Genomic DNA, 71,691 nt, shown 5'->3' on the forward strand with positions numbered 1-71,691 from the left:
AGGAAGTTCTCCCTTCCAGGCGAGATGAGACCTCTTTCCGATGAGGAGTCTGGAGACTAATGACACCTAACCTCTGGAACGTCGAAAGGGTCTTTCACAGCCTTGCTGCAACTCAAGAAGTTCACCGCCATACCCGTCTCGACTCGAGAGGAAGCACGATGGTCCCGCCCACATCCAGAGGAGCCCCGTTTACCCCTCGTAGCTCGAGATGAGGGATCCTTTCCCTGCTTTCAACAGGAAAGAATTCCCGGCGTTCCCGTCGCATCTCAAGAGGAGGCACTCTCAACAGGAACGGCTAGAGGAAGTCCATGGTCGTACCACCTTTCCAAGAGTCCCCCAGATGTCTCAGTCCATTCCAGAGGAACCTTTTTGCCCTGCACTGGCTCATCTTTCACGCCGAGGATCGACTCACACCACGGTGGCACGTGGGACAGCCCTGTGGGAAAGCCTCCAGGGAAACCCACAGATCCTTTGATCCACGCGACGGGAAGCGTGACATTGCTGCTACAGCCTGGAAGGAAAGCGCACGTGCATGCCCCCACTCGAGACGAGGCCTGACTCCCCTGGGGAGACTCCAGAAGTACCCAAAGATCCATTTCAGCCCCTGAGAGGAATCCTCGGTTCCGGCCCTGACTCCAAAAAATTCTTTTGGCCCCGGTATCGACGGGAGAGGAATCCCGAAAGGCCCCCTAGCAACTCGCATGGGGACTGGCCTCTCCTGAGGCCACCAGGGCGGGTCCCTGAGGTCCCCGTCGTAACTCGAGAACACCTGCCGCAACTCGAGAAAATCCAGGAAGTTCTCCCTTCCAGGCGAGATGAGGCCTATTTCCGATGAGGCGTCTGGAGACTAATGACACCTAACATCTGGAACTTCGAAAGGGTATTTCACACCCTTGCTGCAAGTCAAGAAGTTCACCGCCATACCCGTCTCCACTCGAGAGGAAGCACTATGATCCCGCCCACATCCAGAGGAGCCCCGTTTCCCGCTCGGAGCTCGAGATGAGGGATCCTTTCCCTGCTTTCAACGGGAAAGAATTCCCGGCGTTCCCGTCGCATCTCAAGAGGAGGCACTCTCAACAGGAAAGGCGAGAGGAACTCCATGGTCGTACCACCAGTCCAAGAGTCCCCCAGATGTCTCAGTCCATTCCAGAGGAACCTCTTTGCCCTGCACTGGCTCATCTTTCACGCCGAGGATCGACTCACACCACGGTGGCACGTGGGACAGCCCTGTGGGAAAGCCTCGAGGGAAAGCCTCGAGGGAAAACCACAGACCCTTTGATCCACGCGACGGGAAGCGTGACATTGCTGCTAAAGCCTGGAAGGAAAGCGCACGTGCATGCCCCCACTCTAGACGAGGCCTGTCTCCCCTGGCGAGACTCCAGAAGTACCCAAAGATCCATATCAGCCCCTGAGAGGAATCCTCGGTTCCGGCCCTGACTCCACACAAGGTTTTTGGCCCCGGTATCGACGGGAGAGGAATCCCGAGAGGCCCCCTAGCAACTCGCATGGGGACTGGCCTCTCCTGAGGCCACCAGGGCGGGTCCCTGAGGTCCCCGTCGTAACTCTGGATAACCTGCCGCAACTCGAGAAAATCCAGGAAGTTCTCCCTTCCAGGCGAGATGAGGCCTATTTCCGATGAGGCGTCTGGAGACTAATGAAACCTAACCTCTGGAACTTCTAAAGGGTCTTTCACACCCTTGCTGCAACTCAAGAAGTTCACCGCCATACCCGTCTCCACTCGAGAGGAAGCACGATTCTCCCGCCCACATCCAGAAGAGCCCCGTTTCCCCCTCGGAGCTCGAGATGAGGGATCCTTTCCCTGCTTTCAACGGGAAAGAATTCCCGGCGATCCCGTCGCATCTCAAGAGGAGGCACTCTCAACTGGAAAGGCGAGAGGAACTCCATGGTCGTACCACCATTCCAAGAGTCCCCCAGATGTCTCAGTCCATTCCAGAGGAACCTCTTTGCCCTGCACTGGCTCATCTTTCACGCCGAGGATCGACTCACACCACGGTGGCACGTGGGACAGCCCTGTGGGAAAGCCTCGAGGGAAAGCCTCGAGGGAAAACCACAGATCCTTTGATCCACGCGACGGGAAGCGTGACATTGCTGCTACAGCCTGGAAGGAAAGCGCACGTGCATGCCCCCACTCGAGACGAGGCCTCACTCCGCTGGGGAGACTCCAGGAGTACCCAAAGATCCATGTCAGCCCCTGAGAGGAATCCTCGGTTCCGGCCCTGACTCCACACAAGGTTTTTGGCCCCGGTATCGACAGGAGAGGAATCCCGAGAGGCCCCCTAGCAACTCGCATGGGGACTGGCCTCTCCTGAGGCCACCAGGGCGGGTCCCTGAGGTCCCCGTCGTAACTCGACAACACCTGCCGCAACTCGAGAAAATCCAGGAAGTTCTACCTTCCAGGCGAGATGAGGCCTATTTCCGATGAGGCGTCTGGAGACGAATGACACCTAACCTCTGGAACTTCGAAAGGGTCTTTCACACCCTTGCTGCAACTCAAGAAGTTCACCGCCATACCCGTGTCCACTCGAGAGGAAGCATGATGGTCCCGCCCACATCCAGAGGAGCCCCGTTTCCCCCTCGTAGCTCGAGATGAGGGATCCTTTCCCTGCTTTCAACGGGAAATAATTCCCGGCGTTCCCATCGCATCTCAAGAGGAGGCACTCTCAACTGGAAAGGCGAGAGGAACTCCATGGTCGTACCACCATTCCAAGAGTCCCCCAGATGTCTCAGTCCATTCCAGAGGAACCTCTTTGCCCTGCACTGGCTCATCTTTCACGCCGAGGATCGACTCACACCACGGTGGCACGTGGGACAGCCCTGTGGGAAAGCCTCGAGGGAAAACCACAGATCCTTTGATCCACGCGACGGGAAGCGTGACATTGCTGCTACAGCCTGGAAGGAAAGCGCACGTGCATGCCCCCACTCGAGACGAGGCCTGACTCCGCTGGGGAGACTCCAGAAGTACCCAAAGATCCATGTCAGCCCCTGAGAGGAATCCTCGGTTCCGGCCCTGACTCCACACAAGGTTTTTGGCCCCGGTATCGACGGGAGAGGAATCCCGAGAGGCCCCCTAGCAACTCGCATGGGGACTGGCCTCTCCTGAGGCCACCAGGGCGGGTCCCTGAGGTCCCCGTCGTAACTCGACAACACCTGCCGCAACTCGAGAAAATCCAGGAAGTTCTACCTTCCAGGCGAGATGAGGCCTATTTCCGATGAGGCGTCTGGAGACGAATGACACCTAACCTCTGGAACTTCGAAAGGGTCTTTCACACCCTTGCTGCAACTCAAGAAGTTCACCGCCATACCCGTCTCCACTCGAGAGGAAGCACGATGGTCCCGCCCACATCCAGAGGAGCCCCGTTTCCCCCTCGGAGCTCGAGATGAGGGATCCTTTCCCTGCTTTCAACGGGAAAGAATTCCCGGCGTTCCCTTCGCATCTCAAGAGGAGGCACTCTCAACAGGAAAGGCGAGAGGAACTCCATGGTCGTACCACCATTCCAAGAGTCCCCCAGATGTCTCAGTCCATTCCAGAGGAACCTCTTTGCCCTGCACTGGCTCATCTTTCACGCCGAGGATCGACTCACACCACGGTGGCACGTGGGACAGCCCTGTGGGAAAGCCTCGAGGGAAAGCCTCGAGGGAAAACCACAGCCCCTTTGATCCACGCGACGGGAAGCGTGACATTGCTGCTACAGCCTGGAAGGAAAGCGCACGTGCATGCCCCCACTCGAGACGAGGCCTGTCTCCCCTGGCGAGACTTCAGAAGTACCCAAAGATCCATGTCAGCCCCTGAGAGGAATCCTCGGTTCCGGCCCTGATTCCACACAAGGTTTTTGGCCCCGGTATCGACGGGAGAGGAATCCCGAGTGGCCCCCTAGCAACTCGCATGGGGACTGGCCTCTCCTGAGGCCACCAGGGCGGGTCCCAGAGGTCCCCGTCGTAACTCGGGAACACCTGCCGTAACTCGAGAAAATCCAGGAAGTTCTCCCTTCCAGGCGAGATGAGGCCTATTTCCGATGAGGCGTCTGGAGACTAATGACTCCTAACCTCTGGAACTTCGAAAGGGTCTTTCACACCCTTGCTGCAACTCAAGAAGTTCACCGCCATACCCGTCTCCACTCGAGAGGAAGCACGATGGTCCCGCCCACATCCAGAGGAGCCCCGTTTGCCCCTCGTAGCTCGAGATGAGGGATCCTTTCCCTGCTTTCAACGGGAAAGAATTCCCGGCGTTCCCGTCGCATCTCAAGAGGAGGCACTCTCAACAGGAAAGGCGAGAGGAACTCCATGGTCATACCACCATTCCAAGAGTCCCCCAGATGTCTCAGTCCATTCCAGAGGAACCTCTTTGCCCTGCACTGGCTCATCTTTCACGCCGAGGATCGACTCACACCACGGTGGCACGTGGGACAGCCCTGTGGGAAAGCCTCGAGGGAAAGCCTCGAGGGAAAACCACAGATCCTTTGATCCACGCGACGGTAAGCGTGACATTGCTGCTACAGCCTGGAAGGAAAGCGCACGTGCATGCCCCCACTCGAGACGAGGCCTGACTCCGCTGGGGAGACTCCAGGAGTACCCAAAGATCCATGTCAGCCCCTGAGAGGAATCCTCGGTTCCGGCCCTGACTCCACACAAGGTTTTTGGCCCCGGTATCGACGGGAGAGGAATCCCAAGAGGCCCCCTAGCAACTCGCATGGGGACTGGCCTATCCTGAGGCCACCAGGGCGGGTCCCTGAGGTCCCCGTCGTAACTCGAGAACACCTGCCGCAACTCGAGAAAATCCAGGAAGTTCTCCCTTCCAGGCGAGATGAGGCCTATTTCCAATGAGGCGTCTGGAGACTAATGATACCTAACCTCTGGAACTTCGAAAGGGTCTTTCACACCCTTGCTGCAACTCAAGAAGTTCACCGCCATACCCGTCTCCACTTGAGAGGAAGCACGATGGTCCCGCCCACATCCAGAGGAGCCCCGTTTCCCCCTCGGAGCTCGAGATGAGGGATCGTTTCCCTGCTTTCAACGGGAAAGAATTCCCAGCGTCCCCGTCGCATCTCAAGAGGAGGCACTCTCAACAGGAAAGGCGAGAGGAACTCCATGGTCGTACCACCATTCCAAGAGTCCCCCAGATGTCTCAGTCCATTCCAGAGGAACCTCTTTGCCCTGCACTGGCTCATCTTTCACGCCGAGGATCGACTCACACCACGGTGGCACGTGGGACAGCCCTGTGGGAAAGCCTCGAGGGAAAGCCTCGAGGGAAAACCACAGATCCTTTGATCCACGCGATGGGAAGCGTGACATTGCTGCTACCGCCTGGAAGGAAAGCGCACGTGCATGCCCCCACTCGAGACGAGGCCTGACTCCGCTGGGGAGACTCCAGGAGTACCCAAAGATCCATGTCAGCCCCTGAGAGGAATCCTCGGTTCCGGCCCTGACTCCACACAAGGTTTTTGGCCCCGGTATCGATGGGAGAGGAATCCCGAGAGGCCCCCTAGCAACTCGCATGGGGACTGGCCTCTCCTGAGGCCACCAGGGCGGGTCCCTGAGGTCCCCGTCGTAACTCGACAACACCTGCCGCAACTCGAGAAAATCCAGGAAGTTCTCCCTTCCAGGCGAGATGAGGCCTATTTCCGATGAGGCGTCTGGAGACGAATGACACCTAACCTCTGGAACTTCGAAAGGGTCTTTCACACCCTTGCTGCAACTCAAGAAGTTGACCGCCATACCCGTGTCCACTCGAGAGGAAGCATGATGGTCCCGCCCACATCCAGAGGAGCCCCGTTTCCCCCTCGTAGCTCGAGATGAGGGATCCTTTCCCTGCTTTCAACGGGAAAGAATTCCCGGCGTTCCCATCGCATCTCAAGAGGAGGCACTCTCAACTGGAAAGGCGAGAGGAACTCCATGGTCGTACCACCATTCCAAGAGTCCCCCAGATGTCTCAGTCCATTCCAGAGGAACCTCTTTGCCCTGCACTGGCTCATCTTTCACGCCGAGGATCGACTCACACCACGGTGGCACGTGGGACAGCCCTGTGGGAAAGCCTCGAGGGAAAGCCTCGAGGGAAAACCACAGATCCTTTGATCCACGCGACGGGAAGCGTGACATTGCTGCTACAGCCTGGAAGGAAAGCGCACGTGCATGCCCCCACTCGAGACGAGGCCTGACTCCGCTGGGGAGACTCCAGAAGTACCCAAAGATCCATGTCAGCCCCTGAGAGGAATCCTCGGTTCCGGCCCTGACTCCACACAAGGTTTTTGGTCCCGGAATCGACGGGAGAGAAATCCCGAGAGGCCCCCTAGCAACTCGCATGGGGACTGGCCTCTCCTGAGGCCACCAGGGCGGGTCCCTGAGGTCCCCGTCGTAACTCGACAACACCTGCCGCAACTCGAGAAAATCCAGGAAGTTCTACCTTCCAGGCGAGATGAGGCCTATTTCCGATGAGGCGTCTGGAGACGAATGACACCTAACCTCTGGAACTTCGAAAGGGTCTTTCACACCCTTGCTGCAACTCAAGAAGTTCACCGCCATACCTGTGTCCACTCGAGAGGAAGCATGATGGTCCCGCCCACATCCAGAGGAGCCCCGTTTCCACCTCGTAGCTCGAAATGAGGGATCCTTTCCCTGCTTTCAACGGGAAAGAATTCCCGGCGTTCCCATCGCATCTCAAGAGGAGGCACTCTCAACAGGAAAGGCGAGAGGAACTCCATGGTCGTACCACCATTCCAAGAGTCCCCCGATGTCTCAGTCCATTCCAGAGGAACCTCTTTGCCCTGCACTGGCTCATCTTTCACGCCGAGGATCGACTCACACCACGGTGGCACGTGGGACAGCCCTGTGGGAAAGCCTCGAGGGAAAGCCTCGAGGGAAAACCACAGATCCTTTGATCCACGCGACGGGAAGCGTGACATTGCTGCTACAGCCTGGAAGGAAAGCGCACGTGCATGCCCCCACTCGAGACGAGGCCTGACTCCCCTGGGGAGACTCCACAAGTACCCAAAGATCCATGTCAGCCCCTGAGAGGAATCCTCGGTTCCGGCCCTGACACCACACAAGGTTTTTGGCCCCGTATCGACGGGAGAGGAATCCCGAGAGGCCCCCTAGCAACTCGCATGGGGACTGGCCTCTCCTGAGGCCACCAGGGCGGGTCCCTGAGGTCCCCGTCGTAACTCGAAAACACCTGCCGCAACTCGAGGAAATCCAGGAAGTTCTCCCTTCCAGGCGAGATGAGGCCTATTTCCGATGAAGCGTCTGGAGACTAATGACACCTAACATCTGGAACTTCGAAAGGGTCTTTCACACCCTTGCTGCAACTCAAGAAGTTCACCGCCATACCCGTCTCCACTCGAGAGGAAGCACGATGGTCCCGCCCACATCCAGAGGAGCCCCGTTTCCCCCTCGTAGCTCGAGATGAGGGATCCTTTCCCTGCTTTCAACGGGAAAGAATTCCCGGCGTTCCCATCGCATCTCAAGAGGAGGCACTCTCAACAGGAAAGGCGAGAGGAACTCCATGGTCGTACCACCATTCCAAGAGTCCCCCAGATGTCTCAGTCCATTCCAGAGGAGCCTCTTTGCCCTGCACTGGATCATCTTTCACGCCGAGGATCGACTCACACCACGGTGGCACGTGGGACAGCCCTGTGGGAAAGCCTCGAGGGAAAGCCTCGAGGGAAAACCACAGACCCTTTGATCCACGCGACGGGAAGCGTGACATTGCTGCTACAGCCTGGAAGGAAAGCGCACGTGCATGCCCCCACTCTAGACGAGGCCTGTCTCCCCTGGCGAGACTCCAGAAGTACCCAAAGATCCATATCAGCCCCTGAGAGTAATCCTCGGTTCCGGCCCTGACTCCACACAAGGTTTTTGGCCCCGGTATCGACGGGAGAGGAATCCCGAGAGGCCCCCTAGCAACTCGCATGGGGACTGGCCTCTCCTGAGGCCACCAGGGCGGGTCCCTGAGGTCCCCGTCGTAACGCTGGATAACCTGCCGCAACTCGAGAAAATCCAGGAAGTTCTCCCTTCCAGGCGAGATGAGGCCTATTTCCGATGAGGCGTCTGGAGACTAATGAAACCTAACCTCTGGAACTTCGAAAGGGTCTTTCACACCCTTGCTGCAACTCAAGAAGTTCACCGCCATACCCGTCTCCACTCGAGAGGAAGCACGATGGTCCCGCCCACATCCAGAAGAGCCCCGTTTCCCCCTCGGAGCTCGAGATGAGGGATCCTTTCCCTGCTTTCAACGGGAAAGAATTCCCGGCGATCCCGTCGCATCTCAAGAGGAGGCACTCTCCACAGGAAAGCCGAGAGGAACTCCATGGTCGTACCACCATTCCAAGAGTCCCCCAGATGTCTCAGTCCATTCCAGAGGAACCTCTTTGCCCTGCACTGGCTCATCTTTCACGCCGAGGATCGACTCACACCACGGTGGCACGTGGGACAGCCCTGTGGGAAAGCCTCGAGGGAAAGCCTCGAGGGAAAACCACAGATCCTTTGATCCACGAGACGGGAAGCGTGACATTGCTGCTACAGCCTGGAAGGAAAGCGCACGTGCATGCCCCCACTCGAGACGAGGCCTGACTCCCCTGGGGAGACTCCAGAAGTACCCAAAGATACATGTCAGCCCCTGAGAGGAATCCTCGGTTCCGGCCCTGACTCCACACAAGGTTTTTGGCCCAGGTATCGACGGGAGAGGAATCCCGAGAGGCCTCCTAGCAACTCGCATGGGGACTGGCCTCTCCTGAGGCCACCAGGGCGGGTCCCTGAGGTCCCCGTCGTAACTCGACAACACCTGCCGCAACTCGAGAAAATCCAGGAAGTTCTCCCTTCCAGGCCAGATGAGGCCTATTTCCGATGAGGCGTCTGGAGACGAATGACACCTAACCTCTGGAACTTCGAAAGGGTCTTTCACACCCTTGCTGCAACTCAAGAAGTTCACCGCCATACCCGTGTCCACTCGAGAGGAAGCACGATGGTCCCGCCCACATCCAGAGGAGCCCCGTTTCCCCCTCGTAGCTCGAGATGAGGGATCCTTTCCCTGCTTTCAACGGGAAAGAATTCCCGGCGTTCCCATCGCATCTCAAGAGGAGGCACTCTCAACAGGAAAGGCGAGAGGAACTCCATGGTCGTACCACCATTCCAAGAGTCCCCCAGATGTCTCAGTCCATTCCAGAGGAACCTCTTTGCCCTGCACTGGCTCATCTTTCACGCCGAGGATCGACTCACACCACGGTGGCACGTGGGACAGCCCTGTGGGAAAGCCTCGAGGGAAAGCCTCGAGGGAAAACCACAGATCCTTTGATCCACGCCACGGGAAGCGTGACATTGCTGCTACAGCCTGGAAGGAAAGCGCACGTGCATGCCCCCACTCGAGACGAGGCCTGACTCCCCTGGGGAGACTCCACAAGTACCCAAAGATCCATGTCAGCCCCTGAGAGGAATCCTCGGTTCCGGCCCTGACTCCACACAAGGTTTTTGGCCCCGGTATCGACGGGAGAGGAATCCGAGAGGCCCCCTAGCAACTCGCATGGGGACTGGCCTATCCTGAGGCCACCAGGGCGGGTCCCTGAGGTCCCCGTCGTAACTCGAGAACACCTGCCGCAACTCGAGAAAATCCAGGAAGTTCTCCCTTCCAGGCGAGATGAGGCCTATTTCCGATGAGGCGTCTGGAGACTAATGACACCTAACCTCTGGAACTTCGAAAGGGTCTTTCACACCCTTGCTGCAACTCAAGAAGTTCACCGCCATACCCGTCTCCACTCGAGAGGAAGCACGATGGTCCCGCCCACATCCAGAGGAGCCACGTTTCCCCCTCGGAGCTCGAGATGAGGGATCGTTTCCCTGCTTTCAACGGGAAAGGATTCCCAGCGTCCCCGTCGCATCTCAAGAGGAGGCACTCTCAACAGGAAAGGCGAGAGGAACTCCATGGTCGTACCACCATTCCAAGAGTCCCCCAGATGTCTCAGTCCATTCCAGAGGAACCTCTTTGCCCTGCACTGGCTCATCTTTCACGCCGAGGATCGACTCACACCACGGTGGCACGTGGGATAGCCCTGTGGGAAAGCCTCGAGGGAAAGCCTAGAGGGAAAACCACAGATCCTTTGATCCACGCCACGGGAAGCATGACATTGCTGCTACAGCCTGGAAGGAAAGCGCACGTGCATGCCTCCACTCGAGACGAGGCCTGACTCCCCTGGGGAGACTCCAGAAGTACCCAAAGATCCATGTCAGCCCCTGAGAGGAATCCGCGGTTCCGGCCCTGACTCCACACAAGGTTTTCGGCCCCGGTATCGACGGGAGAGGAATCCCGAGAGGCCCCCTAGCAACTCGCATGCGGACTGGCCTCTCCTGAGGCCACCAGGGCGGGTCCCTGAGGTCCCCGTCGTAACTCGACAACACCTGCCGCAACTCGAGAAAATCCAGGAAGTTCTCCCTTCCAGGCGAGATGAGGCCTATTTCCGATGAGGCGTCTGGAGACTAATGACACCTAACCTCTGGAACTTCGAAGGGGTCTTTCACACCCTTGCTGCAACTCAAGAAGTTCACCGCCATACCCGTCTCCACTCGAGAGGAAGCACGATGGTCCCGCCCACATCCAGAGGAGCCCCGTTTCCCCCTCGGAGCTCGAGATGAGGGATCCTTTCCCTGCTTTCAACGGGAAAGAATTCCCGGCGTTCCCGTCGCATCTCAAGAGGAGGCACTCTCAACAGGAAAGGCGAGAGGAACTCCATGGTCGTACCACCATTCCAAGAGTCCCCCAGATGTCTCAGTCCATTCCAGAGGAACCTCTTTGCCCTGCACTGGCTCATCTTTCACGCCGAGGATCGACTCACACCACGGTGTCACGTGGGACAGCCCTGTGGGAAAGCCTCGAGGGAAAGCCTCGAGGGAAAACCACAGATCCTTTGATCCACGCGACGGGAAGCGTGACATTGCTGCTACAGCCTGGAAGGAAAGCGCACGTGCATGCCCCCAATCGAGACGAGGCCTGACTCCCCTGGGGAGACTCCAGAAGTACCCAAAGATCCATGTCAGCCCCTGAGAGGAATCCTCAGTTACGGCCCTGACTCCACACAAGGTTTTCGGCCCCGGTATCGACGGGAGAGGAATCCCGAGAGGCCCCCTAGCAACTCGCATGGGGACTGGCCTCTCCTGAGGCCACCAGGGCGGGTCCCTGAGGTCCCCGTCGTAACTCGAGAACACCTGCCGCAACTCGAGAAAATCCAGGAAGTTCTCCCTTCCAGGCGAGATGAGGCCTATTTCCGATGAGGCGTCTGGAGACTAATGACACCTAACCTCTGGAACTTCGAAAGGGTCTTTCACATCCTTGCTGCAACTCAAGAAGTTCACCGCCATACCCGTCTCCACTCGAGATGAAGCACGATGGTCCCGCCCACATCCAGAGGAGCCCCGTTTCCCCCTCGGAGCTCGAGATGAGGGATCCTTTCCCTGCTTTCAACGGGAAAGAATTCCCGGCGTTCCCGTCGCATCTCAAGAGGAGGCACTCTCAACAGGAAAGGCGAGAGGAACTCCATGGTCGTACCACCATTCCAAGAGTCCCCCAGATGTCTCAGTCCATTCCAGAGGAACCTCTTTGCCCTGCACTGGCTCATCTTTCACGCCGAGGATCGACTCACACCACGGTGGCACGTGGGACAGCCCTGTGGGAAAGCCTCGAGGGAAAGCCTCGAGGGAAAACCACAGATCCTTTGATCCACGCGACGGGAAGCGTGACATTGCTGCTACAGCCTGGAAGGAAAGCGCACGTGCATGCCCCCACTCGAGACGAGGCCTGACTCCGCTGGGGAGACTCCACAAGTACCCAAAGATCCATGTCAGCCCCTGAGAGGAATCCTCGGTTCCGGCCCTGACTCCACACAAGGTTTTTGGCCCCGGTATCGACGGGAGAGGAATCCCGAGAGGCCCCCTAGCAACTCGCATGGGGACTGGCCTCTCCTGAGGCCACCAGGGCGGGTCCCTGAGGTCCCCGTCGTAACTCGACAACACCTGCCGCAACTCGAGAAAATCCAGGAAGTTCTCCCTTCCAGGCGAGATGAGGCCTATTTCCGATGAGGCGTCTGGAGACGAATGACACCTAACCTCTGGAACTTCGAAAGGGTCTTTCACACCCTTGCTGCAACTCAAGAAGTTCACCGCCATACCCGTGTCCACTCGGGAGGAAGCACGATGGTCCCGCCCACATCCAGAGGAGCCCCGTTTCCCCCTCGTAGCTCGAGATGAGGGATCCTTTCCCTGCTTTCAACGGGAAAGAATTCCCGGCGTTCCCATCGCATCTCAAGAGGAGGCACTCTCAACAGGAAAGGCGAGAGGAACTCCATGGTCGTTCCACCATTCCAAGAGTCCCCCAGATGTCTCAGTCCATTCCAGAGGATCCTCTTTGCCCTGCACTGGCTCATCTTTCACGCCGAGGATCGACTCACACCACGGTGGCACGTGGGACAGCCCTGTGGGAAAGCCTCGAGGGAAAGCCTCGAGGGAAAACCACAGATCCTTTGATCCACGCGACGGGAAGCGTGACATTGCTGCTACAGCTTGGAAGGAAAGCGCACGTGCATGCCCCCACTCGAGACGAGGCCTGACTCCGCTGGGGAGACTCCACAAGTACACAAAGATCCATGTCAGCCCGTGAGAGGAATCCTCGGTTCCGGCCCTGACTCCACACAAGGTTTTTGGCCCCGGTATCGACGGGAGAGGAATCCCGAGAGGCCCCCTAGCAACTCGCATGGGGACTGGCCTCTCCTGAGGCCACCAGGGCGGGTCCCTGTGGTCCCCGTCGTAACTCGACAACACCTGCCGCAACTCGAGAAAATCCAGGAAGTTCTCCCTTCCAGGCGAGATGAGGCCTATTTCCGATGAGGTGTCTGGAGACTAATGACACCTAACCTCTGGAACTTCGAAAGGGTCTTTCACACCCTTGCTGCAACTCAAGAAGTTCACCGCCATACCCGTCTCCACTCGAGAGTAAGCACGATGGTCCCGCCCACATCCAGAGGAGCCCCGTTTCCCCCTCGTAGCTCGAGATGAGGGATCGTTTCCCTGCTTTCAACGGGAAAGAATTCCCAGCGTCCCCGTCGCATCTCAAGAGGAGGCACTCTCAACAGGAAAGGCGAGAGGAACTCCATGGTCGTACCACCATTCCAAGAGTCCCCCAGATGTCTCAGTCCATTACAGAGGAACCTCTTTGCCCTGCACTGGCACATCTTTCACGCCGAGGATCGACTCACACCACGGTGGCACGTGGGACAGCCCTGTGGGAAAGCCTCGAGGGAAAGCCTAGAGGGAAAACCACAGATCCTTTGATCCACGCCACGGGAAGCGTGACATTGCTGCTACAGCCTGGAAGGAAAGCGCACGTGCATGCCCCCACTCGAGACGAGGCCTGACTCCCCTGGGGAGACTCCAGAAGTACCCAAAGATCCATGTCAGCCCCTGAGAGGAATCCTCGGTTCCGGCCCTGACTCCACACAAGGTTTTTGGCCCCGGTATCGACGGGAGAGGAATCCCGAGAGGCCCCCTAGCAACTCGCATGGGGACTGGTTTCTCCTGAGGCCACCAGGGCGGGTCCCTGAGGTTCCCGTCGTAACTCGAGAACACCTGCCGCAACTCGAGAAAATCCAGGAAGTTCTCCTTTCCAGGCGAGACGAGGCCTATTTCCGATGAGGCGTCTGGAGACGAATGACACCTAACCTCTGGAACTTCGAAAGGGTCTTTCACACCCTTGCTGCAACTCAAGAAGTTCACCGCCATACCCGTGTCCACTCGAGAGGAAGCATGATGGTCCCGCCCACATCCAGAGGAGCCCCGTTTCCCCCTCGGAGCTCGAGATGAGTGATCCTTGACCTGATTTCAACGGGAAAGAATTCCCGGTGTTCTCGTCGCATCTCAAGTGGAGGCACTCTCAACAGGAAAGGCGAGAGGAACTCCATGGTCGTACCACCATTCCAAGAGTCCCCCAGATGTCTCAGTCCATTCCAGAGGAACCTCTTTGCCCTGCACTGGCTCATCTTTCACGCCGAGGATCGACTCACACCACGGTGGCACGTGGGACAGCCCTGTGGGAAAGCCTCGAGGGAAAGCCTCGAGGGAAAACCACAGATCCTTTGATCCACGCGACGGGAAGCGTGACATTGCTGCTACAGCCTGGAAGGAAAGCGCACGTGCATGCCCCCACTCGAGACGAGGCCTGACTCCCCTGGGAAGACTCCAGACGTACCCAAAGATCCATGTCAGCCCCTGAGAGGAATCCTCGGTTCCGGCCCTGACTCCACACAAGGTTTTTGGCCCCGGTATCGACGGGAGAGGAATCCCGAGAGGCCCCCTAGCAACTCGCATGGGGACTGGCCTCTCCTGAGGCCACCAGGGCGGGTCCCTGAGGTCCCCGTCGTAACTCGAGAACACCTGCCGCAACTCGAGAAAATCCAGGAAGTTCTCCCTTCCAGGCGAGATGAGGCCTATTTCCGATGAGGCGTCTGGAGACTAATGACACCTAACCTCTGGAACTTCGAAAGGGTCTTTCACACCCTTGCTGCAACTCAAGAAGTTCACCGCCATACCCGTCTCCACTCGAGAGGAAGCACGATGGTCCCGCCCACATCCAGAGGAGCCCCGTTTCCCCCTCGTAGCTCGAGATGAGGGATCCTTTCCCTGCTTTCAACGGGAAAGAATTCCCAGCGTTCCCGTCGCATCTCAAGAGGAGGCACTCTCAACAGGAAAGGTGAGAGGAACTCCATGGTCGTACCACCATTCCAAGAGTCCCCCAGATGTCTCAGTCCATTCCAGAGGAACCTCTTTGCCCTGCACTGGCTCATCTTTCACGCCGAGGATCGACTCACACCACGGTGGCACGTGGGACAGCCCTGTGTGAAAGCCTCGAGGGAAAGCCTAGAGGGAAAACCACAGATCCTTTGATCCACGCGACGGGAAGCGTGACATTGCTGCTACAGCCTGGAAGGAAAGCGCACGTGCATGCCCCCACTCGAGACGAGGCCTGACTCCCCTGGGGAGACTCCAGAAGTACCCAAAGATCCATGTCAGCCCCTGAGAGGAATCCTCGGTTCCGGCCCTGACTCCACACAAGGTTTTTGGCCCCGGTATCGACGGGAGAGGAATCCCGAGAGGCCCCCTAGCAACTCGCATGGGGACTGGCCTCTCCTGAGGCCACCAGGGCGGGTCCCTGAGGTCCCCGTCGTAACACGAGAACACCTGCCGCAACTCGAAAAAATCCAGGAAGATCTCCCTTCCAGGCGAGATGAGGCCTATTTCCGATGAGGCGTCTGGAGACTAATGACACCTAACCTCTGGAACTTCGAAAGGGTCGTTCACACCCTTGCTGCAACTGAAGAAGTTCACTGCCATACCCGTCTCCACTCGAGAGGAAGCACGATGGTCCCGCCCACATCCAGAGGAGCCCCGTTTGCCCCTCGGAGCTCGAGATGAGGGATCCTTTCCCTGCTTTAAACGGGAAAGAATTCCCGGCGTTCCCATCGCATCTCAAGAGGAGGCACTCTCCACAGGAAAGCCGAGAGGAACTCCATGGTCGTACCACCATTCCAAGAGTCCCTCAGATGTCTCAGTCCATTCCAGAGGAACCTCTTTGCCCTGCACTAGCTCATCTTTCACGCCGAGGATCGACTCACACCACGGTGGCACGTGGGACAGCCCTGTGGGAAAGCCTCGAGGGAAAGCCTCCAGGGAAAACCAGAGATCCCTTGATCCACGCGACGGGAAGCGTGACATTGCTGCTACAGCCTGGAAGGAAAGCGCACGTGCATGCCCCCACTCGAGACGAGGCCTGACTCCCCTGGGGAGACTCCAGAAGTACCCAAAGATCCATGTCAGCTCCTGAGAGGAATCCTCGGTTCCGGCCCTGACTCCACACAAGGTTTTTGGCCCCGGTATCGACGGGAGAGGAATCCCGAGAGGCCCCCTAGCAACTCGCATGGGGACTGGCCTCTCCTGAGGCCACCAGGGCGGGTCCCTGAGGTCCCCGTCGTAACTCGAGAACACCTGCCGCAACTCGAGAAAATCCAGGAAGTTCTCCCTTCCAGGCGAGATGACGCCTATTTCCGATGAGGCGTCTGGAGACTAATGACACCTAACCTCTGGAACTTCGAAAGGGTCTTTCACACCCTTGCTGCAACTCAAGAAGTTCACCGCCATACCCGTCTCCACTCGAGAGGAAGCACGATGGTCCCGCCCACATCCAGAGGAGCCCCGTTTCCCACTCGGAGCTCGAGATGAGGGATCCTTTCCCTGCTTTCAACGGGAAAGAATTCCCGGCGATCCCGTCGCATCTCAAGAGGACGCACTCTCCACAGGAAAGCCGAGATGAACTCCATGGTCGTACCACCATTCCAAGAGTCCCCCAGATGTCTCAGTCCATTCCAGAGGAACCTCTTTGCCCTGCACTGGCTCATCTTTCACGCCGAGGATCGACTCACACCACGGTGGCACGTGGGACAGCCCTGTGGGAAAGCCTCTAGGGAAAGCCTCGAGGGAAAACCACAGATCCTTTGATCCACGCGACGGGAAGCGTGACATTGCTGCTACAGCCTGGAAGGAAAGCGCACGTGCATGCCCCCACTCGAGACGAGGCCTGAATCCCCTGGGGAGACTACAGAAGTACCCAAAGATCCATGTCAGCCCCTGAGAGGAATCCTCGGTTCCGGCCCTGACTCCACACAAGGTTTTTGGCCCCGGTATCGACGGGAGAGGAATCCCGAGAGGCCCCCTAGCAACTCGCATGGGGACTGGCCTCTCCTGAGGCCACCAGGGCGGGTCCCTGAGGTCCCCGTCGTAACTCGGGAACACCTGCCGCAACTCGAGAAAATCCAGGAAGTTCTCCCTTCCAGGCGAGATGAGGCCTATTTCCGATGAGGCGTCTGGAGACTAATGACACCTAACCTCTGGAACTTCGAAAGGGTCTTTCACACCCTTGCTGCAACTCAAGAAGTTCACCGCCATACCCGTCTCCACTCGAGAGGAAGCACGATGGTCCCACCCACATCCAGAGGAGCCCCGTTTCCCCCTCGGAGCTCGAGATGAGGGATCCTTTCCCTGCTTTCAACGGGAAAGAATTCCCGGCGTTCCCGTCGCATCTCAAGAGGAGGCACTCTCAACAGGAAAGGCGAGAGGAACTCCATGGTCGTACCACCATTCCAAGAGTCCCCCAGATGTCTCAGTCCATTCCAGAGGAGCCTCTTTGCCTTGCACTGGCTCATCTTTCACGCCGAGGATCGACTCACACCACGGTGGCACGTGGGAGAGCCCTGTGGGAAAGCCTCGAGGGAAAGCCTCGAGGGAAAACCACAGATCCTTTGATCCACGCGACGGGAAGCGTGACATTGCTGCTACAGCCTGGAAGGAAAGCGCACGTTCATGCCCCCACTCGAGACGAGGCCTGACTCCCCTGGGGAGTCTCCAGAAGTACCCAAAGATCCATGTCAGCCCCTGAGAGGAATCCTCGGTTCCGGCCCTGACTCCACACAAGGTTTTTGGCCCCGGTATCGACGGGAGAGGAATCCCGAGAGGCCCCCTAGCAACTCGCATGGGGACTGGCCTCTCCTGAGGCCACTAGGGCGGGTCCCTGAGGTCCCCGTCGTAACTCGAGAACACCTGCCGCAACTCGAGAAAATCCAGGAAGTTCTCCCTTCCAGGCGAGATGAGGCCTATTTCCGATGAGGCCTCTGGAGACAAATGACACGTAACCTCTGGAACTTCGAAAGGGTCTTTCACACCCTTGCTGCAACTCAAGAAGTTCACCGCCGTACCCGTCTCCACTCGAGAGGAAGCACGATGGTCCCGCCCACATCCAGAGGAGCCCCGTTTCCCCCTCGTAGCTCGAGATGAGGGATCCTTTCCCTGCTTTCAACGGGAAAGAATTCCCGGCGTTCCCGTCGCATCTCAAGAGGAGGCACTCTCAACAGGAAAGGCGAGAGGAACTCCATGGTCGTACCACCATTCCAAGAGTCCCCCAGATGTCTCAGTCCATTCCAGAGGAGCCTCTTTGCCCTGCACTGGCTCTTCTTTCACGCCGAGAATCGACTCACACCACGGTGGCACGTGGGACAGCCCTGTGGGAAAGCCTCGAGGGAAAGCCTCGAGGGAAAACCACAGATCCTTTGATCCACGCGACGGGAAGCGTGACATTGCTGCTACAGCCTGGAAGGAAAGCGCACGTGCATGCCCCCACTCGAGACGAGGCCTGACTCCCCTGGGGAGACTCCACAAGTACCCAAAGATCCATGTCAGCCCCTGAGAGGAATCCTCGGTTCCGGCCCTGACTCCACACAAGGTTTTTGCCCCGGTATCGACGGGAGAGGAATCCCGAGAGGCCCCCTAGCATCTCGCATGGGGACTGGCCTCTCCTGAGGCCACCAGGGCGGGTCCCTGAGGTCCCTGTCGTAACTCGAGAACACCTGCCGCAACTCGAGAAAATTCTGGAAGTTCTCCCTTCCAGGCGAGATGAGGCCTATTTCCGATGAGGCGTTTGGAGACGAATGACACCTATCCTCTGGAACTTCGAAAGGGTCTTTCACACCCTTGCTGCAACTCAAGAAGTTCACCGCCATACCCGTCTCCACTCGAGAGGAAGCACGATGGTCCCGCCCACATCCAGAGGAGCCCCGTTTCCCCCTCGTAGCTCGAGATGAGGGATCCTTTCCCTGCTTTCAACGGGAAAGAATTCCCGGCGTTCCCGTCGCATCTCAAGAGGAGGCACTCTCAACAGGAAAGGCGAGAGGAACTCCATGGTCGTACCACCATTCCAAGAGTCCCCCAGATGTCTCAGTCCATTCCAGAGGAGCCTCTTTGCCCTGCACTGGCTCATCTTTCACGCCGAGGATCGACTCACACCACGGTGGCACGTGGGACAGCCCTGTGGGAAAGCCTCGAGGGAAAGCCTCGAGGGAAAACCACAGATCCTTTGATCCACGCGACAGGAAGCGTGACATTGCTGATACAGCCTGGAAGGAAAGCGCACGTGCATGCCCCCACTCGAGACGAGGCCTGACTCCCCTGGGGAGACTCCAGAAGTACCCAAAGATCCATGTCAGCCCCTGAGAGGAATCCTCGGTTCCGGCCCTGACTCCACACAAGGTTTTTGGCCCCGGTATCGACGGGAGAGGAATCCCGAGAGGCCCCCTAGCAACTCGCATGGGGACTGGCCTCTCCTGAGGCCACCAGGGCGGGTCCCTGAGGTCCCCGTCGTAACTCGAGAACACCTGCCGCAACTCGAGAAAATCCAGGAAGTTCTCCCTTCCAGGCGAGATGAGGCCTATTTCCGATGAGGAGTCTGGAGACTAATGACACCTAACCTCTGGAACTTTGAAAGGGTCTTTCACATCCTTGCTGCAACTCAAGAAGTTCACCGCCATACCCGTGTCCACTCGAGAGGAAGCACGATGGTCCCGCCCACATCCAGAGGAGCCCCGTTTCCCCCTCGTAGCTCGAGATGAGGGATCCTTTCCCTGCTTTCAACGGGAAAGAATTCCCGGCGTTCCCGTCGCATCTCAAGAGGAGGCACTCTCAACAGGAAAGGCGAGAGGAACTCCATGGTCGTACCACCATTCCAAGAGTCCCCCAGATGTCTCAGTCCATTCCAGAGGAACCTCTTTGCCCTGCACTGGCTCATCTTTCACGCCGATGATCGACTCACACCACGGTGGCACGTGGGACAGCCCTGTGGGAAAGCCTCGAGGGAAAGCCTCGAGGGAAAACCACAGATCCTTTGATCCACACGACGGGAAGCGTGACATTGCTGCTACAGCCTGGAAGGAAAGCGCACGTGCATGCCCCCACTCGAGACGAGGCCTGACTCCCCTGGGGAGACTCCAGAAGTACCCAAAGATCCATGTCAGCCCCTGAGAGGAATCCTCGGTTCCGGCCCTGACTCCACACAAGGTTTTTGGCCCTGGTATCGACGGGAGAGGAATCCCGAGAGGCCCCCTAGCAACTCGCATGGGGACTGGCCTCTCCTGAGGCCACCAGGGCGGGTCCCTGAGGTCCCCGTCGTAACTCGAGAACACCTGCCGCAACTCGAGAAAATCCAGGAAGTTCTCCCTTCCAGGCGAGATGAGGCCTATTTCCGATGAGGCGTCTGGAGACGAATGACACCAAACCTCTGGAACTTCGAAAGGGTCTTTCACACCCTTGCTGCAACTCAAGAAGTTCACCGCCATACCCGTCTCCACTCGAGAGGAAGCACGATGGTCCCGCCCACATCCAGAGGAGCCCCGTTTCCCCCTCGTAGCTCGAGATGAGGGATCCTTTCCCTGCTTTCAACGGGAAATAATTCCCGGCGTTCCCGTCGCATCTCAAGAGGAGGCACTCTCAACAGGAAAGGCGAGAGGAACTCCATGGTCGTACCACCATTCCAAGAGTCCCCCAGATGTCTCAGTCCATTCCAGAGGAGCCTCTTTGCCCTGCACTGGCTCATCTTTCACGCCGAGGATCGACTCACACCACGGTGGCACGTGGGACAGCCCAGTGGGAAAGCCTCGAGGGAAAGCCTCGAGGGAAAACCACAGATCCTTTGATCCACGCGACGGGAAGCGTGACATTGCTGATACAGCCTGGAAGGAAAGCGCACGTGCATGCCCCCACTCGAGACGAGGCCTGACTCCCCTGGGGAGACTCCAGAAGAACCCAAAGATCCATGTCAGCCCCTGAGAGGAATCCTCGGTTCCGGCCCTGACTCCACACAAGGTTTTTGGCCCCGGTATCGACGGGAGAGGAATCCCGAGAGGCCCCCTAGCAACTCGCATGGGGACTGGCCTCTCCTGAGGCCACCAGGGCGGGTCCCTGAGGTCCCCGTCGTAACTCGAGAACACCTGCCGCAACTCGAGAAAATCCAGGAAGTTCTCCCTTCCAGGCGAGATGAGGCCTATTTCCGATGAGGCGTCTGGAGACTAATGACACCTAACCTCTGGAACTTTGAAAGGGTCTTTCACATCCTTGCTGCAACTCAAGAAGTTCACCGCCATACCCGTGTCCACTCGAGAGGAAGCACGATGGTCCCGCCCACATCCAGAGGAGCCCCGTTTCCCCCTCGTAGCTCGAGATGAGGGATCCTTTCCCTGCTTTCAACGGGAAAGAATTCCCGGCGTTCCCGTCGCATCTCAAGAGGAGGCACTCTCAACAGGAAAGGCGAGAGGAACTCCATGGTCGTACCACCATTCCAAGAGTCCCCCAGATGTCTCAGTCCATTCCAGAGGAACCTCTTTGCCCTGCACTGGCTCATCTTTCACGCCGAGGATCGACTCACACCACGGTGGCACGTGGGACAGCCCTGTGGGAAAGCCTCGAGGGAAAGCCTCGAGGGAAAACCACAGATCCTTTGATCCACGCCACGGGAAGCGTGACATTGCTGCTACAGCCTGGAAGGAAAGCGCACGTGCATGCCCCCACTCGAGAAGAGGCCTGACTCCCCTGGGGAGACTCCAGAAGTACCCAAAGATCCATGTCAGCCCCTGAGAGGAATCCTCGGTTCCGGCCCTGACTCCACACAAGGTTTTTGGCCCCGGTATCGACGGGAGAGGAATCCCGAGAGGCCCCCTAGCAACTCGCATGGGGACTGGCCTCTCCTGAGGCCACCAGGGCGGGTCCCTGAGGTCCCCGTCGTAACTCGAGAACACCTGCCGCAACTCGAGAAAATCCAGGAAGTTCTCCCTTCCAGGCGAGATGAGGCCTATTTCCGATGAGGCGTCTGGAGACTAATGACACCTAACCTCTGGAACTTCGAAAGGGTCTTTCACACCCTTGCTGCAACTCAAGAAGTTCACCGCCATACCCGTCTCCACTCGAGAGGAAGCACGATGGTCCCGCCCACATCCAGAGGAGCCCCGTATCCCCCTCGGAGCTCGAGATGAGGGATCCTTTCCCTGCTTTCAACGGGAAAGAATTCCCGGCGTTCCCGTCGCATCTCAAGAGGAGGCACTCTCAACAGGAAAGGCGAGAGGAACTCCATGGTTCTACCACCATTCCAAGAGTCCCCCAGATGTCTCAGTCCATTCCAGAGGAACCTATTTTCCCTGCACTGGCTCATCTTTCACGCCGAGGATCGACTCACACCACGGTGGCACGTGGGACAGCCCTGTGGGAAAGCCTCGAGGGAAAGCCTCGAGGGAAAACAACAGATCCTTTGATCCACGCCACGGGAAGCGTGACATTGCTGCTACAGCCTGGAAGGAAAGTGCACGTGCATGCACCCACTCGAGACGAGGCCTGACTCCCCTGGGGAGACTCCACAAGTACCCAAAGATCCATGTCAGCCCCTGAGAGGAATCCTCGGTTCCGGCCCTGACTCCACGCAAGGTTTTCGGCCCCGGTATCGACGGGAGAGGAATCCCGAGAGGCCCCCTAGCAACTCGCATGGGGACTGTCCTCTCCTGAGGCCACCAGGGCGGGTCCCTGAGGTCCCCGTCGTAACTCGAGAACACCTGCCGCAACTCGAGAAAATCCAGGAAGTTCTCCCTTCCAGGCGAGATGAGGCCTATTTCCGATGAGGCGTCTGGAGACTAATGACACCTAACCTCTGGAACTTCGATAGGGTCTTTCACATCCTTGCTGCAACTCAAGAAGTTCACCGCCATACCCGTCTCCACTCGAGAGGAAGCACGATTGTCCCGCTAACATCCAGAGGAGCCTCGTTTCCCCCTCGACGCTCGAGATGAGGGATCCTTTCCCTGCTTTCAACGGGAAAGAATTCCCGGCGTTCCCGTCGCATCTCAAGAGGAGGCACTCTCAACAGGAAAGGCGAGAGGAACTCCATGGTCGTACCACCATTCCAAGAGTCCCCCAGATGTCTCAGAGCATTCCAGAGGAACCTCTTTGCCCAGCACTGGCTCATCTTTCACGCCGAGGATCGACTCACACCACGGTGGCACGTGGGACAGCCCTGTGGGAAAGCCTCGAGCGAAAGCCTCGAGGGAAAACCACAGATCCTTTGATCCACGGGACGGGAAGCGTGACATTGCTGCTACAGCCTGGAAGGAAAGCGCACGTGCATGCCCCCACTCGAGACGAGGCCTGACTCCCCTGGGGAGACTTCACAAGTACCCAAAGATCCATGTCAGCCCCTGAGAGGAATCCTCGGTTCCGGCCCTGACTCCACACAAGGTTTTTGGCCCCGGTATCGACGGGAGAGGAATCCCGAGAGGCCCCCTAGCAACTCGCATGGGGACTGGCCTCTCCTGAGGCCACCAGGGCGGGTCCCTGAGGTCCCCGTCGTAACTCGAGAACACCTGCCGCAACTCGAGAAAATCCAGGAAGTTCTCCCTTCCAGGCGAGATGAGGCCTATTTCCGATGAGGCGTCTGGAGACTAATGACACCTAAACTCTGGAACTTCGAAAGGGTCTTTCACACCCTTGCTGCAACTCAAGAAGTTCACCACCATACCCGTCTCCACTCGAGAGGAAGCACGATGGTCCCGCCCACATCCAGAGGAGACCCGTTTCCCCCTTGGAGCTCGAGATGAGGGATCCATTCCCTGCTTTCAACGGGAAAGAATTCCCGGCGTTCCCGTCGCATCTCAAGAGGAGGCACTCTCAACAGGAAAGGCGAGAGGAACTCCATGGTCGTACCACCATTCCAAGAGTCCCCCAGATGTCTCAGTCCATTCCAGAGGAGCCTCTTTGCCCTGCACTGGCGCATCTTTCACGCCGATGATCGACTCACACCACGGTGGCACGTGGGACAGCCCTGTGGGAAAGCCTCGAGGGAAAGCCTCGAGGGAAAACCACAGATCCTTTGATCCACGCGACGTGAAGCGTGACATTGCTGATACAGCCAGGAAGGAAAGCGCACGTGCATGCCCCCACTCGAGACGATGCCTGACTCCCCTGGGGAGACTCCAGAAGTACCCAAAGATCCATGTCATCCCCTGAGAGGAATCCTCGGTTCCGCCCCTGACTCCACACAAGGTTTTTGGCCCCGGTATCGACGGGAGAGGAATCCCGAGAGGCCCCCTAGCAACTCGCATGGGGACTGGCCTCTCCTGAGGCCAACAGGGCGGGTCCCTGAGGTCCCCGTCGTAACTCGAGAACACCTGCCGCAACTCGAGAAAATCCAGGAAGTTCTCCCTTCCAGGCGAGATGAGGCCTATTTCCGATGAGGCCTCTGGAGACAAATGACACCTAACCTCTGGAACTTCGAAAGGGTCTTTCACACCCTTGCTGCAACTCAAGAAGTTCACCGCCGTACCCGTCTCCACTCGAGAGGAAGCACGATGGTCCCGCCCACATCCAGAGGAGCCCCGTTTCCCCCTCGTAGCTCGAGATGAGGGATCCTTTCCCTGCTTTCAACGGGAAAGAATTCCCGGCGTTCCCGTCGCATCTCAAGAGGAGGCACTCTCAACAGGAAAGGCGAGAGGAACTCCATGGTCGTACCACCATTCCAAGAGTCCCCCAGATGTCTCAGTCCATTCCAGAGGAGACTCTTTGCCCTGCACTGGCTCATCTTTCACGCCGAGGATCGACTCACACCACGGTGGCACGTGGGACAGCCCTGTGGGAAAGCCTCGAGGGAAAGCCTCGAGGGAAAACCACAGATCCTTTGATCCACGCGACGGGAAGCGTGACATTGCTGCTACAGCCTGGAAGGAAAGCGCACGTGCATGCCCCCACTCGAGACGAGGCCTGACTCCCCTGGGGAGACTCCACAAGTACCCAAAGATCCATGTCAGCCCCTGAGAGGAATCCTCGGTTCCGGCCCTGACTCCACACAAGGTTTTTGGCCCCGGTATCGACGGGAGAGGAATCCCGAGAGGCCCCCTAGCAACTCGCATGGGGACTGGCCTCTCCTGAGGCCACCAGGGCGGGTCCCTGAGGTCCCCGTCGTAACTCGAGAACACCTGCCGCAACTCGAGAAAATCCAGGAAGTTCTCCCTTCCAGGCGAGATGAGGCCTATTTCCGATGAGGCGTCTGGAGACTAATGACACCTAAACTCTGGAACTTCGAAAGGGTCTTTCACACCCTTGCTGCAACTCAAGAAGTTCACCGCCATACCCGTCTCCACTCGAGAGGAAGCACGATGGTCCCGCCCACATCCAGAGGAGACCCGATTCCCCCTCGGAGCTCGAGATGAGGGATCCATTCCCTGCTTTCAACGGGAAAGAATTCCCGGCGTTCCCGTCGCATCTCAAGAGGAGGCACTCTCAACAGGAAAGGCGAGAGGAACTCCATGGTCGTACCACCATTCCAAGAGTCCCCCAGATGTCTCAGTCCATTCCAGAGGAGCCTCTTTGCCATGCACTGGCTCATCTTTCACGCCGAGGATCGACTCACACCACGGTGGCACGTGGGACAGCCCTGTGGGAAAGCCTCGAGGGAAAGCCTCGAGGGAAAACCACAGATCCTTTGATCCACGCGACGGGAAGCGTGACATTGCTGCTACAGCCTGGAAGGAAAGCGCACGTGCATGCCCCCACTCGAGACGAGGCCTGACTCCCCTGGGGAGACTCCACAAGTACCCAAAGATCCATGTCAGCCCCTGAGAGGAATCCTCGGTTCCGGCCCTGACTCCACACAAGGTTTTTGGCCCCGGTATCGACGGGAGAGGAATCCCGAGAGGCCCCCTAGCAACTCGCATGGGGACTGGCCTCTCCTGAGGCCACCAGGGCGAGTCCCTGAGGTCCCCGTCGTAACTCGAGAACACCTGCCGCAACTCGAGAAAATCCAGGAAGTTCTCCCTTCCAGGCGAGATGAGGCCTATTTCCGATGAGGCGTCTGGAGACTAATGACACCTAAACTCTGGAACTTCGAAAGGGTCTTTCACACCCTTGCTGCAACTCAAGAAGTTCACCGCCATACCCGTCTCCACTCGAGAGGAAGCACGATGGTCCCGCCCACGTCCAGAGGAGACCCGTTTCCCCCTCGGAGCTCGAGATGAGGGATCCATTCCCTGCTTTCAACGGGAAAGAATTCCCGGCGTTCCCGTCGCATCTCAAGAGGAGGCACTCTCAACAGGAAAGGCGAGAGGAACTCCATGGTCGTACCACCATTCCAAGAGTCCCCCAGATGTCTCAGTCCATTCCAGAGGAGCCTCTTTGCCCTGCACTGGCTCATCTTTCACGCCGAGGATCGACTCACACCACGGTGGCACGTGGGACAGCCCTGTGGGAAAGCCTCGAGGGAAAACCACAGATCCTTTGATCCACGCGACGGGAAGCGTGACATTGCTGCTACAGCCTGGAAGGAAAGCGCACGTGCATGCCCCCACTCGAGACGAGGCCTGACTCCCCAGGGGAGACTCCACAAGTACCCAAAGATCCATGTCAGCCTCTGAGAGGAATCCTCGGTTCCGGCCCTGACTCCACACAAGGTTTTTGGCCCTGGTATCGACGGGAGAGGAATCCCGAGAGGCCCCCTAGCAACTCGCATGGGGACTGGCCTCTCCTGAGGCCACCAGGGCGGGTCCCTGAGGTCCCCGTCGTAACTCGAGAACACCTGCCGCAACTCGAGAAAATCCAGGAAGTTCTCCCTTCCAGGCGAGATGAGGCCTATTTCCGATGAGGCGTCTGGAGACTAATGACACCTAAACTCTGGAACTTCGAAAGGGTCTTTCACACCCTTGCTGCAACTCAAGAAGTTCACCGCCATACCCGTCTCCACTCGAGAGGAAGCACGATGGTCCCGCCCACATCCAGAGGAGCCCCGTTTCCCCCTCGGAGCTCGAGATGAGGGATCCATTCCCTGCTTTCAACGGGAAAGAATTCCCGGCGTTCCCGTCGCATCTCAAGAGGAGGCACTCTCAACAGGAAAGGCGAGAGGAACTCCATGGTTCTACCACCATTCCAAGAGTCCCCCAGATGTCTCAGTCCATTCCAGAGGAACCTATTTTCCCTGCACTGGCTCATCTTTCACGCCGAGGATCGACTCACACCACGGTGGCACGTGGGACAGCCCTGTGGGAAAGCCTCGAGGGAAAGCCTCGAGGGAAAACCACAGATCCTTTGATCCACGCCACGGGAAGCGTGACATTGCTGCTACAGCCTGGAAGGAAAGTGCACGTGCATGCACCCACTCGAGACGAGGCCTGACTCCCCTGGGGAGACTCCACAAGTACCCAAAGATCCATGTCAGCCCCTGAGAGGAATCCTCGGTTCCGGCCCTGACTCCACACAAGGTTTTCGGCCCCGGTATCGACGGGAGAGGAATCCCGAGAGGCCCCCTAGCAACTCGCATGGGGACTGGCCTCTCCTGAGGCCACCAGGGCGGGTCCCTGAGGTCCCCGTCGTAACTCGAGAACACCTGCCGCAACTCGAGAAAATCCAGGAAGTTCTCCCTTCCAGGCGAGATGAGGCCTATTTCCGATGAGGCCTCTGGAGACAAATGACACCTAACCTCTGGAACTTCGAAAGGGTCTTTCACACCCTTGCTGCAACTCAAGAAGTTCACCGCCGTACCCGTCTCCACTCGAGAGGAAGCACGATGGTCCCGCCCACATCCAGAGGAGCCCCGTTTCCCCCTCGTAGCTCGAGATGAGGGATCCTTTCCCTGCTTTCAACGGGAAAGAATTCCCGGCGTTCCCGTCGCATCTCAAGAGGAGGCACTCTCAACAGGAAAGGCGAGAGGAACTCCATGGTCGTACCACCATTCCAAGAGTCCCCCAGATGTCTCAGTCCATTCCAGAGGAGCCTCTTTGCCCTGCACTGGCTCATCTTTCACGCCGAGGATCGACTCACACCACGGTGGCACGTGGGACAGCCCTGTGGGAAAGCCTCGAGGGAAAGCCTCGAGGGAAAACCACAGATCCTTTGATCCACGCGACGGGAAGCGTGACATTGCTGCTACAGCCTGGAAGGAAAGCGCACGTGCATGCCCCCACTCGAGACGAGGCCTGACTCCCCTGGGGAGACTCCACAAGTACCCAAAGATCCATGTCAGCCCCTGAGAGGAATCCTCGGTTCCGGCCCTGACTCCACACAAGGTTTTTGGCCCCGGTATCGACGGGAGAGGAATCCCGAGAGGCCCCCTAGCAACTCGCATGGGGACTGGCCTCTCCTGAGGCCACCAGGGCGGGTCCCTGAGGTCCCCGTCGTAACTCGAGAACACCTGCCGCAACTCGAGAAAATCCAGGAAGTTCTCCCTTCCAGGCGAGATGAGGCCTATTTCCGATGAGGCGTCTGGAGACTAATGACACCTAAACTCTGGAACTTCGAAAGGGTCTTTCACACCCTTGCTGCAACTCAAGAAGTTCACCGCCATACCCGTCTCCACTCGAGAGGAAGCACGATGGTCCCGCCCACGTCCAGAGGAGACCAGTTTCCCCCTCGGAGCTCGAGATGAGGGATCCATTCCCTGCTTTCAACGGGAAAGAATTCCCGGCGTTCCCGTCGCATCTCAAGAGGAGGCACTCTCAACAGGAAAGGCGAGAGGAACTCCATGGTCGTACCACCATTCCAAGAGTCCCCCAGATGTCTCAGTCCATTCCAGAGGAGCCTCTTTGCCCTGCACTGGCTCATCTTTCACGCCGAGGATCGACTCACACCACGGTGGCACGTGGGACAGCCCTGTGGGAAAGCCTCGAGGGAAAGCCTCGAGGGAAAACCACAGATCCTTTGATCCACGCGACGGGAAGCGTGACATTGCTGCTACAGCCTGGAAGGAAAGTGCACGTGCATGCACCCACTCGAGACGAGGCCTGACTCCCCTGGGGAGACTCCACAAGTACCCAAAGATCCATGTCTGCCCCTGAGAGGAATCCTCGGTTCCGGCCCTGACTCCACACAAGGTTTTCGGCCCCGGTATCGACGGGAGAGGAATCCCGAGAGGCCCCCTAGCAACTCGCATGGGGACTGGCCTCTCCTGAGGCCACCAGGGCGGGTCCCTGAGGTCCCCGTCGTAACTCGAGAACACCTGCCGCAACTCGAGAAAATCCAGGAAGTTCTCCCTTCCAGGCGAGATGAGGCCTATTTCCGATGAGGCCTCTGGAGACAAATGACACCTAACCTCTGGAACTTCGAAAGGGTCTTTCACACCCTTGCTGCAACTCAAGAAGTTCACCGCCGTACCCGTCTCCACTCGAGAGGAAGCACGATGGTCCCGCCCACATCCAGAGGAGCCCCGTTTCCCCCTCGTAGCTCGAGATGAGGGATCCTTTCCCTGCTTTCAACGGGAAAGAATTCCCGGCGTTCCCGTCGCATCTCAAGAGGAGGCACTCTCAACAGGAAAGGCGAGAGGAACTCCATGGTCGTACCACAATTTCAAGAGTCCCCCAGATGTCTCAGTCCATTCCAGAGGAGCCTCTTTGCCCTGCACTGGCTCATCTTTCACGCCGAGGATCGACTCACACCACGGTGGCACGTGGGACAGCCCTGTGGGAAAGCCTCGAGGGAAAGCCTCGAGGGAAAACCACAGATCCTTTGATCCACGCGACGGGAAGCGTGACATTGCTGCTACAGCCTGGAAGGAAAGCGCACGTGCATGCCCCCACTCGAGACGAGGCCTGACTCCCCTGGGGAGACTCCACAAGTACCCAAAGATCCATGTCAGCCCCTGAGAGGAATCCTCGGTTCCGGCCCTGACTCCACACAAGGTTTTTGGCCCCGGTATCGACGGGAGAGGAATCCCGAGAGGCCCCCTAGCAACTCGCATGGGGACTGGCCTCTCCTGAGGCCACCAGGGCGGGTCCCTGAGGTCCCCGTCGTAACTCGAGAACACCTGCCGCAACTCGAGAAAATCCAGGAAGTTCTCCCTTCCAGGCGAGATGAGGCCTATTTCCGATGAGGCGTCTGGAGACTAATGACACCTAAACTCTGGAACTTCGAAAGGGTCTTTCACACCCTTGCTGCAACTCAAGAAGTTCACCGCCATACCCGTCTCCACTCGAGAGGAAGCACGATGGTCCCGCCCACATCCAGAGGAGACCCGTTTCCCCCTCGTAGCTCGAGATGAGGGATCCTTTCCCTGCTTTCAACGGGAAAGAATTCCCGGCGTTCCCGTCGCATCTCAAGAGGAGGCACTCTCAACAGGAAAGGCGAGAGGAACTCCATGGTCGTACCACCATTCCAAAAGTCCCCCAGATGTCTCAGTCCATTCCAGAGGAGCCTCTTTACCCTGCACTGGCTCATCTTTCACGCCGAGGATCGACTCACACCACGGTGGCACGTGGGACAGCCCTGTGGGAAAGCCTCGAGGGAAAGCCTCGAGGGAAAACCACAGATCCTTTGATCCACGCGACGGGAAGCGTGACATTGCTGCTACAGCCTGGAAGGAAAGCGCACGTGCATGCCCCCACTCGAGACGAGGCCTGACTCCCCTGGGGAGACTCCACAAGTACCCAAAGATCCATGTCAGCCCCTGAGAGGAATCCTCGGTTCCGGCCCTGACTCCACACAAGGTTTTTGGCCCCGGTATCGACGGGAGAGGAATCCCGAGGGGCCCCCTAGCAACTCGCATGGGGACTGGCCTCTCCTGAGGCCACCAGGGCGGGTCCCTGAGGTCCCCGTCGTAACTCGAGAACACCTGCCGCAACTCGAGAAAATCCAGGAAGTTCTCCCTTCCAGGCGAGATGAGGCCTATTTCCGATGAGGCGTCTGGAGACTAATGACACCTAAACTCTGGAACTTCGAAAGGGTCTTTCACACCCTTGCTGCAACTCAAGAAGTTCACCGCCATACCCGTCTCCACTCGAGAGGAAGCACGATGGTCCCGCCACCATCCAGAGGAGACCCGTTTCCCCCTCGGAGCTCGAGATGAGGGATCCATTCCCTGCTTTCAACGGGAAAGAATTTCCCGCGTTCCCGTCGCATCTCAAGAGGAGGCACTCTCAACAGGAAAGGCGAGAGGAACTCCATGGTCGTACCACCATTCCAAGAGTCCCCCAGATGTCTCAGTCCATTCCAGAGGAGCCTCTTTGCCCTGCACTGGCGCATCTTTCACGCCGATGATCGACTCACACCACGGTGGCACGTGGGACAGCCCTGTTCGAAAGCCTCGAGGGAAAGCCTCGAGGGAAAACCACAGATCCTTTGATCCACGCCACGGGAAGCGTGACATTGCTTCTACAGCCTGGAAGGAAAGCGCACGTGCATGCCCCCACTCGAGACGAGGCCTGACTCCCCTGGGGAGACTCCACAAGTACCCAAAGATCCATGTCAGCCCCTGAGAGGAATCCTCGGTTCCGGCCCTGACTCCACACAAGGTTTTTGGCCCCGGTATCGACGGGAGAGGAATCCCGAGGGGCCCCCTAGCAACTCGCATGGGGACTGGCCTCTCCTGAGGCCACCAGGGCGGGTCCCTGAGGTCCCCGTCGTAACTCGAGAACACCTGCCGCAACTCGAGAAAATCCAGGAAGTTCTCCCTTCCAGGCGAGATGAGGCCTATTTCCGATGAGGCGTCTGGAGACTAATGACACCTAAACTCTGGAACTTCGAAAGGGTCTTTCACACCCTTGCTGCAACTCAAGAAGTTCACCGCCATACCCGTCTCCACTCGAGAGGAAGCACGATGGTCCCGCCCACATCCAGAGGAGACCCGTTTCCCCCTCGGAGCTCGAGATGAGGGATCCATTCCCTGCTTTCAACGGGAAAGAATTCCCGGCGTTCCCGTCGCATCTCAAGAGGAGGCACTCTCAACAGGAAAGGCGAGAGGAACTCCATGGTCGTACCACCATTCCAAGAGTCCCCCAGATGTCTCAGTCCATTCCAGAGGAGCCTCTTTGCCCTGCACTGGCGCATCTTTCACGCCGATGATCGACTCACACCACGGTGGCACGTGGGACAGCCCTGTGGGAAAGCCTCGAGGGAAAGCCTCGAGGGAAAACCACAGATCCTTTGATCCACGCGACGGGAAGCGTGACATTGCTGCTACAGCCTGGAAGGAAAGCGCACGTGCATGCCCCCACTCGAGACGATGCCTGACTCCCCTGGGGAGACTCCAGAAGTACCCAAAGATCCATGTCATCCCCTGAGAGGAATCCTCGGTTCCCCCCCTGACTCCACACAAGGTTTTTGGCCCCGGTATCGACGGGAGAGGAATCCCGAGAGGCCCCCTAGCAACTCGCATGGGGACTGGCCTCTCCTGAGGCCAACAGGGCGGGTCCCTGAGGTCCCCGTCGTAACTCGAGAACACCTGCCGCAACTCGAGAAAATCCAGGAAGTTCTCCCTTCCAGGCGAGATGAGGCCTATTTCCGATGAGGCCTCTGGAGACAAATGACACCTAACCTCTGGAACTTCGAAAGGGTCTTTCACACCCTTGCTGCAACTCAAGAAGTTCACCGCCGTACCCGTCTCCACTCGAGAGGAAGCACGATGGTCCCGCCCACATCCAGAGGAGCCCCGTTTCCCCCTCGTAGCTCGAGATGAGGGATCCTTTCCCTGCTTTCAACGGGAAAGAATTCCCGGCGTTCCCGTCGCATCTCAAGAGGAGGCACTCTCAACAGGAAAGGCGAGAGGAACTCCATGGTCGTACCACCATTCCAAGAGTCCCCCAGATGTCTCAGTCCATTCCAGAGGAGCCTCTTTGCCCTGCACTGGCTCATCTTTCACGCCGAGGATCGACTCACACCACGGTGGCACGTGGGACAGCCCTGTGGGAAAGCCTCGAGGGAAAGCCTCGAGGGAAAACCACAGATCCTTTGATCCACGCGACGGGAAGCGTGACATTGCTGCTACAGCCTGGAAGGAAAGCGCACGTGCATGCCCCCACTCGAGACGAGGCCTGACTCCCCTGGGGAGACTCCACAAGTACCCAAAGATCCATGTCAGCCCCTGAGAGGAATCCTCGGTTCCGGCCCTGACTCCACACAAGGTTTTTGGCCCCGGTATCGACGGGAGAGGAATCCCGAGAGGCCCCCTAGCAACTCGCATGGGGACTGGCCTCTCCTGAGGCCACCAGGGCGGGTCCCTGAGGTCCCCGTCGTAACTCGAGAACACCTGTCGCAACTCGAGAAAATCCAGGAAGTTCTCCCTTCCAGGCGAGATGAGGCCTATTTCCGATGAGGCGTCTGGAGACTAATGACACCTAAACTCTGGAACTTCGAAAGGGTCTTTCACACCCTTGCTGCAACTCAAGAAGTTCACCGCCATACCCGTCTCCACTCGAGAGGAAGCACGATGGTCCCGCCCACATCCAGAGGAGACCCGTTTCCCCCTCGGAGCTCGAGATGAGGGATCCATTCCCTGCTTTCAACGGGAAAGAATTCCCGGCGTTCCCGTCGCATCTCAAGAGGAGGCACTCTCAACAGGAAAGGCGAGAGGAACTCCATGGTCGTACCACCATTCCAAGAGTCCCCCAGATGTCTCAGTCCATTCCAGAGGAGCCTCTTTGCCATGCACTGGCTCATCTTTCACGCCGAGGATCGACTCACACCACGGTGGCACGTGGGACAGCCCTGTGGGAAAGCCTCGAGGGAAAGCCTCGAGGGAAAACCACAGATCCTTTGATCCACGCGACGGGAAGCGTGACATTGCTGCTACAGCCTGGAAGGAAAGCGCACGTGCATGCCCCCACTCGAGACGAGGCCTGACTCCCCTGGGGAGACTCCACAAGTACCCAAAGATCCATGTCAGCCCCTGAGAGGAATCCTCGGTTCCGGCCCTGACTCCACACAAGGTTTTTGGCCCCGGTATCGACGGGAGAGGAATCCCGAGAGGCCCCCTAGCAACTCGCATGGGGACTGGCCTCTCCTGAGGCCACCAGGGCGGGTCCCTGAGGTCCCCGTCGTAACTCGAGAACACCTGCCGCAACTCGAGAAAATCCAGGAAGTTCTCCCTTCCAGGCGAGATGAGGCCTATTTCCGATGAGGCGTCTGGAGACTAATGACACCTAAACTCTGGAACTTCGAAAGGGTCTTTCACACCCTTGTTGCAACTCAAGAAGTTCACCGCCATACCCGTCTCCACTCGAGAGGAAGCACGATGGTCCCGCCCACATCCAGAGGAGACCCGTTTCCCCCTCGTAGCTCGAGATGAGGGATCCTTTCCCTGCTTTCAACGGGAAAGAATTCCCGGCGTTCCCGTCGCATCTCAAGAGGAGGCACTCTCAACAGGAAAGGCGAGAGGAACTCCATGGTCGTACCACCATTCCAAAAGTCCCCCAGATGTCTCAGTCCATTCCAGAGGAGCCTCTTTACCCTACACTGGCTCATCTTTCACGCCGAGGATCGACTCACACCACGGTGGCACGTGGGACAGCCCTGTGGGAAAGCCTCGAGGGAAAGCCTCGAGGGAAAACCACAGATCCTTTGATCCACGCGACGGGAAGCGTGACATTGCTGCTACAGCCTGGAAGGAAAGCGCACGTGCATGCCCCCACTCGAGACGAGGCCTGACTCCCCTGGGGAGACTCCACAAGTACCCAAAGATCCATGTCAGCCCCTGAGAGGAATCCTCGGTTCCGGCCCTGACTCCACACAAGGTTTTTGGCCCCGGTATCGACGGGAGAGGAATCCCGAGGGGCCCCCTAGCAACTCGCATGGGGACTGGCCTCTCCTGAGGCCACCAGGGCGGGTCCCTGAGGTCCCCGTCGTAACTCGAGAACACCTGCCGCAACTCGAGAAAATCCAGGAAGTTCTCCCTTCCAGGCGAGATGAGGCCTATTTCCGATGAGGCGTCTGGAGACTAATGACACCTAAACTCTGGAACTTCGAAAGGGTCTTTCACACCCTTGCTGGAACTCAAGAAGTTCACCGCCATACCCGTCTCCACTCGAGAGGAAGCACGATGGTCCCGCCCACATCCAGAGGAGACCCGTTTCCCCCTCGGAGCTCGAGATGAGGGATCCATTCCCTGCTTTCAACGGGAAAGAATTCCCGGCGTTCCCGTCGCATCTCAAGAGGAGGCACTCTCAACAGGAAAGGCGAGAGGAACTCCATGGTCGTACCACCATTCCAAGAGTCCCCCAGATGTCTCAGTCCATTCCAGAGGAGCCTCTTTGCCCTGCACTGGCGCATCTTTCACGCCGATGATCGACTCACACCACGGTGGCACGTGGGACAGCCCTGTGGGAAAGCCTCGAGGGAAAGCCTCGAGGGAAAACCACAGATCCTTTGATCCACGCGACGGGAAGCGTGACATTGCTGCTACAGCCTGGAAGGAAAGCGCACGTGCATGCCCCCACTCGAGACGAGGCCTGACTCCCCTGGGGAGACTCCACAAGTACCCAAAGATCCATGTCAGCCCCTGAGAGGAATCCTCGGTTCCGGCCCTGACTCCACACAAGGTTTTTGGCCCCGGTATCGACGGGAGAGGAATCCCTAGGGGCCCCCTAGCAACTCGCATGGGGACTGGCCTCTCCTGAGGCCACCAGGGCGGGTCCCTGAGGTCCCCGTCGTAACTCGAGAACACCTGCCGCAACTCGAGAAAATCCAGGAAGTTCTCCCTTCCAGGCGAGATGAGGCCTATTTCCGATGAGGCGTCTGGAGACTAATGACACCTAAACTCTGGAACTTCGAAAGGGTCTTTCACACCCTTGCTGCAACTCAAGAAGTTCACCGCCATACCCGTCTCCACTCGAGAGGAAGCACGATGGTCCCGCCCACATCCAGAGGAGACCCGTTTCCCCCTCGGAGCTCGAGATGAGGGATCCATTCCCTGCTTTCAACGGGAAAGAATTCCCGGCGTTCCCGTCGCATCTCAAGAGGAGGCACTCTCAACAGGAAAGGCGAGAGGAACTCCATGGTCGTACCACCATTCCAAGAGTCCCCCAGATGTCTCAGTCCATTCCAGAGGAGCCTCTTTGCCCTGCACTGGCGCATCTTTCACGCCGATGATCGACTCACACCACGGTGGCACGTGGGACAGCCCTGTGGGAAAGCCTCGAGGGAAAGCCTCGAGGGAAAACCACAGATCCTTTGATCCACGCGACGGGAAGCGTGACATTGCTGCTACAGCCAGGAAGGAAAGCGCACGTGCATGCCCCCACTCGAGACGATGCCTGACTCCCCTGGGGAGTCTCCAGAAGTACCCAAAGATCCATGTCATCCCCTGAGAGGAATCCTCGGTTCCGCCCCTGACTCCACACAAGGTTTTTGGCCCCGGTATCGACGGGAGAGGAATCCCGAGAGGCCCCCTAGCAACTCGCATGGGGACTGGCCTCTCCTGAGGCCAACAGGGCGGGTCCCTGAGGTCCCCGTCGTAACTCGAGAACACCTGCCGCAACTCGAGAAAATCCAGGAAGTTCTCCCTTCCAGGCGAGATGAGGCCTATTTCCGATGAGGCCTCTGGAGACAAATGACACCTAACCTCAGGAACTTCGAAAGGGTCTTTCACACCCTTGCTGCAACTCAAGAAGTTCACCGCCGTACCCGTCTCCACTCGAGAGGAAGCACGATGGTCCCGCCCACATCCAGAGGAGCCCCGTTTCCCCCTCGTAGCTCGAGATGAGGGATCCTTTCCCTGCTTTCAACGGGAAAGAATTCCCGGCGTTCCCGTCGCATCTCAAGAGGAGGCACTCTCAACAGGAAAGGCGAGAGGAACTCCATGGTCGTACCACCATTCCAAGAGTCCCCCAGATGTCTCAGTCCATTCCAGAGGAGCCTCTTTGCCCTGCACTGGCTCATCTTTCACGCCGAGGATCGACTCACACCACGGTGGCACGTGGGACAGCCCTGTGGGAAAGCCTCGAGGGAAAGCCTCGAGGGAAAACCACAGATCCTTTGATCCACGCGACGGGAAGCGTGACATTGCTGCTACAGCCTGGAAGGAAAGCGCACGTGCATGCCCCCACTCGAGACGAGGCCTGACTCCCCTGGGGAGACTCCACAAGTACCCAAAGATCCATGTCAGCCCCTGAGAGGAATCCTCGGTTCCGGCCCTGACTCCACACAAGGTTTTTGGCCCCGGTATCGACGGGAGAGGAATCCCGAGAGGCCCCCTAGCAACTCGCATGGGGACTGGCCTCTCCTGAGGCCACCAGGGCGGGTCCCTGAGGTCCCCGTCGTAACTCGAGAACACCTGTCGCAACTCGAGAAAATCCAGGAAGTTCTCCCTTCCAGGCGAGATGAGGCCTATTTCCGATGAGGCGTCTGGAGACTAATGACACATAAACTCTGGAACTTCGAAAGGGTCTTTCACACCCTTGCTGCAACTCAAGAAGTTCACCGCCATACCCGTCTCCACTCGAGAGGAAGCACGATGGTCCCGCCCACATCCAGAGGAGACCCGTTTCCCCCTCGGAGCTCGAGATGAGGGATCCATTCCCTGCTTTCAACGGGAAAGAATTCCCGGCGTTCCCGTCGCATCTCAAGAGGAGGCACTCTCAACAGGAAAGGCGAGAGGAACTCCATGGTCGTACCACCATTCCAAGAGTCCCCCAGATGTCTCAGTCCATTCCAGAGGAGCCTCTTTGCCATGCACTGGCTCATCTTTCACGCCGAGGATCGACTCACACCACGGTGGCACGTGGGACAGCCCTGTGGGAAAGCCTCGAGGGAAAGCCTCGAGGGAAAACCACAGATCCTTTGATCCACGCGACGGGAAGCGTGACATTGCTGCTACAGCCTGGAAGGAAAGCGCACGTGCATGCCCCCACTCGAGACGAGGCCTGACTCCCCTGGGGAGACTCCACAAGTACCCAAAGATCCATGTCAGCCCCTGAGAGGAATCCTCGGTTCCGGCCCTGACTCCACACAAGGTTTTTGGCCCCGGTATCGACGGGAGAGGAATCCCGAGAGGCCCCCTAGCAACTCGCATGGGGACTGGCCTCTCCTGAGGCCACCAGGGCGGGTCCCTGAGGTCCCCGTCGTAACTCGAGAACACCTGCCGCAACTCGAGAAAATCCAGGAAGTTCTCCCTTCCAGGCGAGATGAGGCCTATTTCCGATGAGGCGTCTGGAGACTAATGACACCTAAACTCTGGAACTTCGAAAGGGTCTTTCACACCCTTGCTGCAACTCAAGAAGTTCACCGCCATACCCGTCTCCACTCGAGAGGAAGCACGATGGTCCCGCCCACGTCCAGAGGAGACCCGTTTCCCCCTCGGAGCTCGAGATGAGGGATCCATTCCCTGCTTTCAACGGGAAAGAATTCCCGGCGTTCCCGTCGCATCTCAAGAGGAGGCACTCTCAACAGGAAAGGCGAGAGGAACTCCATGGTCGTACCACCATTCCAAGAGTCCCCCAGATGTCTCAGTCCATTCCAGAGGAGCCTCTTTGCCCTGCACTGGCTCATCTTTCACGCCGAGGATCGACTCACACCACGGTGGCACGTGGGACAGCCCTGTGGGAAAGCCTCGAGGGAAAACCACAGATCCTTTGATCCACGCGACGGGAAGCGTGACATTGCTGCTACAGCCTGGAAGGAAAGCGCACGTGCATGCCCCCACTCGAGACGAGGCCTGACTCCCCAGGGGAGACTCCACAAGTACCCAAAGATCCATGTCAGCCTCTGAGAGGAATCCTCGGTTCCGGCCCTGACTCCACACAAGGTTTTTGGCCCTGGTATCGACGGGAGAGGAATCCCGAGAGGCCCCCTAGCAACTCGCATGGGGACTGGCCTCTCCTGAGGCCACCAGGGCGTGTCCCTGAGGTCCCCGTCGTAACTCGAGAACACCTGCCGCAACTCGAGAAAATCCAGGAAGTTCTCCCTTCCAGGCGAGATGAGGCCTATTTCCGATGAGGCGTCTGGAGACTAATGACACCTAACCTCTGGAACTTCGAAAGGGTCTTTCACACCCTTGCTGCAACTCAAGAAGTTCACCGCCATACCCGTCTCCACTCGAGAGGAAGCACGATGGTCCCGCCCACATCCAGAGGAGACCCGTTTCCCCCTCGGAGCTCGAGATGAGGGATCCATTCCCTGCTTTCAACGGGAAAGAATTCCCGGCGTTCCCGTCGCATCTCAAGAGGAGGCACTCTCAACAGGAAAGGCGAGAGGAACTCCATGGTCGTACCACCATTCCAAGAGTCCCCCAGATGTCTCAGTCCATTCCAGAGGAGCCCCTTTGCCCTGCACTGGCTCATCTTTCACGCCGAGTATCGACTCACACCACGGTGGCACGTGGGACAGCCCTGTGGGAAAGCCTCGAGGGAAAGCCTCGAGGGAAAACCACAGATTCTTTGATCCACGCGACGGGAAGCGTGACATTGCTGCTACAGCCTGGAAGGAAAGCGCACGTGCATGCCCCCACTCGAGACGAGGCCTGACTCCCCTGGGGAGACTCCACAAGTACCCAAAGATCCATGTCAGCCCCTGAGAGGAATCCTCGGTTCCGGCCCTGAATCCACACAAGGTTTTTGGCCCTGGTATCGACGGGAGAGGAATCCCGAGAGGCCCCCTAGCAACTCGCATGGGGACTGGCCTCTCCTGAGGCCACCAGGGCGGGTCCCTGAGGTCCCCGTCGTAACTCGAGAACACCTGCCGCAACTCGAGAAAATCCAGGAAGTTCTCCCTTCCAGGCGAGATGAGGCCTATTTCCGATGAGGCGTCAGGAGACTAATGACACCTAACCTCTGGAACTTCGAAAGGGTCTTTCACACCCTTGCTGCAACTCAAGAAGTTCACCGCCATACCCGTCTCCACTCGAGAGGAAGCACGATGGTCCCGCCCACATCCAGAGGAGCCCCGTATCCCCCTCGGAGCTCGAGATGAGGGATCCTTTCCCTGCTTTCAACGGGAAAGAATTCCCGGCGTTCCCGTCGCATCTCAAGAGGAGGCACTCTCAACAGGAAAGGCGAGAGGAACTCCATGGTTCTACCACCATTCCAAGAGTCCCCCAGATGTCTCAGTCCATTCCAGAGGAACCTATTTTCCCTGCACTGGCTCATCTTTCACGCCGAGGATCGACTCACACCACGGTGGCACGTGGGACAGCCCTGTGGGAAAGCCTCGAGGGAAAGCCTCGAGGGAAAACCACAGATCCTTTGATCCACGCCACGGGAAGCATGACATTGCTGCTACAGCCTGGAAGGAAAGTGCACGTGCATGCACCCACTCGAGACGAGGCCTGACTCCCCTGGGGAGACTCCACAAGTACCCAAAGATCCATGTCAGCCCCTGAGAGGAATCCTCGGTTCCGGCCCTGACTCCACACAAGGTTTTCGGCCCCGGTATCGACGGGAGAGGAATCCCGAGAGGCCCCCTAGCAACTCGCATGGGGACTGGCCTCTCCTGAGGCCACCAGGGCGGGTCCCTGAGGTCCCCGTCGTAACTCGAGAACACCTGCCGCAACTCGAGAAAATCCAGGAAGTTCTCCCTTCCAGGCGAGATGAGGCCTATTTCCGATGAGGCCTCTGGAGACAAATGACACCTAACCTCTGGAACTTCGAAAGGGTCTTTCACACCCTTGCTGCAACTCAAGAAGTTCACCGCCGTACCCGTCTCCACTCGAGAGGAAGCACGATGGTCCCGCCCACATCCAGAGGAGCCCCGTTTCCCCCTCGTAGCTCGAGATGAGGGATCCTTTCCCTGCTTTCAACGGGAAAGAATTCCCGGCGTTCCCGTCGCATCTCAAGAGGAGGCACTCTCAACAGGAAAGGCGAGAGGAACTCCATGGTCGTACCACCATTCCAAGAGTCCCCCAGATGTCTCAGTCCATTCCAGAGGAGCCTCTTTGCCCTGCACTGGCTCATCTTTCACGCCGAGGATCGACTCACACCACGGTGGCACGTGGGACAGCCCTGTGGGAAAGCCTCGAGGGAAAGACTCGAGGGAAAACCACAGATCCTTTGATCCACGCGACGGGAAGCGTGACATTGCTGCTACAGCCTGGAAGGAAAGCGCACGTGCATGCCCCCACTCGAGACGAGGCCTGACTCCCCTGGGGAGACTCCACAAGTACCCAAAGATCCATGTCAGCCCCTGAGAGGAATCCTCGGTTCCGGCCCTGACTCCACACAAGGTTTTTGGCCCCGGTATCGACGGGAGAGGAATCCCGAGAGGCCCCCTAGCAACTCGCATGGGGACTGGCCTCTCCTGAGGCCACCAGGGCGGGTCCCTGAGGTCCCCGTCGTAACTCGAGAACACCTGCCGCAACTCGAGAAAATCCAGGAAGTTCTCCCTTCCAGGCGAGATGAGGCCTATTTCCGATGAGGCGTCTGGAGACTAATGACACCTAAACTCTGGAACTTCGATAGGGTCTTTCACACCCTTGCTGCAACTCAAGAAGTTCACCGCCATACCCGTCTCCACTCGAGAGGAAGCACGATGGTCCCGCCCACATCCAGAGGAGACCCGTTTCCCCCTCGGAGCTCGAGATGAGGGATCCATTCCCTGCTTTCAACGGGAAAGAATTCCCGGCGTTCCCGTCGCATCTCAAGAGGAGGCACTCTCAACAGGAAAGGCGAGAGGAACTCCATGGTCGTACCACCATTCCAAGAGTCCCCCAGATGTCTCAGTCCATTCCAGAGGAGCCTCTTTGCCATGCACTGGCTCATCTTTCACGCCGAGGATCGACTCACACCACGGTGGCACGTGGGACAGCCCTGTGGGAAAGCCTCGAGGGAAAGCCTCGAGGGAAAACCACAGATCCTTTGATCCACGCGACGGGAAGCGTGACATTGCTGCTACAGCCTGGAAGGAAAGCGCACGTGCATGCCCCCACTCGAGACGAGGCCTGACTCCCCTGGGGAGACTCCACAAGTACCCAAAGATCCATGTCAGCCCCTGAGAGGAATCCTCGGTTCCGGCCCTGACTCCACACAAGGTTTTTGGCCCCGGTATCGACGGGAGAGGAATCCCGAGAGGCCCCCTAGCAACTCGCATGGGGACTGGCCTCTCCTGAGGCCACCAGGGCGGGTCCCTGAGGTCCCCGTCTTAACTCGAGAACACCTGCCGCAACTCGAGAAAATCCAGGAAGTTCTCCCTTCCAGGCGAGATGAGGCCTATTTCCGATGAGGCGTCTGGAGACTAATGACACCTAAACTCTGGAACTTCGAAAGGGTCTTTCACACCATTGCTGCAACTCAAGAAGTTCACCGCCATACCCGTCTCCACTCGAGAGGAAGCACGATGGTCCCGCCCACGTCCAGAGGAGACCCGTTTCCCCCTCGGAGCTCGAGATGAGGGATCCATTCCCTGCTTTCAACGGGAAAGAATTCCCGGCGTTCCCGTCGCATCTCAAGAGGAGGCACTCTCAACAGGAAAGGCGAGAGGAACTCCATGGTCGTACCACCATTCCAAGAGTCCCCCAGATGTCTCAGTCCATTCCAGAGGAGCCTCTTTGCCTTGCACTGGCTCATCTTTCACGCCGAGGATCGACTCACACCACGGTGGCACGTGGGACAGCCCTGTGGGAAAGCCTCGAGGGAAAGCCTCGAGGGAAAACCACAGATCCTTTGATCCACGCGACGGGAAGCGTGACATTGCTGCTACAGCCTGGAAGGAAAGTGCACGTGCATGCACCCACTCGAGACGAGGCCTGACTCCCCTGGGGAGACTCCACAAGTACCCAAAGATCCATGTCAGCCCCTGAGAGGAATCCTCGGTTCCGGCCCTGACTCCACACAAGGTTTTCGGCCCTGGTATCGACGGGAGAGGAATCCCGAGAGGCCCCCTAGCAACTCGCATGGGGACTGGCCTCTCCTGAGGCCACCAGGGCGGGTCTCTGAGGTCCCCGTCGTAACTCGAGAACACCTGCCGCAACTCGAGAAAATCCAGGAAGTTCTCCCTTCCAGGCGAGATGAGGCCTATTTCCGATGAGGCCTCTGGAGACAAATGACACCTAACCTCTGGAACTTCGAAAGGGTCTTTCACACCCTTGCTGCAACTCAAGAAGTTCACCGCCGTACCCGTCTCCACTCGAGAGGAAGCACGATGGTCCCGCCCACATCCAGAGGAGCCCCGTTTCCCCCTCGTAGCTCGAGATGAGGGATCCTTTCCCTGCTTTCAACGGGAAAGAATTCCCGGCGTTCCCGTCGCATCTCAAGAGGAGGCACTCTCAACAGGAAAGGCGAGAGGAACTCCATGGTCGTACCACCATTCCAAGAGTCCCCCAGATGTCTCAGTCCATTCCAGAGGAGCCTCTTTGCCCTGCACTGGCTCATCTTTCACGCCGAGGATCGACTCACACCACGGTGGCACGTGGGACAGCCCTGTGGGAAAGCCTCGAGGGAAAGCCTCGAGGGAAAACCACAGAACCTTTGATCCACGCCACGGGAAGCGTGACATTGCTGCTACAGCCTGGAAGGAAAGCGCACGTGCATGCCCCCACTCGAGACGAGGCCTGACTCCCCTGGGGAGACTCCACAAGTACCCAAAGATCCATGTCAGCCCCTGAGAGGAATCCTCGGTTCCGGCCCTGACTCCACACAAGGTTTTTGGCCCCGGTATCGACGGGAGAGGAATCCCGAGAGGCCCCCTAGCAACTCGCATGGGGACTGGCCTCTCCTGAGGCCACCAGGGCGGGTCCCTGAGGTCCCCGTCGTAACTCGAGAACACCTGCCGCAACTCGAGAAAATCCAGGAAGTTCTCCCTTCCAGGCGAGATGAGGCCTATTTCCGATGAGGCGTCTGGAGACTAATGACACCTAAACTCTGGAACTTCGAAAGGGTCTTTCACACCCTTGCTGCAACTCAAGAAGTTCACCGCCATACCCGTCTCCACTCGAGAGGAAGCACGATGGTCCCGCCCACATCCAGAGGAGACCCGTTTCCCCCTCGTAGCTCGAGATGAGGGATCCTTTCCCTGCTTTCAACGGGAAAGAATTCCCGGCATTCCCGTCGCATCTCAAGAGGAGGCACTCTCAACAGGAAAGGCGAGAGGGACTCCATGGTCGTACCACCATTCCAAGAGTCCCCCAGATGTCTCAGTCCATTCCAGAGGAGCCTCTTTGCCCTGCACTGGCTCATCTTTCACGCCGAGGATCGACTCACACCACGGTGGCACGTGGGACAGCCCTGTGGGAAAGCCTCGAGGGAAAGCCTCGAGGGAAAACCACAGATCCTTTGATCCACGCGACGGGAAGCGTGACATTGCTGCTACAGCCTGGAAGGAAAGCGCACGTGCATGCCCCCACTCGAGACGAGGCCTGACTCCCCTGGGGAGACTCCACAAGTACCCAAAGATCCATGTCAGCCCCTGAGAGGAATCCTCGGTTCCGGCCCTGAATCCACACAAGGTTTTTGGCCCCGGTATCGACGGGAGAGGAATCCCGAGAGGCCCCCTAGAAACTCGCATGGGGACTGGCCTCTCCTGAGGCCACCAGGGCGGGTCCCTGAGGTCCCCGTCGTAACTCGAGAACACCTGCCGCAACTCGAGAAAATCCAGGAAGTTCTCCCTTCCAGGCGAGATGAGGCCTATTTCCGATGAGGCGTCTGGAGACTAATGACACCTAAACTCTGGAACTTCGAAAGGGTCTTTCACACCCTTGCTGCAACTCAAGAAGTTCACCGCCATACCCGTCTCCACTCGAGAGGAAGCACGATGGTCCCGCCCACGTCCAGAGGAGACCCGTTTCCCCCTCGGAGCTCGAGATGAGAGATCCATTCCCTGCTTTCAACGGGAAAGAATTCCCGGCGTTCCCGTCGCATCTCAAGAGGAGGCACTCTCAACAGGAAAGGCGAGAGGAACTCCATGGTCGTACCACCATTCCAAGAGTCCCCCAGATGTCTCAGTCCATTCCAGAGGAGCCTCTTTGCCCTGCACTGGCTCATCTTTCACGCCGAGGATCGACTCACACCACGGTGGCACGTGGGACAGCCCTGTGGGAAAGCCTCGAGGGAAAACCACAGATCCTTTGATCCACGCGACGGGAAGCGTGACATTGCTGCTACAGCCTGGAAGGAAAGCGCACGTGCATGCCCCCACTCGAGACGAGGCCTGACTCCCCAGGGGAGACTCCACAAGTACCCAAAGATCCATGTCAGCCTCTGAGAGGAATCCTCGGTTCCGGCCCTGACTCCACACAAGGTTTTTGGCCCTGGTATCGACGGGAGAGGAATCCCGAGAGGCCCCCTAGCAACTCGCATGGGGACTGGCCTCTCCTGAGGCCACCAGGGCGGGTCCCTGATGTCCCCGTCGTAACTCGAGAACACCTGCCGCAACTCGAGAAAATCCAGGAAGTTCTCCCTTCCAGGCGAGATGAGGCCTATTTCCGATGAGGCGTCTGGAGACTAATGACACCTAAACTCTGGAACTTCGAAAGGGTCTTTCACACCCTTGCTGCAACTCAAGAAGTTCACCGCCATACCCGTCTCCACTCGAGAGGAAGCACGATGGTCCCGCCCACATCCAGAGGAGACCCGTTTCCCCCTCGGAGCTCGAGATGAGGGATCCATTCCCTGCTTTCAACGGGAAAGAATTCCCGGCGTTCCCGTCGCATCTCAAGAGGAGGCACTCTCAACAGGAAAGGCGAGAGGAACTCCATGGTCGTACCACCATTCCAAGAGTCCCCCAGATGTCTCAGTCCATTCCAGAGGAGCCCCTTTGCCCTGCACTGGCTCATCTTTCACGCCGAGGATCGACTCACACCACGGTGGCACGTGGGACAGCCCTGTGTGAAAGCCTCGAGGGAAAGCCTCGAGGGAAAACCACAGATTCTTTGATCCACGCGAGGGGAAGCGTGACATTGCTGCTACAGCCTGGAAGGAAAGCGCACGTGCATGCCCCCACTCGAGACGAGGCCTGACTCCCCTGGGGAGACTCCACAAGTACCCAAAGATCCATGTCAGCCCCTGAGAGGAATCCTCGGTTCCGGCCCTGACTCCACACAAGGTTTTTGGCCCTGGTATCGACGGGAGAGGAATCCCGAGAGGCCCCCTAGCAACTCGCATGGGGACTGGCCTCTCCTGAGGCCACCAGGGCGGGTCCCTGAGGTCCCCGTCGTAACTCGAGAACACCTGCCGCAACTCGAGAAAATCCAGGAAGTTCTCCCTTCCAGGCGAGATGAGGCCTATTTCCGATGAGGCGTCTGGAGACTAATGACACCTAACCTCTGGAACTTCGAAAGGGTCTTTCACACCCTTGCTGCAACTCAAGAAGTTCACCGCCATACCCGTCTCCACTCGAGAGGAAGCACGATGGTCCCGCCCACATCCAGAGGAGCCCCGTATCCCCCTCGGAGCTCGAGATGAGGGATCCTTTCCCTGCTTTCAACGGGAAAGAATTCCCGGCGTTCCCGTCGCATCTCAAGAGGAGGCACTCTCAACAGGAAAGGCGAGAGGAACTCCATGTTTCTACCACCATTCCAAGAGTCCCCCAGATGTCTCAGTCCATTCCAGAGGAACCTATTTTCCCTGCACTGGCTCATCTTTCACGCCGAGGATCGACTCACACCACGGTGGCACGTGGGACAGCCCTGTGGGAAAGCCTCGAGGGAAAGCCTCGAGGGAAAACCACAGATCCTTTGATCCACGCCACGGGAAGCGTGACATTGCTGCTACAGCCTGGAAGGAAAGTGCACGTGCATGCACCCACTCGAGACGAGGCCTGACTCCCCTGGGGAGACTCCACAAGTACCCAAAGATCCATGTCAGCCCCTGAGAGGAATCCTCGGTTCCGGCCCTGACTCCACACAAGGTTTTCGGCCCCGGTATCGACGGGAGAGGAATCCCGAGAGGCCCCCTAGCAACTCGCATGGGGACTGGCCTCTCCTGAGGCCACCAGGGCGGGTCCCTGAGGTCCCCGTCGTAACTCGAGAACACCTGCCGCAACTCGAGAAAATCCAGGAAGTTCTCCCTTCCAGGCGAGATGAGGCCTATTTCCGATGAGGCCTCTGGAGACAAATGACACCTAACCTCTGGAACTTCGAAAGGGTCTTTCACACCCTTGCTGCAACTCAAGAAGTTCACCGCCGTACCCGTCTCCACTCGAGAGGAAGCACGATGGTCCCGCCCACATCCAGAGGAGCCCCGTTTCCCCCTCGTAGCTCGAGATGAGGGATCCTTTCCCTGCTTTCAACGGGAAAGAATTCCCGGCGTTCCCGTCGCATCTCAAGAGGAGGCACTCTCAACAGGAAAGGCGAGAGGAACTCCATGGTCGTACCACCATTCCAAGAGTCCCCCAGATGTCTCAGTCCATTCCAGAGGAGCCTCTTTGCCCTGCACTGGCTCATCTTTCACGCCGAGGATCGACTCACACCACGGTGGCACGTGGGACAGCCCTGTGGGAAAGCCTCGAGGGAAAGCCTCGAGGGAAAACCACAGATCCTTTGATCCACGCGACGGGAAGCGTGACATTGCTGCTACAGCCTGGAAGGAAAGCGCACGTGCATGCCCCCACTCGAGACGAGGCCTGACTCCCCTGGGGAGATTCCACAAGTACCCAAAGATCCATGTCAGCCCCTGAGAGGAATCCTCGGTTCCGGCCCTGACTCCACACAAGGTTTTTGGCCCCGGCATCGACGGGAGAGGAATCCCGAGAGGCCCCCTAGCAACTCGCATGGGGACTGGCCTCTCCTGAGGCCACCAGGGCGGGTCCCTGAGGTCCCCGTCGTAACTCGAGAACACCTGCCGCAACTCGAGAAAATCCAGGAAGTTCTCCCTTCCAGGCGAGATGAGGCCTATTTCCGATGAGGCGTCTGGAGACTAATGACACCTAAACTCTGGAACTTCGAAAGGGTCTTTCACACCCTTGCTGCAACTCAAGAAGTTCACCGCCATACCCGTCTCCACTCGAGAGGAAGCACGATGGTCCCGCCCACATCCAGAGGAGACCCGTTTCCCCCTCGGAGCTCGAGATGAGGGATCCATTCCCTGCTTTCAACGGGAAAGAATTCCCGGCGTTCCCGTCGCATCTCAAGAGGAGGCACTCTCAACAGGAAAGGCGAGAGGAACTCCATGGTCGTACCACCATTCCAAGAGTCCCCCAGATGTCTCAGTCCATTCCAGAGGAGCCTCTTTGCCATGCACTGGCTCATCTTTCACGCCGAGGATCGACTCACACCACGGTGGCACGTGGGACAGCCCTGTGGGAAAGCCTCGAGGGAAAGCCTCGAGGGAAAACCACAGATCCTTTGATCCACGCGACGGGAAGCGTGACATTGCTGCTACAGCCTGGAAGGAAAGCGCACGTGCATGCCCCCACTCGAGACGAGGCCTGACTCCCCTGGGGAGACTCCACAAGTACCCAAAGATCCATGTCAGCCCCTGAGAGGAATCCTCGGTTCCGGACCTGACTCCACACAAGGTTTTTGGCCCTGGTATCGACGGGAGAGGAATCCCGAGAGGCCCCCTAGCAACTCGCATGGGGACTGGCCTCTCCTGAGGCCACCAGGGCGGGTCCCTGAGGTCCCCGTCGTAACTCGAGAACACCTGCCGCAACTCGAGAAAATCCAGGAAGTTCTCCCTTCCAGGCGAGATGAGGCCTATTTCCGATGAGGCGTCTGGAGACTAATGACACCTAAACTCTGGAACTTCGAAAGGGTCTTTCACACCCTTGCTGCAACTCAAGAAGTTCACCGCCATACCCGTCTCCACTCGAGAGGATGCACGATGGTCCCGCCCACATCCAGAGGAGACCCGTTTCCCCCTCGGAGCTCGAGATGAGGGATCCATTCCCTGCTTTCAACGGGAAAGAATTCCCGGCGTTCCCGTCGCATCTCAAGAGGAGGCACTCTCAACAGGAAAGGCGAGAGGAACTCCATGGTCGTACGACCATTCCAAGAGTCCCCCAGATGTCTCAGTCCATTCCAGAGGAGCCTCTTTGCCCTGCACTGGCTCATCTTTCACGCCGAGGATCGACTCACACCACGGTGGCACGTGGGACAGCCCTGTGGGAAAGCCTCGAGGGAAAGCCTCGAGGGAAAACCACAGATCCTTTGATCCACGCGACGGGAAGCGTGACATTGCTGCTACAGCCTGGAAGGAAAGCGCACGTGCATGCCCCCACTCGAGACGAGGCCTGACTCCCCTGGGGAGACTCCACAAGTACCCAAAGATCCATGTCAGCCCCTGAGAGGAATTCTCGGTTCCGGCCCTGACTCCACACAAGGTTTTTGGCCCTGGTATCGACGGGAGAGGAATCCCGAGAGGCCCCCTAGCAACTCGCATGGGGACTGGCCTCTCCTGAGGCCACCAGGGCGGGTCCCTGAGGTCCCCGTCGTAACTCGAGAACACCTGCCGCAACTCGAGAAAATCCAGGAAGTTCTCCCTTCCAGGCGAGATGAGGCCTATTTCCGATGAGGCGTCTGGAGACTAATGACACCTAAACTCTGGAACTTCGAAAGGGTCTTTCACACCCTTGCTGCAACTCAAGAAGTTCACCGCCATACCCGTCTCCACTCGAGAGGAAGCACGATGGTCCCGCCCACATCCAGAGGAGACCCGTTTCCCCCTTGGAGCTCGAGATGAGGGATCCATTCCCTGCTTTCAACGGGAAAGAATTCCCGGCGTTCCCGTCGCATCTCAAGAGGAGGCACTCTCAACAGGAAAGGCGAGAGGAACTCCATGGTCGTACCACCATTCCAAGAGTCCCCCAGATGTCTCAGTCCATTCCAGAGGAGCCTCTTTGCCCTGCACTGGCTCATCTTTCACGCCGATGATCGACTCACACCACGGTGGCACGTGGGACAGCCCTGTGGGAAAGCCTCGAGGGAAAGCCTCGAGGGAAAACCACAGATCCTTTGATCCACGCGACGGGAAGCGTGACATTGCTGCTACAGCCTGGAAGGAAAGCGCACGTGCATGCCCCCACTCGAGACGAGGCCTGACTCCCCTGGGGAGACTCCAGAAGTACCCAAAGATCCATGTCAGCCACTGAGAGGAATCCTCGGTTCCGGCCCTGACTCCACACAAGGTTTTTGGCCCCGGTATCGACGGGAGAGGAATCCCGAGAGGCCCCCTAGCAACTCGCATGGGGACTGGCCTCTCCTGAGGCCAACAGGGCGGGTCCCTGAGGTCCCCGTCGTAACTCGAGAACACCTGCCGCAACTCGAGAAAATCCAGGAAGTTCTCCCTTCCAGGCGAGATGAGGCCTATTTCCGATGAGGCCTCTGGAGACAAATGACACCTAACCTCTGGAACTTCGAAAGGGTCTTTCACACCCTTGCTGCAACTCAAGAAGTTCACCGCCGTACCCGTCTCCACTCGAGAGGAAGCACGATGGTCCCGCCCACATCCAGAGGAGCCCCGTTTCCCCCTCGTAGCTCGAGATGAGGGATCCTTTCCCTGCTTTCAACGGGAAAGAATTCCCGGCGTTCCCGTCGCATCTCAAGAGGAGGCACTCTCAACAGGAAAGGCGAGAGTAACTCCATGGTCGTACCACCATTCCAAGAGTCCCCCAGATATCTCAGTCCATTCCAGAGGAGCCTCTTTGCCCTGCACTGGCTCATCTTTCACGCCGAGGATCGACTCACACCACGGTGGCACGTGGGACAGCCCTGTGGGAAAGCCTCGAGGGAAAGCCTCGAGGGAAAACCACAGATCCTTTGATCCACGCGACGGGAAGCGTGACATTGCTGCTACAGCCTGGAAGGCAAGCGCACGTGCATGCCCCCACTCGAGAAGAGGCCTGACTCCCCTGGGGAGACTCCACAAGTACCCAAAGATCCATGTCAGCCCCTGAGAGGAATCCTCGGTTCCGGCCCTGACTCCACACAAGGTTTTTGGCCCCGGTATCGACGGGAGAGGAATCCCGAGAGGCCCCCTAGCAACTCGCATGGGGACTGGCCTCTCCTGAGGCCACCAGGGCGGGTCCCTGAGGTCCCCGTCGTAACTCGAGAACACCTGCCGCAACTCGAGAAAATCCAGGAAGTTTTCCCTTCCAGGCGAGATGAGGCCTATTTCCGATGAGGCGTCTGGAGACTAATGACACCTAAACTCTGGAACTTCGAAAGGGTCTTTCACACCCTTGCTGCAACTCAAGAAGTTCACCGCCATACCCGTCTCCACTCGAGAGGAAGCACGATGGTCCCGCCGACATCCAGAGGAGACCCGTTTCCCCCTCGGAGCTCGAGATGAGGGATCCATTCCCTGCTTTCAACGGGAAAGAATTCCCGGCGTTCCCGTCGCATCTCAAGAGGAGGCACTCTCAACAGGAAAGGCGAGATGAACTCCATGGTCGTACCACCATTCCAAGAGTCCCCCAGATGTCTCAGTCCATTCCAGAGGAGCCTCTTTGCCCTGCACTGGCTCATCTTTCACGCCGAGGATCGACTCACACCACGGTGGCACGTGGGACAGCCCTGTGGGAAAGCCTCGAGGGAAAGCCTCGAGGGAAAACCACAGATCCTTTGATCCACGGGACGGGAAGCGTGACATTGCTGCTACAGCCTGGAAGGAAAGCGCACGTGCATGCCCCCACTCGAGACGAGGCCTGACTCCCCTGGGGAGACTCCACAAGTACCCAAAGATCCATGTCAGCCCCTGAGAGGAATCCTCGGTTGGGGCCCTGACTCCACACAAGGTTTTTGGCCCCGGTATCGACGGGAGAGGAATCCCGAGAGGCCCCCTAGCAACTCGCATGGGGACTGGCCTCTCCTGAGGCCAACAGGGCGGGTCCCTGAGGTTCCCGTCGTAACTCGAGAACACCTGCCGCAACTCGAGAAAATCCAGGAAGTTCTCCCTTCCAGGCGAGATGAGGCCTATTTCCGATGAGGCCTCTGGAGACAAATGACACCTAACCTCTGGAACTTCGAAAGGGTCTTTCACACCCTTGCTGCAACTCAAGAAGTTCACCGCCGTACCCGTCTCCACTCGAGAGGAAGCACGATGGTCCCGCCCACATCCAGAGGAGCCCCGTTTCCCCCTCGGAGCTCGAGATGAGGGATCCTTTCCCTGCTTTCAACGGGAAAGAATTCCCGGCGTTCCCGTCGCATCTCAAGAGGAGGCACTCTCAACAGGAAAGGCGAGAGGAACTCCATGGTCGTACCACCATTCCAAGAGTCCCCCACATGTCTCAGTCCATTCCAGAGGAGCCTCTTTGCCCTGCACTGGCTCATCTTTCACGCCGAGGATCGACTCACACCACGGTGGCACATGGGACAGCCCTGTGGGAAAGCCTCGAGGGAAAGCCTCGAGGGAAAACCACAGATCCTTTGATCCACGCGACGGGAAGCGTGACATCGCTGCTACAGCCTGGAAGGCAAGCACACGTGCATGCCCCCACTCGAGAGGAGGCCTGACGCCCCTGGCGAGACTCCAGGAGTACCCAAAGATCCATGTCAGCCCCTGAGAGGAATGCTCGGTTCCGGCCCTTACTCCACTCAAGGGTTTTGTCCCTGGTATCGACGGGAGAGGAATCCCGAGAGGACCCCTAGCAACTCGCTTGGGGACTGGCCTCTCCTGAGGCCACCAGGGCGGGTCCCTGAGGTCCCCGTCGTAACTCGAGAACACCTGCCGCAACTCGAGAAAATCCAGGAAGTTCTCCCTTCCAGGCGAGATGAGGCCTATTTCCGATGAGGCGTCTGGAGACTAATGACACCTAACCTCTGGAACTTCGAAAGGGTCTTTCACACCCTTGCTGCAACTCAAGAAGTTCACCGCCATACCCTTCTCCACTCGAGAGGAAGCACGATGGTCCCGCCCACATCCAGAGGAGCCCCGTTTCCTCCTCGTAGCTCGAGATGAGGGATCCTTTCCCTGCTTTCAACGGGAAAGAATTCCCGGCGTTCCCGTCGCATCTCAAGAGGAGGCACTCTCGACAGGAAAGTCGAGAGGAGCTCCATGGTCGTACCACCATTCCAAGAGTCCCCCACATGTCTCAGTCCATTCCATAGGATCCTCTTTGCCCTGCACTGGCTCATCTTTCACGCATAGGATCGACTCACACCACGGTGGCACGTGGAACAGCCATGTGGGAAAGCCTCGAGGGAAAGCCTCGAGGGAAAACCACAGATCCTTTGATCCACGCCACGGGAAGCGTGACATTGCTGCTACAGCCTGGAAGGAAAGCGCACGTGCATGCCCCCACTCGAGACGAGGCCTGACTCCCTTGGGGAGACTGCAAAAGTACCCAAAGAACCATGTCAGCCCCTGAGAGGAATCCTCGGTTCCGGCCCTGACTCCACACAAGGTTTTTGGCCCCGGTATCGACGGGAGAGGAATCCCGAGAGGCCCCCTAGCACCTCGCATGGGGACTGGCCTCTCCTGAGGCCACCAGGGCGGGTCCCTGAGGTCCCCGTCGTAACTCGAGAACACCTGCCGCAACTCGAGAAAATCCAGGAAGTTCTCCCTTCCAGGCGAGATGAGGCCTATTTCTGATGAGGCGTCTGGAGACTAATGACACCTAACCTCTGGAACTTCGAAAGGGTCTTTCACACCCTTTCTGCAACTCAAGAAGTTCACCGCCATACGCGTCTCCACTCGAGAGGAAGCACTTTGGTCCCGCCCACATCCAGAGGAGCCCCGTTTCCCCTCGGAGCTCGAGATGAGGGATCCTTTCCCTGCTTTCAACGGGAAAGAATTCCCGGCGATCCCGTCGCATCTCAAGAGGAGGCACTCTCCACAGAAAAGCCGAGAGGAACTCCATGGTCGTACCACCATTCCAAGAGTCCCCCAGATGTCTCAGTCCATTCCAGATGAACCTCTTTGCCCTGCACTGGCTCATCTTTCACGCCGAGGATCGACTCACACCACGGTGGCACGTGGGACAGCCGTGTGGGAAAGCCTCGAGGGAAAACCACAGATCCTTTGATCCACGCGACGGGAAGCGTGACATTGCTGCTACAGCCTGGAAGGAAAGCGCACGTGCATGCCCCCACTGGAGACGAGGCCTCTCTCCCCAGGCGAGACTCCAGAAGTACCCAAAGATCCATATCAGCCCCTGAGAGGAATCCTCGGTTCCGGCCCTGACCCAACACAAGGTTTTTGGCCCCGGTATCGACGGGAGAGGAATCCCGAGAGGCCCCCTAGCAATTCGCATGGGGACTGGCCTCTCCTGAGGCCACCAGGGCGGGTCCCTGAGGTCCCCGTCGTAACTCGGGAACACCTGCCGCAACTCGAGAAAATCCAGGAAGTTCTCCCTTCCAGGCGAGATGAGGCCTATTTCCGATGAGGCGTCTGGAGACTAATGACACCTAACCTCTGGAACTTCGAAAGGGTCTTTCACACCCTTGCTGCAACTCAAGAAGTTGACCGCCATACCCGTCTCCAATCGAGAGGAAGCACGATGGTCCCGCCCACATCCAGAGGAGCCCCGTTTCCCCCTCGGAGCTCGAGATGAGGGATCCTTTCCCTGCTTTCAACGGGAAAGAATTCCCGGCGATCCCGTCGCATCTCAAGAGGAGGCACTCTCCACAGGAAAGCCGAGAGGAACTCCATGGTCGTAACACCATTGCAAGAGTCCCCCAGATGTCTCAGTCCATTCCAGAGGAACCTCTTTGCCCTGCACTGGCTCATCTTTCACGCCGAAGATCGACTCACACCACGGTGGCACGTGGGACAGCCCTGTGGGAAAGCCTCGAGGGAAAGCCTCGAGGGAAAACCACAGATCCTTTGATCCACGCGACGGGAAGCGTGACATTACTGCTACAGCCTGGAAGGAAAGCGCACGTGCATGCCCCCACTCGAGACGAGGCCTGAATCCCCTGGGGAGACTCCAGAAGTACCCAAAGACACATGTCAGCCCCTGAGAGGAATCCTCGGTTCCGGCCCTGACTCCACACAAGGTTTTTGGCCCCGGTATCGACGGGAGAGGAATCCCGAGAGGCCCCCTAGCAACTCGCATGGGGACTGGCCTCTCCTGAGGCCACCAGGGCGGGTCCCTGAGGTCCCCGTCGTAACTCGGGAACACCTGCCGCAACTCGAGAAAATCCAGGAAGTTCTCCCTTCCAGGCGAGATGAGGCCTATTTCCGATGAGGCGTCTGGAGACTAATGACACCTAACCTCTGGAACTTCGAAAGGGTCTTTCACACCCTTGCTGCAACTCAAGAAGTTCACTGCCATACCTGTCTCCACTCGAGAGGAAGCACGATGGTCCCGCCCACATCCAGAGGAGCCCCGTTTCCCCCTTGGAGCTCGAGATGAGGGATCCTTTCCCTGCTTTCAACGGGAAAGAATTCCCGGCGATCCCGTCGCATCTCAAGAGGAGGCACTCTCCACAGGAAAGGCGAGAGGAACTCCATGGTCGTACCACCATTCCAAGAGTCCCCCAGATGTCTCAGTCCATTCCAGAGGAAACTCTTTGCCCTGCACTGGCTCATCTTTCACGCCGAGGATCGACTCACACCACGGTGGCACGTGGGAGAGCCCTGTGGGAAAGCCTCGAGGGAAAGCCTCGAGGGAAAACCACAGATCCTTTGATCCACGCGACGGGAAGCGTGACATTGCTGCTACAGCCTGGAAGGAAAGCGCACGTGCATGCCCCGACTCGAGACGAGGCCTGACTCCCTTGGGGACACTCCAGAAGTACCCAAAGATCCATGTCAGCCCCTGAGAGGAATCCTCGGTTCCGGCCCTGACTCCAAAAAATTCTTTTGGCCCCGGTATCGACGGGAGAGGAATCCCGAGAGGCCCCCTAGCAACTCGCATGGGGACTGGCCTCTCCTGAGGCCACCAGGGCGGGTCCCTGAGGTCCCCGTCGTAAATCGAGAACACCTGCCGCAACTCGAGAAAATCCAGGAAGTTCTCCCTTCCAGGCGAGATGAGGCCTATTTCCGATGAGGCGTCTGGAGATAAATGACACCTAACTTCTGGAACTTCGAAAGGGTCTTTCACACCCTGGCTGCAACTCAAGAAGTTCACCGCCTTACCCGCCTCCACTCGGGAGGAAGCACGATGGTCCCGCCCACATCCAGAGGAGTCCCGTTTCCCCCTCGTAGCTCGAGATGAGGGATCCTTTCCCTGCTTTCAACGGGAAAGAATTCCCGGCGTTCCCGTCGCATCTCAAGAGGAGGCACTCTCAACAGGAAGGCGAGAGGAACTCCATGGTCGTACCACCATTCCAAGAGTCCCCCAGATGTCTCAGTCCATTCCAGAGGAACCTCTTTGCCCTGCACTGGCTCCTCTTTCACGCCGAGGATCGACTCACACCACGGTGGCACGTGGGACAGCCCTGTGGGAAAGCCTCGAGGGAAAGCCTCGAGGGAAAACCACAGATCCTTTGATCCACGCCACGGGAAGCGTGACATTGCTGCTACAGCCTGGAAGGAAAGCGCACGTGCATGCCCCCACTCGAGACGAGGCCTGACTCCCTTGGGGAGACTGCAGAAGTACCCAAAGATCCATGTCAGCCCCTGAGAGGAATCCTCGGTTCCGGCCCTGACTCCACACAAGGTTTTTGGCCCTGGTATCAACGGGAGAGGAATCTCGAGAGGCCCCCTAGCAACTCGCATGGGGACTGGCCTCTCCTGAGGCCACCAGGGCGGGTCCCTGAGGTCCCCGTCGTAACTCGAGAACACCTGCCGCAACTCGAGAAAATCCAGGAAGTTCTCCCTTCCAGGCGAGATGAGGCCTATTTCCGATGAGGCGTCTGGAGACTAATGACACCTAACCTCTGGAACTTCGAAAGGGTCTTTCACACCCTTGCTGCAACTCAAGAAGTTCACCGCCATACCCGTCTCCACTCGAGAGGAAGCACGATGGACCCGCCAACATCCAGAGGAGCCCCGTTTCCCCCTCGGAGCTCGAGATGAGGGATCCTTTCCCTGCTTTCAACGGGAAAGAATTCCCGGCGTTCCCGTCGCATCTCAAGAGGAGGCACTCTCAACAGGAAAGGCGAGAGGAACTCCATGGTCGTACCACCATTCCAAGAGTCCCCCAGATGTCTCAGTCCATTTCAGAAGAACCTCTTTGCCCTACACTGGCTCATCTTTCACGCCGAGGATCAACTCACACCACGGTGGCACGTGGGACAGCCCTGTGGGTAAGCCTCGAGGGAAAGCCTCGAGGGAAAACCACAGATCCTTTGATCCACGCGACGGGAAGCGTGACATTGCTGCTACAGCCTGGAAGGAAAGCGCACGTGCATGCCCCCACTCGAGACGAGGCCTGACTCCCCTGGGGAGACTCCACAAGTACCCAAAGATCCATGTCAGCCCCTGAGAGGAATCCTCGGTTCCGGCCCTGACTCCACACAAGGTTTTTGGCCCCGGTATCGACGGGAGAGGAATCCCGAGAGGCCCCCTAGCAACTCGCATGGGGACTGGCCTCTCCTGAGGCCACCAGGGCGGGTCCATGAGGTCCCCGTCGTAACTCGGGAACACCTGCCGCAACTCGAGAAAATCCAGGAAGTTCTCCCTTCCAGGCGAGATGAGGCCTATTTCCGATGAGGCGTCTGGAGACTAATGACACCTAACCTCTGGAACTTCGAAAGGGTCTTTCACACCCTTGCTGCAACTCAAGAAGTTCACCGCCATACCTGTCTCCACTCGAGAGGAAGCACGATGGTTCCGCCCACATCCAGAGGAGCCCCGTTTCCCCCTCGTAGCTCGAGATGAGGGATCCTTTCCCTGCTTTCAACGGGAAAGAATTCCCGCCGTTCCCGTCGCATCTCAAGAGGAGGCACTCTCAACAGGAAAGGCGAGAGGAACTCCTTGGTAGTACCACCATTCCAAGAGTCCCCCAGATGTCTCAGTCCATTCCAGAGGAAACTCTTTGCTCTGCACTGGCTCATCTTTCACGCCGAGGATCGACTCACACCACAGTGGCACGTGGGAGAGCCCTGTGGGAAAGCCTCGAGGGAAAGCCTCGAGGGAAAACCACAGATCCTTTGATCCATGCCACGGGAAGCGTGACATTGCTGCTACAGCCTGGAAGGAAAGCGCACGTGCATGCCCCGACTCGAGACGAGGCCTGACTCCCTTGGGGACACTCCAGAAGTACCCAAAGATCCATGTCAGCCCCTGAGAGGAATCCTCGGTTCCGGCCCTGACTCCAAAAAATTCTTTTGGCCCCGGTATCGACGGGAGAGGAATCCCGAGAGGCCCCCTAGCAACTCGCATGGGGACTGGCCTCTCCTGAGGCCACCAGGGCGGGTCCCTGAGGTCCCCGTCGTAACTCGAGAACACCTGCCGCAACTCGAGAAAATCCAGGAAGTTCTCCCTTCCAGGCGAGATGAGGCCTATTTCCGATGAGGCGTCTGGAGATAAATGACACCTAACTTCTGGAACTTCGAAAGGGTCTTTCACACCCTTGCTGCAACTCAAGAAGTTCACCGCCATACCCGCCTCCACTCGGGAGGAAGCACGATGGTCCCGCCCACATCCAGAGGAGTCCCGTTTCCCCCTCGTAGCTCGAGATGAGGGATCCTTTCCCTGCTTTCAACGGGAAAGAATTCCCGGCGTTCCCGTCGCATCTCAAGAGGAGGCACTCTCAACAGGAAAGGCGAGAGGAACTCCATGGTCGTACCACCATTCCAAGAATCCCCCAGATGTCTCAGTCCATTCCAGAGGAACCTCTTTGCCCTGCACTGGCTCATCTTTCACGCCGAGGATCGACTCACACCACGGTGGCACGTGGGACAGCCCTGTGGGAAAGCCTCGAGGGAAAGCCTCGAGGGAAAACCACAGATCCTTTGATCCACGCCACGGGAAGCGTGACATTGCTGCTACAGCCTGGAAGGAAACCGCAAGTGCATGCCCCCACACGAGACGAGGCCTGACTCCCCTGGGGAGACTCCAGAAGTACCCAAAGATCCATGTCAGCCCCTGAGAGGAATCCTCGGTTCCGGCCCTGACTCCACACAAGGTTTTTGGCCCCGGTATCGACGGGAGAGGAATCCCGAGAGGCCCCCTAGCAACTCGCATGGGGACTGGCCTCTCCTGAGGCCACCAGGGCGGGTGCCTGAGGTCCCCTTCGTAACTCGAGAACACCTGCCGCAACTCGAGAAAATCCAGGAAGTTCTCCCTTCCAGGCGAGATGAGGACTATTTCCGATGAGGCGTCTGGAGACTAATGACACCTAACCTCTGGAACTTCGAAAGGGTCTTTCACACCCTTGCTGCAACTCAAGAAGTTCACCGCCATACCCGTCTCCACTCGAGAGGAAGCACGATGGTCCCGCCCACATCCAGAGGAGCCCCGTTTCCCCCTCGGAGCTCGAGATGAGGGATCCTTTCCCTGCTTTCAACGGGAAAGAATTCCCGGCGATCCCGTCGCATCTCAAGAGGAGGCACTCTCCACAGGAAAGCCGAGAGGAACTCCATGGTCGTACCACCATTCCAAGAGTCCCCCAGATGTCTCAGTCCATTCCAGAGGAACCTCTTTGCCCTGCACTGGCTCATCTTTCACGCCGAGGATCGACTCACACCACGGTGGCACGTGGGACAGCCCTGTGGGAAAGCCTCGAGGGAAAGCCTCGAGGGAAAACCACAGATCCTTTGATCCACGCGACGGGAAGCGTGACATTGCTGCTACAGCCTGGAAGGAAAGCGCACGTGCATGCCCCCACTCGAGACGAGGCCTGAATCCCCTGGGGAGACTCCAGAAGTACCCAAAGATCCATTTCAGCCCCTGAGAGGAATCCTCGGTTCCGGCCCTGACTCCACACAAGGATTTTGGCCCCGGTATCGACGGGAGAGGAATCCCGAGAGGCCCCCTAGCAACTCGCATGGGGACTGGCCTCTCCTGAGGCCACCAGGGCGGGTCCCTGAGGTCCCCGTCGTAACTCGGGAACACCTGCCGCAACTCGAGAAAATCCAGGAAGATCTCCCTTCCAGGCGAGATGAGGCCTATTTCCGATGAGGCGTCTGGAGACTAATGACACCTAACCTCTGGAACTTCGAAAGGGTCTTTCACACCCTTGCTGCAACTCAAGAAGTTCACCGCCATACCCGTCTCCACTCGAGAGGAAGCACGATGGACCCGCCAACATCCAGAGGAGCCCCGTTTCCCCCTCGGAGCTCGAGATGAGGGATCCTTTACCTGCTTTCAACGGGAAAGAATTCCCGGTGTTCCCGTCGCATCTCAAGAGGAGGCACTCTCAACAGGAAAGGCGAGAGGAACTCCATGGTCGTACCACCGTTCCAAGAGTCCCCCAGATGTCTCAGTCCATTCCAGAGGAACCTCTTTGCCCTGCACTGGCTCATCTTTCACGCCGAGGATCGACTCACACCACGGTGGCACGTGGGACAGCCCTGTGGGAAAGCCTCGAGGGAAAGCCTCGAGGGAAAACCACAGATCCTTTGATCCACGCGACGGGAAGCGTGACATTGCTGCTACAGCCTGGAAGGAAAGCGCACGTGCATGCCCCGACTCGAGACGAGGCCTGACTACCTTGGGGACACTCAAGAAGTACCCAAAGATCCATGTCAGCCCCTGAGAGGAATCCTCGGTTCCGGCCCTGACTCCAAAAAATGTTTTTGGGCCCGGTATCGACCGGAGAGGAATCCCGAGAGGCCCCCTAGCAACTCGCATGGGGACTGGCCTCTCCTGAGGCCACCAGGGCGGGTCCCTGAGGTCCCCGTCGTAACTCGGGATAACCTGCTGCAACTCGAGAAAATCCAGGAAGTTCTCCCTTCCAGGCGAGATGAGGCCTATTTCCGATGAGGCGTCTGGAGATAAATGACACCTAAATTCTGGAACTTCGAAAGGGTCTTTCACACCCTTGCTGCAACTCAAGAAGTTCACCGCCATACCCGTCTCCACTCGCCAGGAAGCACGATGGTCCCGCCCACATCCAGAGGAGTCCCGTTTCCCCCTCGTAGCTCGAGATGAGGGATCCTTTCCCTGCTTTCAACGGGAAAGAATTCCCGGCGGTCCCGTCGCATCTCAAGAGGAGGCACTCTCAACAGGATAGGCGAGAGGAACTCCATGGTCGTACCACCATTCCAAGAGTCCCCCAGATGTCTCAGTCCATTCCAGAGGAACATCTTTGCCCTGCACTGGCTCATCTTTCACGCCGAGGATCGACTCACACCACGATGGCACGTCGGACATCCCTGTGGGAAAGCCTCGAGGGAAAGCCTCGAGGGAAAACCACAGATCCTTTGATCCACGCGACGGGAAGCGTGACATTGCTGCTACAGCCTGGAAGGAAAGCGCACGTGCATGCCCCCAGTCGAGACGAGGCCTGAATCCCCTGGGGAGACTCCAGAAGTACCCAAAGATCCATTTCAGCCCCTGAGAGGAATCCTCGGTTCCGGCCCTAACTCCACACAAGGTTTTTGGGCCCGGTATCGACGGGAGAGGAATCCCAAGAGGCCCCCTAGCAACTCGCATGGGGACTGGCCTCTCCTGAGGCCACCAGGGCGGGTCCCTGAGGTCCCCGTCGTAACTCGGGAACACCTGCCGCAACTCGAGAAAATCCAGGAAGTTCTCCCTTTCAGGCGAGATGAGGCCTATTTCCGATGAGGCGTCTGGAGACTAATGACACCTAACCTCTGGAACTTCGAAAGGGTCTTTCACACCCTTGCTGCAACTCAAGAAGTTCACCGCCATACCTGTCTCCACTCGAGAGGAAGCACGATGGTCCCGCCCACATCCAGAGGAGCCCCGTTTCCCCCTCGTAGCTCGAGATGAGGGATCCTTTACCTGCTTTCAACGGGAAAGAATTCCCGGCGTTCCCGTCGCATCTCAAGAGGAGGCACTCTCAACAGGAAAGGCGAGAGGAACTCCATGGTCGTACCACCATTCCAAGAGTCCCCCAGATGTCTCAGTCCATTCCAGAGGAACCTCTTTGCCCTGCACTGGCTCATCTTTCACGCCGAGGATCGACTCACACCACGGTGGCACGTGGGACAGCCCTGTGCGAAAGCCTCGAGGGAAAGCCTCGAGGGAAAACCACAGATCCTTTGATCCACGCGACGGGAAGCGTGACATTGCTGCTACAGCCTGGAAGGAAAGCGCACGTGCATGCCCCGACTCGAGACGAGGCCTGACTCCCTTGGGGACACTCCAGAAGTACCCAAAGGTCCATGTCAGCCCCTGAGAGGAATCCTCGGTTCCGGCCCTGACTCCAAAAAATGTTTTTGGGCCCGGTATCGACGGGAGAGGAATCCCGAGAGGCCCCCTAGCAACTCGCATGGGGACTGGCCTCTCCTGAGGCCACCAGGGCGGGTCCCTGAGGTCCCCGTCGTAACTCGAGAACACCTGCCGCAACTCGAGAAAATCCAGGAAGTTGTCCCTTCCAGGCGAGATGAGGCCTATTTCCGATGAGGCGTCTGGAGATAAATGACACCTAACTTCTGGAACTTCGAAAGGGTCTTTCAAACCCTTGCTGCAACTCAAGAAGTTCACCGCCATACCCGCCTCCACTCGGGAGGAAGCACGATGGTCCCGCCCACATCCAGAGGAGTCCCGTTTCCCCCTCGTAGCTCGAGATGAGGGATCCTTTCCCTGCTTTCAACGGGAAAGAATTCCCGGCGTTCCCGTCGCATCTCAAGAGGAGGCACTCTCAACAGGAAAGGCGAGAGGAACTCCATGGTCGTACCACCATTCCAAGAGTCCCCCACATGTCTCAGTCCATTCCAGAGGAACCTCTTTGCCCTGCACTGGCTCATCTTTCACGCCGAGGATCGACTCACACCACGGTGGCACGTGGGACAGCCCTGTGGGAAAGCCTCGAGGGAAAGCCTCGAGGGAAAACCACAGATCCTTTGATCCACGCCACGGGAAGCGTGACATTGCTGCTACAGCCTGGAAGGAAAGCGCAAGTGCATGCCCCCACACGAGACGAGGCCTGACTCCCCTGGGGAGACTCCAGAAATACCCAAAGATCCATGTCAGCACCTGAGAGGAATCCTCGGTTCCGGCCCTGACTCCACACAAGGTTTTTGGACCCGGTATCGACGGGAGAGGAATCCCGAGTGGCCCCCTAGCAACTCGCATGGGGACTGGCCTCTCCTGAGGCCACCAGGGCGGGTCCCTGAGGTCCCCGTCGTAACTCGAGAACACCTGCCGCAACTCGAGAAAATCCAGGAAGTTCTCCCTTCCAGGCGAGATGAGGCCTATTTCCGATGAGGCGTCTGGAGACTAATGACACCTAACCTCTGGAACTTCGAAAGGGTCTTTCACACCCTTGCTGCAACTCAAGAAGTTCACCGCCATACCCGTCTCCACTCGAGAGGAAGCACGATGGTCCCGCCCACATCCAGAGGAGCCCCGTTTCCCCCTCGGAGCTCGAGATGAGGGATCCTTTCCCTGCTTTCAACGGGAAAGAATTCCCGGCGTTCCCGTCGCATCTCAAGAGGAGGCACTCTCAACAGGAAAGGCGAGAGGAACTCCATGGTCGTACCACCATTCCAAGAGTCCCCCAGATGTCTCAGTCCATTCCAGAGGAACCTCTTTGCCCTGCACTGGCTCATCTTTCACGCCGAGGATCGACTCACACCACGGTGGCACGTGGGACAGCCCTGTGGGAAAGCCTCTAGGGAAAGCTTCGAGGGAAAACCACAGATCCTTTGATCCACGCGACGGGAAGATTGACATTGCTGCTACAGCCTGGAAGGAAAGCGCACGTGCATGCCCCCACTCAAGACGAGGCCTGACTCCCCTGGGGAGACTCCAGAAGTACCCAAAGATCCATGTCAGCCCCTGAGAGGAATCCTCGGTTCCGGCCCTGACGCCACACAAGGTTTTTGGCCCCAGTATCGACGGGAGAGGAATCCCGATAGGCCCCCTAGCAACTCGCATGGGGACTGGCCTCTCCTGAGGCCACCAGGGCGGGTCCCTGAGGTCCCCGTCGTAACTCGAGAACACCTGCCGCAACTCGAGAAAATCCAGGAAGTTCTCCCTTCCACGCGAGGTGAGGCCTATTTCCGAAAAAGCGTCTGGAGACTAATGACACCTAACCTCTGGAACTTCGAAAGGGTCTTTCACATCCTTGCTGCAACTCAAGAAGTTCACCGCCATACCCGTCTCCACTCGAGAGGAAGCACGATGGTCCCGCCCACATCCAGAGGAGACCCGTTTCCCCCTCGGAGCTCGAGATGAGGGATCCATTCCCTGCTTTCAACGGGAAAGAATTCCCGGCGTTCCCGTCGCATCTCAAGAGGAGGCACTCTCAACAGGAAAGGCGAGAGGAACTCCATGGTCGTACCACCATTCCAAGAGTCCCCCAGATGTCTCAGTCCATTCCAGAGGAACCTCTTTGCCCTGCCCTGGCTCATCTTTCACGCCGAGGATCGACTCACACCACGGTGGCACGTGGGACAGCCCTGTGGGAAAGCTTCGAGGGAAAGCCTCGAGGGAAAACCACAGATCCTTTGATCCACGTGACGGGAAGCGTGACATTGCTGATACAGCCTGGGAGGAAAGCGCACGTGCATGCCCCCACTCGAGACGAGGCCTGACTCCCCTGGGGAGACTCCACAAGTACCCAAAGATCCATGTCAGCCCCTGAGAGGAATCCTCGGTTCCGGCCCTGACTTCACACAAGGTTTTTGGCGCCGGTATCGACGGGAGAGGAATCCCGAGAGGCCCCCTAGCACCTCGCATGGGGACTGGCCTCTCCTGAGGCCACCAGGGCGGGTCCCTGAGGTCCCCGTCGTAACTCGAGAACACCTACCGCAACCCGAGAAAATCCAGGAAGTTCTCCCTTCCAGGCGAGATGAGGCCTATTTCCGATGAGGCGTCTGGAGACTAATGACACCTAACCTCTGGAACTTCGAAAGGGTCTTTCACACCCTTGCTGCAACTCAAGAAGTTCACCGCCATACCCGTCTCCACTCGAGAGGAAGCACGATGGTCCCGCCCACATCCAGAGGAGCCCCGTTTCCCCCTCGGAGCTCGAGATGAGGGATCCTTTCCCTGCTTTCAACGGGAAAGAATTCCCGGCGTTCCCGTCGCATCTCAAGAGGAGGCACTCTCAACAGGAAAGGCGAGAGGAACTCCATGGTCGTACCACCATTCCAAGAGTCCCCCAGATGTCTCAGTCCATTCCAGAGGAACCTCTTTGCCCTGCACTGGCTCATCTTTCACGCCGAGGATCGACTCACACCACGGTGGCACGTGGGACAGCCCTGTGGGAAAGCCTCTAGGGAAAGCTTCGAGGGAAAACCACAGATCCTTTGATCCACGCGACGGGAAGATTGACATTGCTGCTACAGCCTGGAAGGAAAGCGCACGTGCATGCCCCCACTCAAGACGAGGCCTGACTCCCCTGGGGAGACTCCAGAAGTACCCAAAGATCCATGTCAGCCCCTGAGAGGAATCCTCGGTTCCGGCCCTGACGCCACACAAGGTTTTTGGCCCCAGTATCAACGGGAGAGGAATCCCGATAGGCCCCCTAGCAACTCGCATGGGGACTGGCCTCTCCTGAGGCCACCAGGGCGGGTCCCTGAGGTCCCCGTCGTAACTCGAGAACACCTGCCGCAACTCGAGAAAATCCAGGAAGTTCTCCCTTCCACGCGAGGTGAGGCCTATTTCCGAAAAAGCGTCTGGAGACTAATGACACCTAACCTCTGGAACTTCGAAAGGGTCTTTCACATCCTTGCTGCAACTCAAGAAGTTCACCGCCATACCCGTCTCCACTCGAGAGGAAGCACGATGGTCCCGCCCACATCCAGAGGAGACCCGTTTCACCCTCGTAGCTCGAGATGAGGGATCCATTCCCTGCTTTCAACGGGAAAGAATTCCCGGCGTTCCCGTCGCATCTCAAGAGGAGGCACTCTCAACAGGAAAGGCGAGAGGAACTCCATGGTCGTACCACCATTCCAAGAGTCCCCCAGATGTCTCAGTCCATTCCAGAGGAACCTCTTTGCCCTGCCCTGGCTCATCTTTCACGCCGAGGATCGACTCACACCACGGTGGCACGTGGGACAGCCCTGTGGGAAAGCTTCGAGGGAAAGCCTCAAGGGAAAACCACAGATCCTTTGATCCACGTGACGGGAAGCGTGACATTGCTGATACAGCCTGGGAGGAAAGCGCACGTGCATGCCCCCACTCGAGACGAGGCCTGACTCCCCTGGGGAGACTCCACAAGTACCCAAAGATCCATGTCAGCCCCTGAGAGGAATCCTCGGTTCCGGCCCTGACTTCACACAAGGTTTTTGGCGCCGGTATCGACGGGAGAGGAATCCCGAGAGGCCCCCTAGCACCTCGCATGGGGACTGGCCTCTCCTGAGGCCACCAGGGCGGGTCCCTGAGGTCCCCGTCGTAACTCGAGAACACCTGCCGCAACTCGAGAAAATCCAGGAAGTTCTCCCTTCCAGGCGAGATGAGGCCTATTTCCGATGAGGCGTCTGGAGACTAATGACACCTAACCTCTGGAACTTCGAAAGGGTCTTTCACACCCTTGCTGCAACTCAAGAAGTTCACCGCCATACCCGTCTCCACTCGAGAGGAAGCACGATGGTCCCGACCACATCCAGAGGAGCCCCGTTTCCCCCTCGGAGCGCGAGATGAGGGATCCTTTCCCTGCTTTCAAGGGGAAAGAATTCCCGGCGTTCCCGTCGCATCTCAATAGGAGGCACTCTCAACAGGAAAGGCGAGAGGAACTCCATGGTCGTACCACCATTCCAACAGTCCCCCAGATGTCTCAGTCCATTCCAGAGGAACCTCTTGGCCCTGCACTGGCTCATCTTTCACGCCGAGGATCGACTCACACCACGATGGCACGTCGGACATCCCTGTGGGAAAGCCTCGAGGGAAAGCCTCGAGGGAAAACCACAGATCCTTTGATCCACGCGACGGGAAGCGTGACATTGCTGCTACAGCCTGGAAGGAAAGCGCACGTGCATGCCCCCAGTCGAGACGAGGCCTGAATCCCCTGGGGAGACTCCAGAAGTACCCAAAGATCCATTTCAGCCCCTGAGAGGAATCCTCGGTTCCGGCCCTAACTCCACACAAGGTTTTTGGCCCCGGTATCGACGGGAGAGGAATCCCAAGAGGCCCCCTAGCAACTCGCATGGGGACTGGCCTCTCCTGAGGCCACCAGGGCGGGTCCCTGAGGTCCCCGTCGTAACTCGGGAACACCTGCCGCAACTCGAGAAAATCCAGGAAGTTCTCCCTTTCAGGCGAGATGAGGCCTATTTCCGATGAGGCGTCTGGAGACTAATGACACCTAACCTCTGGAACTTCGAAAGGGTCTTTCACACCCTTGCTGCAACTCAAGAAGTTCACCGCCATACCTGTCTCCACTCGAGAGGAAGCACGATGGTCCCGCCCACATCCAGAGGAGCCCCGTTTCCCCCTCGTAGCTCGAGATGAGGGATCCTTTCCCTGCTTTCAACGGGAAAGAATTCCCGGCGTTCCCGTCGCATCTCAAGAGGAGGTACTCTCAACAGGAAAGGCGAGAGGAACTCTATGATCGTACCACCATTCCAAGAGTCCCCCAGATGTCTCAGTCCATTCCAGAGGAACCTCTTTGCCCTGCACTGGCTCATCTTTCACGCCGAGGATCGACTCACACCACGGTGGCACGTGGGACAGCCCTGTGGGAAAGCCTCGAGGGAAAGCCTCGAGGGAAAACCACAGATCCTTTGATCCACGCGACGGGAAGCGTGACATTGCTGCTACAGCCTGGAAGGAAAGCGCACGTGCATGCCCCGACTCGAGACGAGGCCTGACTCCCTTGGGGACACTCCAGAAGTACCCAAAGGTCCATGTCAGCCCCTGAGAGGAATCCTCGGTTCCGGCCCTGACTCCAAAAAATGTTTTTGGGCCCGGTATCGACGGGAGAGGAATCCCGAGAGGCCCCCTAGCAACTCGCATGGGGACTGGCCTCTCCTGAGGCCACCAGGGCGGGTCCCTGAGGTCCCCGTCGTAACTCGAGAACACCTGCCGCAACTCGAGAAAATCCAGGAAGTTGTCCCTTCCAGGCGAGATGAGGCCTATTTCCGATGAGGCGTCTGGAGATAAATGACACCTAACTTCTGGAACTTCGAAAGGGTCTTTCACACCCTTGCTGCAACTCAAGAAGTTCACCGCCATACCCGTCTCAACTCGGGAGGAAGCACGATGGTCCCGCCCACATCCAGAGGAGTCCCGTTTCCCCCTCGTAGCTCGAGATGAGGGATCCTTTCCCTGCTTTCAACGGGAAAGAATTCCCGGCGTTCCCGTCGCATCTCAAGAGGAGGCACTCTCAACAGGAAAGGCGAGAGGAACTCCATGGTCGTACCACCATTCCAAGAGTCCCCCAGATGTCTCAGTCCATTCCAGAGGAACCTCTTTGCCCTGCACTGGCTCATCTTTCACGCCGAGGATCGACTCACACCACGGTGGCACGTGGGACAGCCCTGTGGGAAAGCCTCGAGGGAAAGCCTCGAGGGAAAACCACAGATCCTTTGATCCACGCCACGGGAAGCGTGACATTGCTGCTACAGCCTGGAAGGAAAGCGCAAGTGCATGCCCCCACACGAGACGAGGCCTGACTCCCCTGGGGAGACTCCAGAAATACCCAAAGATCCATGTCAGCACCTGAGAGGAATCCTCGGTTCCGGCCCTGACTCCACACAAGGTTTTTGGACCCGGTATCGACGGGAGAGGAATCCCGAGAGGCCCCCTAGCAACTCGCATGGGGACTGGCCTCTCCTGAGGCCACCAGGGCGGGTCCCTGAGGTCCCCGTCGTAACTCGAGAACACCTGCCGCAACTCGAGAAAATCCAGGAAGTTCTCCCTTCCAGGCGAGATGAGGCCTATTTCCGATGAGGCGTCTGGAGACTAATGACACCTAACCTCTGGAACTTCGAAAGGGTCTTTCACACCCTTGCTGCAACTCAAGAAGTTCACCGCCATACCCGTCTCCACTCGAGAGGAAGCACGATGGTCCCGCCCACATCCAGAGGAGCCCCGTTTCCCCCTCGGAGCTCGAGATGAGGGATCCTTTCCCTGCTTTCAACGGGAAAGAATTCCCGGCGTTCCCGTCGCATCTCAAGAGGAGGCACTCTCAACAGGAAAGGCGAGAGGAACTCTATGGTCGTACCACCATTCCAAGAGTCCCCCAGATGTCTCAGTCCATTCCAGAGGAACCTCTTTGCCCTGCACTGGCTCATCTTTCACGCCGAGGATCGACTCACACCACGGTGGCACGTGGGACAGCCCTGTGGGAAAGCCTCGAGGGAAAGCCTCGAGGGAAAACCACAGATCCTTTGATCCACGTGACGGGAAGCCTGACATTGCTGATACAGCCTGGGAGGAAAGCGCACGTGCATGCCCCCACTCGAGACGAGGCCTGACTCCCCTGGGGAGACTCCAGAAGTACCCAAAGATCCATGTCAGCCCCTGAGAGGAATCCTCGGTTCCGGCCCTGACTTCACACAAGGTTTTTGGCGCCGGTATCGACCGGAGAGGAATCCCGAGAGGCCCCCTAGCACCTCGCATGGGGACTGGCCTCTCCTGAGGCCACCAGGGCGGGTCCCTGAGGTCCCCGTCGTAACTCGAGAACACCTGCCGCAACTCGAGAAAATCCAGGAAGTTCTCCCTTCCAGGCGAGATGAGGCCTATTTCCGATGAGGCGTCTGGAGACTAATGACACCTAACCTCTGGAACCTCGAAAGGGTCTTTCACACCCTTGCTGCAACTCAAGAAGTTCACCGCCATACCCGTCTCCACTCGAGAGGAAGCACGATGGTCCCGACCACATCCAGAGGAGCCCCGTTTCCCCCTCGGAGCGCGAGATGAGGGATCCTTTCCCTGCTTTCAAGGGGAAAGAATTCCCGGCGTTCCCGTCGCATCTCAATAGGAGGCACTCTCAACAGGAAAGGCGAGAGGAACTCCATGGTCGTACCACCATTCCAACAGTCCCCCAGATGTCTCAGTCCATTCCAGAGGAACCTCTTGGCCCTGCACTGGCTCATCTTTCACGCCGAGGATCGACTCACACCACGGTGGCACGTGGGACAGCCCTGTGGGAAAGCCTCGAGGGAAAGCCTCGAGGGAAAACCACAGATCCTTTGATCCACGCGACGGGAAGCGTGACATTGCTGCTACAGCCTGGAAGGAAAGTGCACGTGCATGCCCCCACTCGAGACGAGGCCTGATTCCCCTGGGGAGACTCCACAAGAACCCACAGTTCCATGTCAGCCCCTGAGAGGAATCCTCGGTTACGGCCCTGACTTCACACAAGGTTTTTGGCGCCGGTATCGACGGGAGAGGAATCCCGAGAGGCCCCCTAGCACCTCGCATGGGGACTGGCCTCTCCTGAGGCCACCAGGGCGGGTCCCTGAGGTCCCCGTCGTAACTCGAGAACACCTGCCGCAACTCAAGAAAATCCAGGAAGTTCTCCCTTCCAGGCGAGATGAGGCCTATTTCCGATAAGGCGTCTGGAGACTAATGACACCTAACCTCTGGAACTTCGAAAGGGTCTTTCCCACCCTTGCTGCTACTCAAGAAGTTCACCGCCATACCCGTCTCCACTCGAGAGGAAGCACGACGGTTCCGCCCACATCCAGAGGAGCCCCGTTTCCCCCTCGGAGCTCGAGATGAGGGATCCTTTCCCTGCTTACAACGGGAAAGAATTCCCGGCATTCCAGTCGCATCTCAATTGGAGGCACTCTCAACAGGAAAGGCGAGAGGAACTCCATGGTCGTACCACCATTCCAAGAGTCCCCCAGATGTCTCAGTCCATTCCAGAGGAACCTCTTTGCCCTGCACTGGCTCATCTTTCACGCCGAGGATCGACTCACACCACGGTGGCACGTGGGACAGCCCTGTGGGAAAGCCTCGAGGGTAAACCACAGATCCTTTGATCCACGCGACGGGAAGCGTGACATTGCTGCTACAGCCTGGAAGGAAAGAGCACGTGCATGCCCCCACTCGAGACGAGGCCTGACTCCCCTGGGGAGACTCCAGAAGTACCCAAAGATCCATGTCATCCCCTGAGAGGAATCCTCGGTTCCGGCCCTGACTCCACACAAGGTTTTTGGCCCCGGTATCGACGGGAGAGGAATCCCGAGAAGCCCCCGAGCAACTCGTATGGGGACTGGCCTTTCCTGAGGCCACCAGGGCGGGTCCCTGAGGTACCCGTCGTAACTCGAGAACACCTGCCGCAACTGGAGAAAATCCAGGAAGTTCTCCCTTCCAGGCGAGATGAGGCCTATTTCCGATGAGACGTCTGGAGACTAGTGACACCGAACCTCTGGAACTTCGAAAGGGTCTTTCACATCCTTGCTGCAACTCAAGAAGTTCACCGCCATACCCGTCTCCACTCGAGAGGAAGCACGATGGTCCCGCCCACATCCAGAGGAGCCCCGTTTCCCCCTCGGAGCTCGAGATGAGGGATCCTTTCCCTGCTTTCAACGGGAAAGAATTCCCGGCGTTCCCGTCGCATCTCAAGAGGAGGCACTCTCAACAGGAAAGGCGAGAGGAACTCCATGGTCGTACCACCATTCCAAGAGTCCCCCAGATGTCTCAGTCCATTCCAGAGGAGCCTCTTTGCCCTGCACTGGCTCATCTTTCACGCCGAGGATCGACTCACACCACGGTGGCACGTGGGACAGCCCTGTGGGAAAGCCTCGAGGGAAAGCCTCGAGGGAAAACCACAGATCCTTTGATCCACGCGACGGGAAGCGTGACATTGCTGCTACAACCTGGAAGGAAAGCGCACGTGCATGCCTCCACTCGAGACGAGGCCTGACTCCCCTGGGGAGACTCCAGAAGTACCCAAAGATCCATGTCAGCCCCTGAGAGGAATCCTCGGTTCCGGCCCTGACTCCACACAAGGTTTTTGGCCCCGGTATCGACGGGAGAGGAATCCCGAGAGGCCCCCTAGCAACTCGCATGGGGACTGGCCTCTCCTGAGGCCACCAGGGCGGGTCCCTGAGGTCCCCGTCGTAACTCGAGAACACCTTCCGCAACTCGAGAAAATCCAGGAAGTTCTCCCTTCCAGGCGAGATGAGGCCTATTTCCGATGAGGCCTCTGGAGACAAATGACACCTAACCTCTGGAACTTCGAAAGGGTCTTTCACACCCTTGCTGCAACTCAAGAAGTTCACCGCCATACCCGTCTCCACTCGAGAGGAAGCACGATGGTCCCGCCCACATCCAGAGGAGCCCCGTTTCCCCCTCGTAGCTCGAGATGAGGGATCCATTCCCTGCTTTC

The sequence above is a fragment of the Capricornis sumatraensis genome, unplaced genomic scaffold (assembly GCF_032405125.1).
Source record: "Capricornis sumatraensis isolate serow.1 unplaced genomic scaffold, serow.2 scaffold7, whole genome shotgun sequence".
Taxonomy (NCBI): Eukaryota; Metazoa; Chordata; class Mammalia; order Artiodactyla; family Bovidae; genus Capricornis; species Capricornis sumatraensis.